General features: G+C 50.0%; 1 protein-coding gene across 1 annotated transcript; it reads right to left on the reverse strand.

Moving 5' to 3' along the window:
- Positions 1 to 5,556: 5,556 nt before the first annotated feature.
- On the reverse strand, positions 5,557 to 30,780 carry LOC138566700 (C-type natriuretic peptide-like). Its single transcript, XM_069644291.1, has 3 exons — positions 30,354 to 30,780; positions 11,082 to 11,413; positions 5,557 to 5,791 (listed from the first exon to the last, which is right to left on the reverse strand). Exons 1-2 carry the CDS (start codon positions 30,450 to 30,452, stop codon positions 11,102 to 11,104), a joined length of 411 nt encoding a protein of 136 aa, XP_069500392.1. The 5' UTR covers positions 30,453 to 30,780; the 3' UTR covers positions 5,557 to 5,791; positions 11,082 to 11,101.
- Positions 30,781 to 70,976: the final 40,196 nt, after the last annotated feature.

Consider the following 70,976-nt stretch of genomic DNA (forward strand, 5'->3'; position numbering starts at 1 on the left):
TACATCTTCCCTCTCATCCCCCATGCTTCTGGTGCCATTAGGATGTTTATCCTGGGTGAAATAGAGTTAGCAGATGCTTTGTGTCTAGTGCACCTAGCTTTGTGCAGGGCCCAAGGCATTCAGTCACAGCATCTATTTTACCTGTTGATGAGGAATGTTCGGCTACAGATCATAAAGAGAAGAAGAATGTTCGGTGTATACAAAGAGTCCAGTTGATTTTAAAAGGGGCTATTATCATCAACAACCAATGGGAGCAAGGGGTGAAGAGTTGCAGTGTCAGGGGCAGGACTGGCCATAGACCATGTACTGTTGGAGCTGTAGGGCCAGGGACCATGAAGAAACCTAGACCCAGAAAGCTACTGTACTTAAAAAGGCTGTTATGCCCTTTCTGTAGACATATTGCAGTCCAAAACTACAAATCCCAGCATTTGGCACACCAGGACTACATTTCCCAGCATGCTCTGCGGACTTGCGAGCCAATGGGAAGCCGCGCTGGGTGTGGCGCGCGAGTGCGCATGCGCAAGCCCCAAGGCACGGGGCTTGTGCTCGAGACATCGAGGAGAGTGGACGTGTGCCCAGCAGCTCCCCAGAATTCACACACGAGGGGCCCAGAGCCTCCGGAGGAACCATCCGGCCCCTCGCTTCAAAGAGATAAGTACCGCTCAGCCCACGGAGTGTCTGGGATTTACGGGGGAAGCGCAGGGGGCATTTCCCAACCCCTCCAGAGCCTCTGCGCCGTCACATAGAAGCTAAGTGGGCGGGCTTCGGGGGAGAATTCTGCTTAGTGAATGTGTGCAGATCAAAGACGACATTGTTTGTGGATCTTTTCACGTGTTTGTGGATCTTTTCACGTGTTTTCATCTCGTGGAACATAAGCCGGAAAGGCGCACGAGGCGGGAGCGCATTACAGTGCAAAAGGCACTCGGTCTGAAGGAAGACCGAATATTGGCAAACACAGATCTTGGGGGGTTGAGAGGCCATGTGCGGCAGCGCACCCAAAAGGAACCTGAAATCCTTGAATGCACGGAATGCTGAATGCGTGTAGAGTGTGTTTGGGAGAGTGAGAGACCGACAGAACCATAAGCACACGCTAATGCTTGTCCTTTGTTTTCCCTTTTAGTGTGCATCTGATCCCCTGACCGCAAGGACGTGGCACAGGACTCGACAGCCTTTGCAGGACAGGACTTAAAGACAGAAGTGTAAGCTAAGTGTGCTAGTGCATGAGACTTTTGTTCATGAAGCTGTAACTGGGCTCAAACTTGTTTATCAATCCATGTTTGTTTTAACTCCATGTTCAGAGGAGTATGTACATGATCTGTTGAAGGGCAATGCAATGTGAAGGGAACACCTTTACATGTAAAGGTGTTAAAAACACTTACAGCAACCAGTTCAAGAAAAGTGTGCAGTCATCGTTTATCCTAAAATCCCCAGTCCCATCCATAACCTCTTCCTACCCCTCAATCCGGTTAACCTAAAACCCCTCTACCTATCCACTCATCGAGACCCTAACCCTCCTTCCCCGCTCTGGTTACAGAGGTCTGTGTAAGCCTTGACTTGCAGACACTGAGACCATTGAGGGGGTGGTTGGTACTGCTTCGCTCCTGCTCCTTGGACCTGGGCATCTTGACATGCAGAGCTGGAGGGATGAAGGGATTTTCAGAAGAAGGGGTGGCACGTGTAAACCAAGAAAGTAGAAATGTGTGGCAGAAATATTTAAAATATCTGACTTGGCTTAAGAAGCAAGAAACACCTGTTAAGATACAAACACCAATTTTTCTATGTATTTTAAGTGCGATGGCCCGGTGCATGTTATCACAAATGGGAACTGCAGCTGCAGGCTTCACATCACTGTCCTGGCTGGAGGTACTACTGTGCTTCTTGATGTTTTTTGGACTTGTGGACCGAATGCTTTCAGACAGTTACTTCCAGCCTGGTGTGGTGTGTGCAGTTTCACCATGTTACATGTGCCTGTCCTTGCTATTCCTGAGGAACGCTGAATCCTCGCCTGACCAATGCTCAAAGCCACATCCATGCCCCTTTGTCCCCTGTGCACCTTGCATTCCCTGTATCATTACACATGGACACCCCAATGACTCTGCCCAATCATGGAAAGGAGGGACTATTGCACGGACTCAACAGCATCTTCAAAAGGTTTGATGGACATCTCAGAACAGTATCATGTGATTAGTCATACAGAAACATTATTCTCTTCCCCCCTGCCCTTTGATGTCCAATCCGCAGCCAAAGCAAAGTTGCTCCAGGTGACCCAGCATGAACTCCTGGTATTTATGAATTCTTCTGGATCAGCTTTCAGGGCTACCAAGGAAGAACTGCGGGCCCTGAGGCTCACAGCTTTGGAGTAGAGGTATATCCTCGACCTCCTAACAGCTATGAAGGGAGGGGTCTGTCAGAAGATAGGGAGCACTTGCTGCATGTTTGTGTCTCCTAATGATTCAGAGATGGGACCCTGACTCAGACTATTGCCACTCTGCAGAAACTTAAGGTGGTCATGTAGAACGAGGTAGGAATCACAAATGGACCTTGGTTGTACTCTCTTTTTTCTTGGGTGCTGTCTTGGATGAGTCTAGCTGTGAACATCCTAATATCAATTTTTGTCTTTTTCCTTATTATCTTTTGTTCTTGTCAAATGCTCTTACAATGCTGTTCTGCCTTGGTACTGAAAGCAGCTGCCATGATAACCATGACCCTGTCCATAGCTAGAACCACTACCATTTCATATCACATCAGTACTCAGACTGAAGCTGTCTTGTGTCCTCCACCAAGTTGGGCTGACTATGTGGAGCAGTAGGTACATTGCAGAAATGGTGTGGGGGCGGGGTGAGTTGTTTTTTTTCAGTGGAGATGTATGCCCATATTGGGACCAATGTGAAAGATGAGTGTAGGGTCTTTCCCAAAGAACATGGTTTTAAAGAATAATTAGCTTATTTGTTAAGGGATCAAGTAAAGGGGGGATGTTGAGGTTGTCAGGAAAGGTCCCAATGAGAAAGAAGGTTTCATGTTTTGCGTACAATATTTGTGACTGGGAGAGCGGCGAAGTTGGGACGATGTTGCAATTTTATATGAATCCAGCGTAGTTAATTTTAATGGGATATGTGTTACTTTAAGTGTTACTTTTTGTTTAAGTTGATACATTTAAGAAGTGCATGCACGCAGCAAGATACATTTCAAAATCACGAAACGTGTGGAAGCTGGGCAACGAAGAAACCACTGTAAAGAGGACACAATAGTTTTTAAACATGCATGCACACTGATATGGGGAATTTACAAATATGGTTGCAATGTGCTCTTTTCATAACTTGGTTAAACTCTGCAGTCAGGGTTTTGCGGGGTGAATTCTGAGTGACTGGGAAAAACTGGTTTTGCATGGTTTGGAGCCTGAAGGAAAGGTATTGATTAGCCAAAACATTAAGCATATGGTTAACCAACATGGTGACCTAGGGTTTATATGAGTTGGCAGTATCGCAGAAGGAAGATGCAATCTTTTAAGCGCATGGGAGGTTGTTATTTATTGTTCACGGGGCTCCAGCCAGTTGCTTTTTGACCAGTAATAAACTTGGGTTGAAGTGACCCTCGAGGCCAGAGTTGGCCGATACTTCATGGGTTTCGATTGTTTTCTCAGGCTCTGACTAGAGGCCATGCATGTTGAATTGGTAGTCATCTGGATGAGAGTGTTCCGAAGACGCCAGCAAGTCATGGTGGGTGAGATGGTTATCGCCAGTTTAAAGGGAACTGTTTATTTTTCCCCTCCTCATATTGTTTGACTCTTGTAAACAATGTGCAATTACGTCCGGGGTTAGGAGGTGTCAGACGAGCTTGGACTTGTAATAAATTATGTTTGTATGTGAATGTGTAACTATGCAATGATGTCATGCCCTACCACGGACAAATCCTAAATGAGGGTGTGTTGTACACATGAGCTGAAGATGGTAGTTAAGATAAATGTGACCAATGAGAAAGGGGATTGGAGAAAGATTGAATTTCTTTTGTAGGGGTCTTGACCAATCACAGGTAAGGGGTGAATTGTAATAAAATATATTGGAATGTTTTGTTTTAACTATTCCAAAAATGTATATAATGTGTTAACTTGTGTGGTTCGGGAAAACTGAGGTTACTTTGACTCTATTAAAGCATCGATCCCCTCCCAGCCGATTATACCAATAAACTTGCTTTATGTACAAACATGCATTTCTTTCTTAAGTGGTGGGCCTGCTTTGGGTTAAAGTGATTAAAGGCCCATCCAAACAGTGGGTGGGTGCATGTGTGAAGAATGCAGTGTGAGAGAATGTAAGAGAAAGTGTATGGGTAAGTGAGTAGCGGGTGAATGGCTATGAATGTGATTGTGTGTGAATATTCTGAGTGGGTACCAATGTGGAGAATTCAGTGTGAATATTCTGTATGCACGTGTGAGGGAATGTAAGAGAAAGTGTATGGGTGAATGTCTAGTGGGCGAATGGGTATGAATGTGATTTTGTGTGCGTGCGAGTTGCTAGGGGGCAGGAGCACTCGACTATTGGTGACATTTCCTTGAGTGACATGGCATGTTTTACTGAAATTATTGGCAAAGCCAACTTGATGTGTGTTATTAGTTGGCTAGACTGACATTTTGGTGCAGCCATTCTAGCCATTATGTTTACTCTGGCTTGACTTTTTTTCCTGAGCATCTATGATAAAGCAGACATGATAAGTGTACTTACATGTCACGACTGGCCTACAGGGAGCCAGTTTGGACATGATTTCTTATAGTGGCATGGTTTTTTTTAATGGCAAAGCCAACAGGAGTATGTTCTTACGTGGGGTTACTAGCATATCTTGGCAGAGCCAGTTTTGACATGTTTTCTTATAGCATCATTACCGGCATTACAGGCAAAGCAAAGATGAGTATGTTCTTATATGGGAATATTGACATATGTTGGTTGGTGCAAATGAATGGGCACAGTGAGTGTGCAAATGTTTTTTATACAGACATATATTGTGTGGAAAGGTATGAAAATGCATTGGGCAATGTTCCTGTGCACTGTTAGCTGAATTGATTTTTTCATGATTGTTTCTACGTTAGGTGAAAGATTTAAGTGTTGATTAAAAGACACACATCTTTCACCTGAGGCAGTGCATGCATGCCCCTGCGGCCGCATGATCATCATGTACGTTGCGCACGCATGCTGCTCCAGACAGGCTAGCGTCTAGAGCTCCCTGTGCTTTGTTGAGGAGCTTGGCGAGGGGGGCCCGCAGCGTGACCCGCAGGGGGCCGCACATTTTGTGTTGTGCCACTGGGTGTAGCATAACTGTGCCATTGTCATATTTCATTTCACACCCTGCTTTGGCTCTGCTCCTGTTTAATAAAGAGAGAACGATTTGGTCTTTTTCGCTCATTGTCTCTGGGAGAATTTAACAAAAAAAAGAATAAAACAGAATCAAACTGTACAGAGACTCCATCATAAATAGCCATTGGGACACAGCCTATTTTCTCATATATAGCAATATACGTTTATATATGTATATATATATTTATATAAATTAAGAAACATTGCCATTAAATACAGAGAATGCTTTATGGACTGAGAAAACGTTCACAGTTTGTGTCATGTGGAGTAGAGAGGATGAGGGGTCTCGGGGCGAGCAGGACAAGCGGCGGAAGCAAATGAACCTGCATTTAACAAACAAAACATGTAATTCTCTTAGGCCCCGCATGGGGGCCAGCGTCAGTGGGGTCTTGATGGAAATCTTCCATCCGTCTGTTTCTCGGGCCAGAAGGCGTCGTCGGTGGGTAGCTCTAAGGACAGAAACAAAGAGAAAGAAGTAAAGTTAGGTTAGGTTACTGAGGTGCACAGATCAGGGGGTGTTTGGCGAGAGACAGGGAGCTCTGAACATGTGAAACTCTCTGCTACCGGTCTCCTGGTGCTTCCATATATTAGGGGGACCAGATGTCCCAGTATTTCACACTCTCCCCTTTCTCCATGACTTCTAGCCTCCAATGAGCTTTTAATAAACACATACTTTGCGAGGAAAAGCCACATAGAAGTAGGAATACAGTTTCATTGGAGTCAGATGTCTATGCTAGTCCTTCTTTTGTGTTTATGTCTGCTGAAACTGTAGTTATACTTCTATGTCGGGAGCGTGCTGGTTTTTATTTAAAAATCTGGTCGCCCTATCCTACACCCAAGTCATTTCAAAGTACTCTCAGTGTTTTGAAGGTGCTGGGCCTAGCTGTCTGGCACTGCTTTGAACCAAGCAGGGGCAGTGTTGCACGAAAGGAGAGCCCTCAAGTTTCCCTTTGTCATGCATGATAAGGGCATCCAGTCCTGTTTTTTTTCTGTACATTCTGGGACTTGTAGTTTCCCTAATTAAAATGGGAAAACAAACTACCATGCCCAGAACTTAAAGAGAAAACACAGGATTGGGTGACCTCATGCATGGCAAGGGCAAGCTTGAGAGCTCTGAGTGTTGAGAATTTTGCTAAATAAATTGAGCTCATAAGAGTAGTCTAGAGAGGGCCTTCTTTTCACTTTTGGATATTAGGTAGTGCTAAAGCAACACCTGTAAGCCAAAATATTGCAGTTGAGTACAGGTAGGAGCGAGATGGTATATAAGGAGGGACCCACATATTGTGGGTATTTGGCTATTTATCAATCCATTGACAGCCAATGGACATGCTTGTCTCTATGACATTTCCCATCTACTTCCTGCTCATCCCACCCAAAGCACACCTTATTTTTAGTGTTTTAGTGTTTAGTGTTAATAAAGTTAGTGTTAATGCCGGTAAGATAGCTCAGCGGATTGAGCGCTCGCTGCTGTGATCTGAGTGTGATCTGCAGGTCGCAGGTTAGAATCCCGGCAAGGCCAACTCAGCCTTTCACCCTTCCGAGGTCGATAAATGAACACCATTTTCGGTTGGGTGATATTGTATGTATGTGCTCTGTAAAGCGCTTTGGATTAAGGCGCTATGCGCTTTGGATTAAGGCGCTATACAGATAAAACATCATTATCATTAATTTAAAGCAGTCTACTGAGACTTAATGGCTTAATTGGAGCTGTAAATACGCTTCTGGTGTGGCAAAAATGTCTAAACTAAGCGGGCCTTCAGCAGTGTGTCCCTGCACTGAAGTTCTGTTTACACAGGAATTGACAAAGCAAAGAAGCACAGGCAATGCAAACAGGCAATGCAAACAGGTTTGCCGTGTGTATAGGTGTGAGGCATTTGCCAAGCACTGCCATCATATGCCCAGGTACATGCACCATTTTGCAGCTTGCACCATTAATGGCCAGCCTTACCACTATGGCAGTGCCTGGCAAATGCCTTTCCCAGGCCTCCTCAAAAGCCAAAACTGTTGGCATTGCCAATGTAATGCCTTCTCCATTGTAACCAAAGACAATGCCTTCTCCATTGCCTCCATCCTTCTATGTGGTGTCCCACAGGGGTCATGCTTATCGCCCCTTCTCTTTAACATATACTCACGTCTTCTCTGTGTTCTTCTGTCGGCCATGGGCATATATTTTGCCAATTATGCCGACGACACACAGATAGTCATCAAACTTACAGGCGAATATCAAAAAGATCTTGAGTGTATTAATCTCATCTTTAGGGAAATTCAGAACTGGATGGCCCTGAATTCTCTGGCCCTCAATAACTCTAAAACTGAGTTGCTCATTGTGGGCACTCAGCAGCTGCTAAAGAAACTGGATGTGAAATACGAGAACTTTTTGATTGGTCATCACGTTATTCACGTATCAAAAAATGTAAAAACTCTTGGGGTATACTTTGACCCTCAGCTGTCTGTTACTCGGCAGACCAACTTCCTCAAGTCTTCTTGCCACTTTTACATCCAACTTCTATGGCAGATCCGTCCTTATCTGTCCAGAGAAAATCTTGCATTGATAGCGGCTGCAATTGTGAACTGCAAGCTGGACTACTGCAACAGTCTTTTGATTGGTACATCTCAGATAAATATTAGAACATTGCAGGTGATCCAGAACAGCGCAGTGCGAGCTGTGCTTGGACTTGGGCGCAATATGCATGTTTCTGAAGCAAGACGCAGCCTGCATTGGCTGCCCGTTCAACAAAGACTGCACCACAAGGGGCTGTCAATCGTGTACAAGTGCTTGCATGGCAAGGCCCCATCATACCTCAAGACCAGGTTAAAAAAGAAACCTGATGGTCGTTTATTACGATCCAGCGCAACATTTCTTTGTTCCAACCTATGTTTACGCTGAAGAGGTTTGGAGGAGCCAGTTTCAATTCCTGGGCATCCACCCAGTGGAACTCCAGGCCAAAACATCTGGCCAATATCAGTTCAGTAATTGTCTTCAAGAAACAACTGAAAACCTTCTTTTTTGATCTAGGCCATGGGTAAGGCCTCCTCACCCTTTTGCAGTTGACACTACTCTTATCGTGTCTGCTTCATACATCCCATGACTCCTGATTTTGGTAGAGTCCGTCTTGTTCCTACCATCCTTGTTGTCCTTTGTTATACTCTATGTTCTTTGTTGTCTGTTTCTTTCTCCACCTGTGTGGGCCCTGAGACCTCAATGGTTAATGCTGCAATACAACAGCATAGATAGATAGATAGATAGATAGATAGATAGATAGATAGATAGATAGATAGATAGATAGATGTGTTATTAGTATGAATTACGGTGGTTGTTCTCCATAAAACATGATCTTGATCCTTACTACATTTCTTGCAGGCTCCAGCCTTGTGCATGCATCTCCCTTCATTTCTGCAAGACTCAAGACAGCCTTCTGCCCATGTCTCCTGCATCCTTTCTGCCTCATCGCTTCCTTTCAAAACGTTTTTACTCAGGGTTTCAGCACAATTACCGACCTGCCAAGATACACAGGGTCTGACTCACAGCTACGTTTCATATTGGCGCAATCCCATGTGTGGCAAATATCACAACGGTAATTACCTCAAGTGGAAAGAAGAAGCCGCATTTTAAAAGGTAAATGCCTCCAGCAGTAAAATAAATGGATAATACGTCTGAATTTTAAGGGCAAAGCACTCCTGTCATTACCCGATTGTGTAAACTTCACACATAAAACATTCTCGCACTACAGCACGCAGTGCAGGTTTTAATATTGTTAAGCCCAGCCCAGAGCTCACCCTCTTTTAGGTCGTCATTTCATCCATTTCGGGAGGATAGCTCAGGGGCAATGCGCTCGCCTTAAACGAGACAGAACACCACAGGGTCGATCCCCTGGATGCGCGCTTAGATACCTCTAGGTATGAAGCGCGTTATATAACCAATAACAATTACATTTCTGTGTAGGATTTATCTCTGTAGTGGGGGATTGCCAGCCATAGGACAATTATTGTTGGGGTAATGCGTTGCAGTAATTTTACCACAGCAAGCCGCCAGAAATAGCAGATTTGAGCATCTTGTGGTATTTTTACCTTCTGTAATGAGTCATATTTTACCGCCAGCCATACTTGGTAGTCAATGCCGGTGGCAGTCATACCACCCTTACGAAATTGAAGTCCCAAATCATTCTGAAGCCAAGATACACGAGCGGTAGTGGGGTGCTTTTTGTATTCTCAGTGCATTGCGGAGGCATTGCAGGGGGAGTTACATTAACTCCTCGTCCCTCTTCCTCGTCCCAGTAATTACTTGTCAGGTGCCAACCTCCCAAACAGGATCCATTCCAGCTTTTCAATATCGCATACATGCCCCACCCCTCTCCACTGAAAGTATAACACCCCCACCCACAATAATGTACCAGTTTAATACCCCCTAGCACATCATGGCCTTTTCCACGACACACCAGGGCGGAAGAGGTGGGTTGCAACGAGACGAGGAAGAGTAGGACTGGGATTAATGAAGTTTACTGGTGAGTAACCGGCTCATTACCAATCAGTCAGGCTCTGATGCAGGATGTAACACGAAACAAGTCAAGATTTTGGAAGGAATTCAATTTTGGAAGAAGAAGCTCTTTTTTACGGGGGGAAATAGTTCATTAAGTTATCATTCTTCCTTGTAAACTCTGGGCTGTGCTCGTCTTTACACTGAAAGTACTTCCTGTTTTTCGATATATAACCAAACCAATCTTCAAACTATACCCCTAGCAATTCATTGTGCTCACATTATTCTATCGCCAGAAGTTTAAGATTAATTCTATAATTCTAAACCTTCGAGCCATCACTTCTTCGTTTCACATTATCCTCAAACATATCATTCTGGCTACCCCAACAAATTGGAGGGATTTAGGTGTTTGGTGGGATAACGAACCCCATAGTATAAAGTATAGGGAGAGCCACCTTATACAATAGAGACTCGGTGGCAAAGATTGTACAAAGAGACCGGTCGAACCCGACAAGTTCAGAAAGGGCGGGACTTGTGAGCAACGCAACACGTTGGGTGGAAACCAAAAGTAGCCATTTGTGACATTAGTGCCACCACCATGAGACAAAAAAGAGCATTTGAATGTTCAAGTCTTTCATAAATCATGGGTGGTGTGGGGGGATCGAAGATATCTGTGCCCGCTGCTTTCAAGCACTTAAAGGCTTCTACTGTACTCTCTGGGTATTGATATTGATATTTTATTTCTATCGTGCCTGTACACAAGAGTTTCAGAGCGCGGATCACTTTGCCCACTCAGGAGGACCTTACGAGTTTGGCAATATTGCTGCTGGCAACAGCACCAGACAGAATTCCTGTTGACGCAAAAGGCCCTCATGATTCAGAGACATGTGGACACTTCCGTTAGTACGCATTTTGGAGTACTCAGGTCACCATTGGGGACATGCAATATTACCACCCACGGTAATACTGCCCGAGTAATATGGCATGGAGACGATCACATGCAGTAATGCTTTCATGTGGAGGAATTTTCCTCAATACAATAGCAGCCAGAAACTCTGAATTTGGCAAAGCGCAAAAACTTGGGGTATTTCCATCTACCTCGTGGTTTATCGCTACGGCCAAACCCGTAATTACCCCCTCAGTCTGTTTACTTTGGCACTATCTGTGTCTTAATCCAATAGATAACTTTGCATCAGTGCTGTATCTTCAAATATGAAAGTCAATTTAGTAGGTTTCAAGAATAGGTTGGAACAATGAGATCTTACCATGTCCACAAGTGGGCAGCCTAGCACCCCAGTCCGCTGAAACTGCCAATCCGGTCCAGCTTGAAGCCGAAGCAGCCTTGAGACGTGGTCTTCTTCGTCCGGCCTCGAAACTTCTTCTGGTTGTTCATGAAGTCACTGAAGAAGCGTAGCCAGGCGCGGTTTGGGGCCTGCTGGGAGGAGTCTTCAGCATCTCGGAGGGGACGTCGGGCGGGAGCAAACCGCAGCTCGGCCGAACTGATGCTGCTACTACTGTCGTCATCGGCCGCTGCGTCAATCCGCTCCTCTGCCGAAATCAGCGCAGTGATCTCCTCGCCGAGAAGGTCTGCTAGAGTCTGTAGAGGGGATATTAAAAATAAGGGTGAATTCACAAAGATGAGTAGGTGGTATGACATCACAAATGTTGCCTTTAAATAAATTGATCAAATAAACCATCTAGTGACATCCATTATTTAAGTGCCAAGACTTAGTTCAATGGGCCTCATTACGACTTTGAAGGTAGCCATGGCGCTATTGGCGCCATGGCTGCCTCCAAAATCGGGTCTGGGTTCCCTGAATGGGGAATTACCGGGCCACTCCAAGTTTGGAGGGCCCAGTAATTCCTCCTTCAGGGAACCCGGGCCCGGACCTTCCCCATTCCCATTTGAGCCCCCAGAGAGCTCAATGGGAATGGGTGCGGGAGCTAACAACGGGCCGATTACGATCGGCCTGTTGTTAGCCCCATGGTCCCCTCGCGGGACCCGCTCTGGACGTCTGGTAAAACCAGACTTCCAGAGCGGGTCCCGCGAGGGGACCTCGTAATATTGCGGAATGGGTTTAACGGAACCGCCACTATTGTGTGTTGTGCACTGTACATAGTAATTATTATTATTATTATTATTATTATTATTATTATTATTATTATTATTATTATTATTATTATTATGAGTACTGGTATTACAGACTGAACCCTGAGGAAGAGGCAGATGAACTGCAGAAACATGCTCGCTATTATATTAAATTTGAATTAGTTGTCCCTCTATTTTCTAAGTAGACAGTACCATCTGGCCCGATCCCTCTGTCACTGAGGACTATACATCGAGAAACACAAGGAAGACACGTTTGTGGCTACTGAGTTGTAAGGAGGTAACCACACTTCCATACTAAGAACAGTTTTTGGCAGCCTAGGGCTTTGTCCATTTTAGAACAATCTGCACCAATATTGACAATATTTTGTTTGGGCCACTTTGAATATTTTAGGAAAGACTGATGGAGATCTGTTTACGAGAGGGGCATTCTAAATGCGCCAAGCCGGCCATCAAACTATATTGAGACAATATCTTCGGGTCCTGGAAGCTAAGACTTTATTCCTTGAGAAAGCAGTCAATTCTGCGAAACATGTGCTTGCCATGGCAAATCACATACACTGATTAATGTTGCGTACATATGTGTGTGTACAAGGCAGAACATAATACAACCAAAATCTGGACTAACAAAAATGAGATGCACAAAATGAGAATTTGGAGTATTGAAAAGCCTATTGTTTGAACACCTACATAAATGACCCAAAACTAGAAGAAAAAACAAAAGGTTATGACATTAAGGATACTAAAAGCTCAAAAGTTCTCAATTTATAACGTACCAGAGCAACCACGACCTACCCCTGGGCCCACCACATGCATGTACCACAATGAACCCCTGTCTGCACACAGCTACACTACTAGAAGGGTGCGGGGGGATTGACATAATGTTTAGCGGTACAGTAACTGATGAACCGAGGACACCCCTACTCAATCGTTTGAAGCATCCTCCCTCAACACCAAAAATCTATCCCTTGGCCTTAGAAATCTCCACAGTCAACATCTTTCTTTACATAGCACAGAACCTAAGCATCACACAGAGTAGGCACGACTAATAAATACCCACCGATACGCAATGTATCAACATCCGAAGGATGAGTATTACCCGTGTGTGCGACCTGCAGTGGATCGCTCTATCAGGGGTCCAAGAAGGATGAGTAATTTTAGTGCCTGTAACCTTTGGTGGATCACTCAATCAGGGGTTCTCATCAGCCATGAAAGCCAAGAAGGATGAGTAATTTCCATGCCTGTGACCTACGGTGGATCGCTCAATCAGGGGTTCTAATCAGCTATGAAAGCAAAGAAGGATGAGTATTTTCCGTGCCTGTGACCTGCGGTGGATCGCTCCATCAGGGGCCCTCATCAGCCATGAAAATCAAGAAGGATGAGTATTTTCCGTGCCTGTGACCTGCGGTGGATCCCTCCATCAGGGGCCCTCATCAGCCATGAAAACCAAGAAGGATGAGTATTTTCCGTGCCTGTGACCTGCGGTGGATCCCTCCAACAGGGTCTCTCATCAGTCATGAAAGCCAAGAAGGATGAGTATTTTCCGTGCCTGTGACTTGCGGTGGATCTCTCCATCAACGGCTCTCATCAGCCATGAAAGCCAAGTTCCTCGCCAGCATTGGAGAACTCATGACTCTGAAAGCAGGTGTGCACCGAGGCTCGTCACGCATGTCCTATGAGAGTCAATGCTAGTGCCATGCATTACTTCCAGTGGCAAAGAGGAGCAAAGTCTCAGCTACACTGCAAGGAGGCAATGCTCCAGTTGGGACGTGCAATGGGACACTGGGCCACTAGTCATGCTCTCGCATTCCTGACGGGGGCAGATAGTGTCTGACGGACTAGTAACCTGGACAAGCCAGAGGGTGAATGAATAAGCATGATCACTTGTATAGACCACTATGCAGTAACTACCACTGCATGATGAGAGGTCCTGTAGACAGCCGATGTCCCGAAGAAGGCCGCTTGGCATGCATAGACACAGCAATAGAGTGAGCCCAGGACTCTCTGGGGGACAGACCGCACCAGAGTTGACCGAGTGTGTCTTCAGAGTCCCTTTGTGGGCAGAGTGGTCTGAAATGTTCATGATAGCCACTGTGAGGCCTTGCCACTAGAGGTCATTTTTGACCCTGAGATATCAAGGACTCCCTGTCTCCGCGATTACCTCTGGGATATTGATATAGATGAGAAAACCTATACTAGACAAACTGTACAAGAAAATGGTGCATTTATTGGTGCACAGCTCGTGCACTTCTCATTGCGCCACTTGCTTAGGATGACCTGCAGTCTGTTCACGTGAGGATTCGCTTGAAGGTCCTCTCTTCTCACCGGAAGAACTTCCACAAGGGCACCGCAGGTTCTCGAGCTCTAATTGAAACTTTTAGGAAGTGTTGGAGCTTGACTGTGTTTCTGTATGCACGTGTGGAGCTTTTCTTTAAGGCAAGTGGCTTGTTCCTCTCAACAGTGCTCACCTTCAGGGCCTCTTTAGGAGTTTGGCAGAAATACCTCCATTAAATGTAGGAAACTCTGTTACCATTTCCACACCCGCTAAATGCCAATTACCTCCTGATTCAGCGTTACTCTCCATTTTTGGGGTCCCGTTGGACTCCTTTGGGAAAGGCGGTATAGCTGCATGCGGTGATACCAACAACCATTCACCCCACATTTACTGCTCAAAATACCACTTGCTGTCCACTCACAAGCTGCTGATTTTGCTGAGTTTGGGTTCCTAAATCCCGGGAGGATAGCTCAGGGGCAACGTACGCACCTTGGAAACAAAACAACGCAAAGCAACACAAGTTCGAACCCCGGATCTGCGCTTAGAAACCTCTGTGTGGTTAAGCACTTTATAAATATGCAACTAAGACGAAAACAATTACACTAATAAAAAAATAAAAAACATTCCTGAAACAGCGCCTCGATGCCCGTGGGCTGTGTGAGGGCTTTAATAATGTTAAATAAATATATTAGGCAGAGCAGTAAAACAAATGGGGGCTCTTTCCATGAGTCATAGCATAATAATAATTTGCATTTATATAGCGCTATGAACCCTAAGGCATCTGAGCGCTGCTTATTATTACCCACAGTGTGTGGTGCTGATTTATCGATCTCAGATGGATGAAAGGCTGGGTTGGGCCCTGCCGGGATTGGATGCAGGCTCTGCAGGGATGTCAAAGTGAGCGCTCTATTCGCTGTTCTATCTGACCGGCTAGAGGTGTAAAAGTCTTGGGTAAGCCTTTTGCGCATTTTCTTTACGGTAGGGCTCATTTTCCTCACTTGTATAGTGGAGCTGAGGGCCGGATTGCAACTTGCGTTTCCACCGCCTCCCTTTGTCTCCGCCCTACAAATGCCCGAGAATTTGCACCGCAATGCAGTTTCAGAAAAAAGCAGGCAAACTCCATAAGGATCCATTGTACATGCAATTAAATGCTGCCTACCATGCATGCATGGCAGGCAGCATGTACAAGTACAATTAAACACTGCCTAGCATGCGTGCATATCACAAATGCAGAAATATCACATAGAACCGACTCTTCGCATTATATTTAGCAAAAGAGATAAATAAGTTAATTATCAGTATTGATATATCGACCAATTTGATGAGTGTGCCATTACCACATCTTACCCGTTTGCCCCAGGTTGCTTATTGTATGGTGGCTGTTGTGCGTTGAGCTACTAACACAAAGCACGAAGAACGAGTTGCAGTGTCCTGTGTGCAATGCGAGGGGCCAGGAAGAATGCTGGGACCAATCATAAGAGCAAACTGAGGTGGCATGGGATTGGGGAGAAGGTACACATGTATAAAGCACAAAAACCCTTGAACGGTGTCCAGGAGCTAAGTGGGCAGAGAGTGCAGAACCATCACACCCGTTTTACACGCAAATAGTTCCATGAATCAGGGCCTGTAACTGCAAGGGTGTGGGAACAAATTGCAGGGCAGTGAGTTCTTCTTTGGAAGAAAAAGTACCTAGATGCATTCAAAGAGAACCTGCCGGAGAATATCATCTGCTATGATGCAGCGCAGTCACAACTGCATCACCTCTGCCAGCGTATAATGCAGCGCAGTCACAACTGCATCACCTCTGCCAGCGTATGATGCAGCGCAGTCACAACTGCATCACCTCTGCTACTGTATAATGCAGCGCAGTCACAACTGCATCACCTCTGCTAGCGTATAATGCAGCGCAGTCACAACTGCATCATACTGCTAGCGTATGATGCAGCGCAGTCACAACTGCATCACCTCTGCTAGCGTATGATGCAGCGCAGTCACATCTGCATCACCTCTGCTACTGTATGATGCAGCGCAGTCACAACTCCATCACCTCTGCTAGCGTATGATGCAGCGCAGTCACAACTGCATCACCTCTGCTAGCGTATGATGCAGCGCAGTCACAACTGCATCACCTCTGTTAGCGTATGGTGCAGCGCAGTCACAACTGCATCACCTCTGCTAGCGTATGATGCAGCGCAGTCACAACTGCATCACCTCTGCTAGCATATGATGCAGCGCAGTCACAGCGCAGTCACAACTGCATCACCTCTGCTAGCGTATAATGCAGCGCAGTCACAACGGCATCACCTCTGCTAGTGTATGAGGCACACAGTCACAACTGCATCACCTCTGCTAGTGTATAATGCAGCGCAGTCACAACTGCATCACCTCTGCTAGTGTATAATGCAGCGCAGTCACAACTGCATCACCTCTGCTAGTGTATGAGGCACTCAGTCACAACTGCATCACCTCTGCTAGCGTATGATGCAGCGCAGTCACAACTGCATCACCTCTGCTAGCGTATAATGCAGCGCAGTCACAACTGCATCACCTCTGCTAGCGTATAATGTAGCGCAGTCACAACTGCATCACCTCTGCTAGCGTATAATGCAGCGCAGTCACAACTCCATCACCTTTGCTAGTGCATCACCTCTGCTAGTGTATAATGTAGCGCAGTCACAACTGCATCACCTCTGCTAGTGTATAATGCAGCGCAGTCACAACGGCATCACCTCTGCTAGTGTATGAGGCACACAGTCACAACTGCATCACCTCTGCTAGTGTATAATGCAGCGCAGTCACAACTGCATCACCTCTGCTAGTGTATAATGCAGCGCAGTCACAACTGCATCACCTCTGCTAGTGTATGAGGCACACAGTCACAACTGCATCACCTCTGCTAGTGTATAATGCAGCGTAGTCACAACTGCATCACCTCTGCTAGTGTATAATGCAGCGCAGTCACAAGTGCATCACCTCTGCTAGTGTATAATGCAGCACAGTCCCAACTGCATCACCTCTGCTAGTGTATAGTGCAGCGCAGTCACAACTGCATCACCTCTGCTACTGTATGATGCAGCGCAGTCACAACTCCATCACCTCTGCTAGCGTATGATGCAGCGCAGTCACAACTGCATCACCTCTGCTAGCGTATGATGCAGCGCAGTCACAACTGCATCACCTCTGTTAGCGTATGGTGCAGCGCAGTCACAACTGCATCACCTCTGCTAGCGTATGATGCAGCGCAGTCACAACTGCATCACCTCTGCTAGCGCAGTCACAACTGCATCACCTCTGCTAGCGTATGATGCAGCGCAGTTACAACTGCATCACCTCTGCTAGCGTATGATGCAGCGCAGTCACAGCGCAGTCACAACTGCATCTCCTCTGCTAGTGTATAATGCAGCGCAGTCACAACTGCATCACCTCTGCTAGTGTATAATGCAGCGCAGTCACAAATGCATCACCTCTGCTAGCGTATAATGCAGCGCAGTCACAACTGCATCACCTCTGCTACTGTATAATGCAGAGCAGTCACAACTGCATCACCTCTGCTACTGTATAATGCAGCGCAGTCACAACTGCATCACCTCTGCTAGCGTATAATGCAGCGCAGTCACAACTGCATCACCTCTGCTAGTGTATGAGGCACACAGTCATAACTGCATCACCTCTGCTAGTGTATAATGCAATGCAGTCACAACTGCATCACCTCTGCTAGTGTATAATGCAGCGCAGTCACAACTGCATCACCTCTGCTAGTGTATGAGGCACACAGTCACAACTGCATCACCTCTGCTAGTGTATAATGCAGCGCAGTCACAACTGCATCACCTCTGCTAGTGTATAATGCAGCACAGTCACAACTGCATCACCTCTGCTAGTGTAGAATGCAGCACAATCACAACTGCATCACCTCTGCTAGTGTATAATGCAGCGCAGTCACAACTGCATCACCTCTGCTAGTGTATAATGCAGCGCAGTCACAACTGCATCACCTCTGCTAGTGTATGAGGCACACAGTCACAACTCCATCACCTTTGCTAGTGCATCACCTCTGCTAGTGTATAATGCAGCGCAGTCACAACTGCATCACCTCTGCTAGTGTATAATGCAGCACAGTCACAACTGCACCACCTCTGCTAGTGTATAATGCAGCGCAGTCACAACTGCATCACCTCTGCTAGTGTATAATGCAGCGCAGTCACAAATGCATCACCTCTGCTAGTGTATAATGCAGCGCAGTCACAACTGCATCACCTCTGCTAGTGTATGAGGCACACAGTCACAACTGCATCACCTCTGCTAGTGTATAATTCAGCGCAGTCACAACTGCATCACCTCTGCTAGTGTATAATGCAGCGCAGTCACAACTGCATCACCTCTGCTAGTGTATAATGCAGTGCAGTCACAACTGCATCACCTCTGCTAGTGTAGAATGCAGCACAATCACAACTGCATCACCTCTGCTAGTGTATGAGGCGCACAGTCACAACTGCATCACCTCTGCTACTGTATAATGCAGCACAGTCACAACTGCATCACCTTTGCTAGCGTATAATGCAGCGCAGTCACAACTGCATCACCTCTGCTAGTGTATGAGGCACACAGTCACAACTGCATCACCTCTGCTAGTGTATGAGGCGCACAGTCACAACTGCATCACCTCTGCTGCTGTATAATGCAGCACAGTCACAACTGCATCACCTCTGCTAGTGTATAATGCAGTGCAGTCACAACTGCATCACCTCTGCTAGTGTAGAATGCAGCACAATCACAACTGCATCACCTCTGCTAGTGTATGAGGCGCACAGTCACAACTGCATCACCTCTGCTACTGTATAATGCAGCACAGTCACAACTGCATCACCTTTGCTAGCGTATAATGCAGCGCAGTCACAACTGCATCACCTCTGCTAGTGTATGAGGCACACAGTCACAACTGCATCACCTCTGCTAGTGTATGAGGCGCACAGTCACAACTGCATCACCTCTGCTACTGTATAATGCAGCACAGTCACAACTGCATCACCTCTGCTAGTGTATAATGCAGTGCAGTCACAACTGCATCACCTCTGCTAGTGTATGAGGCGCACAGTCACAACTGCATCACCTCTGCTGCTGTATAATGCAGCACAGTCACAACTGCATCACCTCTGCTAGTGTATAATGTAGCGCAGTCACAACTGCATCATCTCTGCTAATGTATAATGCAGCGCAGTCACACTGCATCACCTCTGCTAGTGTATGAGGTGCACAGTCACAACTGCATCACCTCTGCTACTGTATAATGCAGCACAGTCACAACTGCATCACCTCTGCTAGTGTATAATGCAGTACAGTCACAACTGCATCACCTCTGCTAGTGTATGAGGCGCACAGTCACAACTGCATCACCTCTGCTGCTGTATAATGCAGCACAGTCACAACTGCATCACCTCTGCTAGTGTATAATGTAGCGCAGTCACAACTGCATCACCTCTGCTAATGTATAATGCAGTGCAGTCACAACTGCATCACCTCTGCTAGTGTATGAGGCGCACAGTCACAACTGCATCACCTCTGCTACTGTATAATGCAGCACAGTCACAACTGCATCACCTCTGCTAGTGTATAATGCAGCGCAGTCACAACTGCATCACCTCTGCTAGTGTATGAGGCGCACAGTCACAACTGCATCACCTCTGCTGCTGTATAATGCAGCACAGTCACAACTGCATCACCTCTGCTAGTGTATAATGTAGTGCAGTCACACTGCATCACCTCTGCTAGTGTATGAGGCACACAGTCATAAATGCATCACCCCTGCTAGTGTATAATGCAGCGCAGTCACAACTGCATCACCTCTGCTAGTGTATAATGCAGCGCAGTCACAACTGCATCACCTCTGCTAGTGTATAATGCAGCGCAGTCACAACTGCATCACCTCTGCTAGTGTATAATGCAGCGCAGTCACAACTGCATCACCTCTGCTAGTGTATAATGCAGCGCAGTCACAACTGCATCACCTCTGCTAGTGTATGAGGCACACAGTCGTGATGCTAGTGTATAATGCAGCGCAGTCACAACTGCATCACCCCTGCTAGTGTATAATGCAGCGCAGTCACAACTGCATCACCTCTGCTAGTGTATAATGCAGCGCACTCACAACTGCATCACCTCTGCTAGTGTATAATGCAGCGCAGTCACAACTGCATCACCTCTGCTAGTGTATAATGCAGCGCAGTCACAACTGCATCACCCCTGCTAGTGTATAATGCAGCGCAGTCACAACTGCATCACCTCTGCTAGTGTATAATGCAGCGCAGTCACAACTGCATCACCTCTGCTAGTGTATAATGCAGCGCAGTCACAACTGCATCACCTCTGCTAGTGTATAATGCAGCGCAGTCACAACTGCATCACCTCTGCTAGTGTATGAGGCACACAGTCACAACTGCATCACCTCTGCTATTGTATAATGCAGCGCAGTCACAACTGCATCACCTCTGCTAGTGTATAATGCAGCGCAGTCACAAGTGCATCACCTCTGCTAGTGTATAATGCAGCACAGTCCCAACTGCATCACCTCTGCTAGTGTATAATGCAGCGCAGTCACAAGTGCATCACCTCTGCTAGTGTATAATGCAGCGCAGTCACAAGTGCATCACCTCTGCTAGTGTATAATGCAGCGCAGTCACAACTGCATCACCTCTGCTAGTGTATGAGGCACACAGTCACAACTGCATCACCTCTGCTAGTGTATAATGCAGCGCAGTCACAACTGCATCACCTCTGCTAGTGTATAATGCAGCACAGTCCCAACTGCATCACCTCTGCTAGTGTATGAGGCACTCAGTCACAATTGCATCACCTCTGCTAGTGTATAATGCAGCGCAGTCACAACTGCATCACCTCTGCTAGTGTATAATGCAGCGCAGTCACAACTGAACCACCTCTGCTAGTGTATAATGCAGCGCAGTCACAACTGCACCACCTCTGCTAGTGTATAATGCAGCGCAGTCCCAACTGCATCACCTCTGCTAGTGTATAATGCAGCGCAGTCACAACTGAACCACCTCTGCTAGTGTATAATGCAGCGCAGTCCCAACTGCATCACCTCTGCTAGTGTATAATGCAGCGCAGTCACAACTGCACCACCTCTGCTAGTGTATAATGCAGCGCAGTCCCAACTGCATCACCTGTGCTAGTGTATAATGCAGCGCAGTCACAACTGAACCACCTCTGCTAGTGTATAATGCAGCGCAGTCCCAACTGCATCACCTCTGCTAGTGTATAATGCAGCGCAGTCACAACTGCACCACCTCTGCTAGTGTATAATGCAGCGCAGTCCCAACTGCATCACCTCTGCTAGTGTATAATGCAGCGCAGTCACAACTGAACCACCTCTGCTAGTGTATAATGCAGCGCAGTCACAACTGCACCACCTCTGCTAGTGTATAATGCAGCGCAGTCCCAACTGCATCACCTCTGCTAGTGTATAATGCAGCGCAGTCACAACTGCACCACCTCTGCTAGTGTATAATGCAGCGCAGTCCCAACTGCATCACCTCTGCTAGTGTATAATGCAGCGCAGTCACAACTGCACCACCTCTGCTAGTGTATAATGCAGCGCAGTCCCAACTGCATCACCTCTGCTACTGTATAATGCAGAGCAGTCACAACTGCATCACCTCTGCTACTGTATAATGCAGCGCAGTCACAACTGCATCACCTCTGCTAGCGTATAATGCAGCGCAGTCACAACTGCATCACCTCTGCTAGTGTATGAGGCACACAGTCACAACTGCATCACCTCTGCTAGTGTATAATGCAGCGCAGTCACAACTGCATCACCTCTGCTAGTGTATAATGCAGCGCAGTCACAACTGCACCACCTCTGCTAGTGTATAATGCAGCACAGTTATGACTATATCACCTCTACTACTGTATAATGCAGAGCAGTCACAACTGCATCACCTCTGCTACTGTATAATGCAGCGCAGTCACAACTGCATCACCTCTGCTAGCATATAATGCAGCGCAGTCACAACTGCATCACCTCTGCTAGTGTATGAGGCACACAGTCACAACTGCATCACCTCTGCTAGTGTATAATGCAGCGCAGTCACAACTGCATCACCTCTGCTAGTGTATAATGCAGCGCAGTCACAACTGCACCACCTCTGCTAGTGTATAATGCAGCACAGTTATGACTATATCACCTCTGCTACTGTATAATGCAGAGCAGTCACAACTTCATCACCTCTGCTACTGTATAATGCAGCGCAGTCACAACTGCATCACCTCTGCTAGCGTATAATGCAGCGCAGTCACAACTGCATCACCTCTGCTAGTGTATGAGGCACACAGTCACAACTGCATCACCTCTGCTAGTGTATAATGCAGCGCAGTCACAACTGCATCACCTCTGCTAGTGTATAATGCAGCGCAGTCACAACTGCACCACCTCTGCTAGTGTATAATGCAGCACAGTTATGACTATATCACCTCTGCTACTGTATAATGCAGAGCAGTCACAACTGCATCACCTCTGCTACTGTATAATGCAGCGCAGTCACAACTGCATCACCTCTGCTAGCGTATAATGCAGCGCAGTCACAACTGCATCACCTCTGCTAGTGTATGAGGCACACAGTCACAACTGCATCACCTCTGCTAGTGTATAATGCAGCGCAGTCACAACTGCATCACCTCTGCTAGTGTATAATGCAGCGCAGTCACAACTGCACCACCTCTGCTAGTGTATAATGCAGCACAGTTATGACTATATCACCTCTGCTACTGTATAATGCAGAGCAGTCACAACTGCATCACCTCTGCTAGTGTATGAGGCACACAGTCACAACTGCATCACCTCTGCTAGTGTATAATGCAGCGCAGTCACAACTGCATCACCTCTGCTAGTGTATAATGCAGCGCAGTCACAACTGCACCACCTCTGCTAGTGTATAATGCAGCACAGTTATGACTATATCACCTCTGCTACTGTATAATGCAGAGCAGTCACAACTGCATCACCTCTGCTAGTGTATGAGGCACACAGTCACAACTGCATCACCTCTGCTAGTGTATAATGCAGCGCAGTCACAACTGCATCACCTCTGCTAGTGTATAATGCAGCGCAGTCACAACTGCACCACCTCTGCTAGTGTATAATGCAGCACAGTCACAACTGCATCACCTCTGCTAGTGTATAATGCAGCACAGTCACAACTGCATCACCTCTGCTAGTGTATAATGCAGCGCAGTCACAACTGCACCACCTCTGCTAGTGTATAATGCAGCACAGTCACAACTGCATCACCTCTGCTAGTGTATAATGCAGCACAGTCCCAACTGCATCACCTCTGCTACTGTATATTGCAGCAGTCACACCTGTCTCGCCCTTTGCCAGGGTATATGGCAGCACACTCAGAACTGCATCACATCTGTACAGTATATTACAGCACGGTAACAAGTTATCACCCCTGCTACTGTATATTGCAGCAGTCACACCTGCCTCGCCCTTTGCTAGGGTATATTGCAGCACACTCAGAACTGCATCACATCTGTATAGTATATTACAGCACGGTGACAAGTTATCACCCCTGCTACTGTATATTGCAGCAGTCACACCTGCCTCGCCCTTTGCTAGGGTATATTGCAGCACACTCAGAACTGCATCACATCTGTATAGTATATTACAGCACAGTGACATGTTATCACCCCTGCTACTGTATATTGCAGCAGTCACACCTGCCTCGCCCTTTGCTAGGGTATATTGCAGCACACTCAGAACTGCATCACATCTGTATAGTATATTACAGCACAGTGACATGTTATCACCCCTGCTACTGTATATTGCAGCAGTCACACCTGCCTCGCCCTTTGCTAGGGTATATTTCAGCACACTCAGAACTGCATCACATCTGCATAGTATATTACAGCACGGTGACAAGTTATCACCCCTGCTACTGTATATTGCAGCAGTCACACCTGCCTCGCCCTTTGCTAGGGTATATTGCAGCACACTCAGAACTGCATCACATCTATAGTATATTACAGCACAGTGACATGTTATCACCCCTACTACTGTATATTGCAGCATTCACACCTGCCTCGCCCTTTGCTAGGGTATATGGCAGCACACTCAGAACTGCATCACATCTGTACAGTATATTACAGCACGGTAACAAGTTATCACCCCTGCTACTGTATATTGCAGCAGTCACACCTGCCTCGCCCTTTGCTAGGGTATATGGCAGCACACTCAGAACTGCATCACATCTGTACAGTAGATTACAGCACAGAGATTTGACTTCATCACTTCTGCTAGTATATATTCAGGGACTGCACCAGGGCCTGTCAATCTTTTCAATTGAAATGGGCCTCAGGGGGCCGTGAGCTGCTGCCGCCATCTTGGCAGTCTTATCACAAAGCAACATCTTTAATTCAGCACATAAAAAGTGTGCTTTGCAGCGTACACATAGTAGGGTGCACATGCTGGCGCGCATGCAGTACGCAGCAGCTCTCTTATCACCTCTTTTCCATCACCTCATCCATCCGGCTCTGACTACACTAGCACCTTGAGGACAAAGTGAGTTTAATAGCTTTTGAGTGAAAATGTAGTATTTTTTCTCCCTCCTGGCTGCCTTTCTTTGTTCTGTGCAGAGGCCAATACACCTGTCCCGTGATAATCTGCAGCTGTCACCCCTCTCTCCATTCCTTTATCTCTCCAGCATAATGTAGACACTCGACAGGTGCCTCAAACTGGCTTACGAGCTGCAGGAAAGGGCCCCCCAAACACATTGAAATGGGGCCCCACTGCCCTCCCCCCCCCCCACACCATCAGCCCGCCCTGTGTACATGGCCACACAGTCGCGATCCCATGACTTCTGCTACTGAATATTACAGCACAGACACCCAACTTGATCACTTCTGCTATTTTACGATAGATCGACAAAGCTGCGTCACCTCTGCTATATGTCAGCCAACAGGCACGACTGCATCACCCCATCCAATGTACACTGCAGCACAGTGACGACTGCAGTACACCTGCCACTGCACTGTGCAGCGCAGCGACACAAACAACTGCATCGCCTCTATTGGTGTATATTGCAGAATCGTCACGACTGCATCCCCTCTGCTGGTAAATATTACAGCACAGAGAGATAACGTCATCACATCCGCCTTCTTCCAGCAAACAGACAAAGCTGCCTCCGCTCTATAGTGCAGCATATAGCCAAGGCTACATCGATGTCCCTATATCACAGCACAGATACAGGGCGGCATCGTCTATGTTATATTACAGCACATAGACACAAGGGCATTAACTGTGCCATACAGTACAGCACAGACAGGCTGCATCACCTTCTGCTACACTACAGCACAAGCAGGCTGTGTCACCTCTGCTACACTACTGCACAGACAGGCTGCATACCTTCTGCTACACTACAGCACAGACAGGTTGTATTGCCTTCTGCTACACTACAGCACAGACAGGCTACATCACCTTCTGCTACGCTGCAGCACAGATAGGCTGCATCACCAGCACAGACAGGCTGCACCACCTTCTGCTACACTACAGCACAGACAGGTCGTATTGCCTTCTGCTACACTACAGCACAGACAGGCTACATCACCTTCTGCTACGCTGCAGCACAGATAGGCTGCATCACCAGCACAGACAGGCTGCACCACCTCCTGCTACACTACAGCACAGACAGGCTGCACCACCCCTGCTACACTACAGCACAGACAGGCTGCATCACCCCTGCTACACTACAGCACAGACAGGCTGCATCACCCCTGCTACACTACAGCACAGACAGGCTGCATCACCCCTGCTACACTACAGCACAGACAGGCTGCATCACCCCTGCTACACTACAGCACAGACAGGCTGCCTCACCCCTGCTACACTACAGCACAGACAGGCTGCATCACCCCTGCTACACTACAGCACAGACAGGCTGCATCACCCCTGATACACTGCAGCACAGACAGGCTGCATCACCCCTGCTACACTACAGCACAGACAGGCTGCATCTCCCCTGCTACATTACAGCACAGAGAGATAACGTCATCACATCCGCCTTCTTCCAGCAAACAGACAAAGCTGCCTCAGCTCTATAGTGCAGCCTATAGCCAAGACTACATCGATGTCCCTATATCACAGCACAGATACACAAGGGCATCAACTGTGCCATACAGTACAGCACAGGGACACGACTACATCGCCTCTAAAATATATGACAGCACAGCGACAAGACTTGTCGCCCCTCACACACTACAACAAGGAGCCAGGGCTGCATCACCTTCTCCTACACTACAGCACAGACAGGCTGCACCACCCCTGCTACACTGCAGCACAGACAGGCTGCATCACCCCTGCTACACTGCAGCACAGACAGGCTGCATCACCCCTGCTACACTACAGCACAGACAGGCTGCACCACCCCTGCTACACTACAGCACAGACAGGCTGCACCACCTTCTGCTACACTACAGCACAGACAGGCCGCACCACCCCTGCTACACTACAGCACAGACAGGCTGCACCACCTTCTGCTACACTACAGCACAGACAGGCTGCATCACCACTGCTACACTACAGCACAGACAGGCTGCATCACCCCTGCTACACTACAGCACAGACAGGCGGCATCACCTTCTGCTACACTACAGCACAGACAGGCTGCATCACCCCTGCTACACTACAGCACAGACAGGCGGCATCACCCCTGCTACACTACAGCACAGACAGGCTGCATCACCTTCTGCTACACTACAGCACAGACAGGCTGCATCCCCCCTGCTACACTACAGCACAGACAGGCTGCACCACCTTCTGCTACACTGCAGCGCAGACAGGCTGCACCACCTTCTGCTACACTACAGCACAGACAGGCTGCACCACCCCTGCTACACTACAGCACAGACAGGCTGCACCACCTTCTGCTACACTACAGCACAGACAGGCGGCATCACCCCTGCTACACTACAGCACAGACAGGCTGCATCACCCCTGCTACACTACAGCACAGACAGGCGGCATCACCTTCTGCTACACTACAGCACAGACAGGCTGCATCACCCCTGCTACACTACAGCACAGACAGGCGGCATCACCAGCACAGACAGGCTGCATCACCCCTGCTACACTACAGCACAGACAGGCTGCATCACCTTCTGCTACACTACAGCACAGACAGGCTGCATCCCCCCTGCTACACTACAGCACAGACAGGCTGCATCACCCCTGCTACACTACAGCACAGACAGGCTGCATCCCCCCTGCTACACTACAGCACAGACAGGCTGCATCCACCCTGCTACACTACAGCACAGACAGGCTGCATCACCTTCTCCTACACTGCAGCACAGACAGGCGGCATCACCAGCACAGACAGGCTGCATCACCCCTGCTACACTACAGCACAGACAGGCGGCATCACCAGCACAGACAGGCTGCATCACCCCTGCTACACTACAGCACAGACAGGCTGCATCACCTTCTGCTACACTACAGCACAGACAGGCTGCATCCCCCCTGCTACACTACAGCACAGACAGGCTGCATCACCCCTGCTACACTACAGCACAGACAGGCTGCATCCCCCCTGCTACACTACAGCACAGACAGGCTGCATCCCCCCTGCTACACTACAGCACAGACAGGCTGCATCACCTTCTCCTACACTGCAGCACAGACAGGCGGCATCACCAGCACAGACAGGCTGCATCACCCCTGCTACACTACAGCACAGACAGGCTGCATCCCCCCTGCTACACTGCAGCACAGACAGGCGGCATCACCTTCTGCTACACTGCAGCACAGACAGGCGGCATCACCTTCTGCTACTCTACAGCACAGACAGGCTGCACCACCTTCTGCTACACTGCAGCACAGACAGGCTACATCACCTTCTCCTACACTGCAGCACAGACAGGCGGCATCACCTTCTGCTACACTGCAGCACAGACAGGCTGCATCACCAGCACAGACAGGCTGCACCACCTTCTGCTACACTACAGCACAGACAGGCTGCATCACCTTCTGCTACACTACAGCACAAGCAGGCTGTGTCACCTTTGCTACACTACAGCACAAGCAGGCTGTGTCACCTCTGCTACACTACTGCACAGACAGGCTGCATACCTTCTGCTACACTACAGCACAGACAGGTTGCATCACCTTCTGCTACTCTACAGCACAGACAGGCTGCACCACCTTCTGCTACACTACAGCACAGACATGTTGTATTGCCTTCTGCTACACTACAGCATAGACAGGCTGCACCACCTTCTGCTACACTACAGCACAGACAGGTTGTATTGCCTTCTGCTACACTACAGCACAAGCAGGCTGTGTCACCTTTGCTACACTACTGCACAGACAGGCTGCATCACCTTCTGCTACACTGCAGCACAGACAGGCTGCATCACCTTCGCCTACACTACAGCACAGACAGGCTGCATCATCATCTGCTACACTACAGCACAAGCAGGCTGTGTCACCTCTGCTACACTACTGCACAGACAGGCTGCATCACCTTCTCCTACACTGCAGCACAGACATGCGGCATCACCTTCTGCTACACTGCAGCACAGATATGCGGCATCACCTTCTGCTACCCTGCAGCACAGACAGGCTGCATCACCTTCTGCTACACTGCAGCACAGACAGGCTGCATCACCTTCTGCTACACTGCAGCACAGACAGGCGGCATCACCTTCTCCTACACTGCAGCACAGACAGGCTGCATCACCTTCTGCTACGCTGCAGCACAGACAGGCTGCACCACCTTCTCCTACACTGCAGCACAGACAGGCGGCATCACCTTCTGCTACGCTGCAGCACAGACAGGCTGCATCACCTTCTGCTACACTGCAGCACAGACAGGCTGTATCACATCTGCATAGTTTTAGCATAAAAAGCATCATATTTGCTGCATTGCAGCAGCAGTGGCATGTATGACTCCCCTCGTCTTCCTACAACACCTCTGCTATGCCACAACACAAACCTGACTAGATCGGGTCTACTATATTGCAACACGAGGACAGGACTCCATCAACTCTGCTCTATTACATCACAGAGACGCGGCTGCATCACCTCTCCTATGTTGCAGCACAGAGCTGGGGCAGCATCACCTCTCATGAGTTGCAGCACAGCGGCACTACTTCATCACCTCTCCTATGTTTCAGCACAACGGCACTGCTTCATCACCTCTCCTACGTTGCAGCACAGTGGCACTGGTGCATCACCTCTCCTGTGTTGCAGCACAGAGACAGGGCCGCGTCCCCTCTCCTGTGTTGCAGCACAGAGACGGGGCTGCGTCACCTCTACTGAGTTGCAGCACAGAGATGGGGCTGCATTACTTCTCCTGTGTTGCAGCAGATAGACGGGGCTGCGTCACCTCTCCTGTGTTGCAGCAGAGAGACGGGGCTGCGTCACCTCTCCTGTGTTGCAGCAGAGAGACGGGGCTGCGTCACCTCTCCTGTGTTGCAGCAGAGAGACGGGGCTGCGTCACCTCTCCTGTGTTGCGGGAGGGAGACTCAGTTGCGTCACCTCTTCTGTGTTGCAGCACAGAGAAAGGGCTGCATCACCTCTCCTGTATTGCAGCACAGAGACATGACTGCATCACTGCTCCTCTGTTGTAGCACATAGACAGGGCAGCAGCAACTCTGCTAAACTGCAGCGCAGAAACACAGCATCATCTCTGCTATATCACAACACAAGGACCCAACTGCTTCTCCTCCCTATTTGCTATGCAATAGAGCAGAAGGGGCGACGCATCCCCCCTACTACATTACAGCACAGAGGGAGGGCTGCATCACCTCTATAAACTGAAAAGATATCTCAGTGAGATTACGCACATGCCTCCTGAGAGGTCTGTGTGCAACCTGCAGGCAACTGATCTGAATAACACTCAACATCATCTTTGTGAGGCCCATAAAATGTGTATCATTGAGTTGGGTATTACAAACACCTGTTATTTACAGTGCTACGACGCTGTATGAATGTTACAGTGAGCTATACAGGCAAGCCATTGTTAATATTCTAATGAATGTGATTTTCTCACAGTTACTGTTATGATTATTATTGCGAGTATTACGATCACTGCGAGTGTGATGCTCACGTTATCATACTTGGTCACAGGTGCACTCACTCACCTGCTGCTGGTGCTTGATCTGGGGCGGTGGGCGTGCGAACGCGCACAGTGCAGCCCCTGCGAGGAAGAGCAGGACCAGATAGGACGAAGGCAGTTTCATGGCTTTCAAAGGTGCTTTCACGGGTGCATCCAAAACGAGGGTCTCTCCTCTTGTCGGTCACAGCGCGGTCTTGCTTTCGGTGGATTCCGATGCGAACAAACTTTCCGTCGGCCACAGTCGGGTCGATCGTTCGTCGGGAGCAGTATGGAGGATTGTCTGTCGTTCAAAATAATGTCTATCTTTTGCTGGAGTGGTTTCCAGTTCGTTATAAATTCAAATGTTTCAGATTTCCGAAGTCTTCGGTTGCCGCGCGTGTCTGTCCTGGAGTTGTCAGGACGGGTCTGTTCTGATTTACCCATTCTTGCGCTCCATTTTATTGAGGGTGATGACTGTGAAGTCACGTCTCCCCAGCAACGGGTCCACCCCCTGAACCAGGGCAAAGAATCTTAATCTGGAGCGAAATGTGACGATGGCCTTGCTCCCCACCTCTGACATCACTCCCAGCGAGGAAGGCTTGAATGCACGGGGGCAGCGGCGGTGCCGGCATTATACGACTACTTATTGTGCAGGTTCAACTTTCGATAGAGACCCCCGAGGTGCTTTTGTCCCACGCAGATTCCAAGAATGCTCTCAATGGCTGCGCGCGGCTGAAGCTCAGTGCCCGAATTTTGGGGAACAGGGCACGACCCCTATTCCCGCCAGAAAGCACCTATTATCAGGAGCTGTACACATTTGCTGGAAATATTTGTCATTTCCAGAGATGAGGGATTGTGTCAATTTCGGTCAAAATCAGCACCATTAATAATATTAACTTAATTGTAGTATTACCTGGGCTGTCATGTTCGAGGCTTAGTTATACTGGAAGTGCTATAAAATGAACACAATTCAATATGTGAAACGCCCCCCCGCCTTGTGATTGCCTGTGTGACTGTCTCCCCCAGTGATTTCCAGTCTGTTGATGTGCTGTTATTATCTCTGTCTCGGTGATACCCTGTATGCAGCCAGCTTTTCTCCTTCCGAGTGTGCCTACTCCAGGATTGTCTGTGTCTGTGATTCCCTCGTTCCAAGTGTTCCTCCTCCAGGATTGTCTGTGCCTGTGATTCCCTGCATGCAGCCAGCTTCCCTCGTTCCGAGTGTGCCTACTCCAGGCTTGTCAGTGTCTGTGATTCCCTGCATGCAGCCAGCTTCTCTCGTTCCGAGTGTGCCTACTCCAGGATTGTCTGTGTCTGTGATTCCCTCGTTCCGAGTGTTCCTCCTCCAGGATTGTCTGTGTCTGTGATTCCCTGCATGCAGCCAGCTTCCCTCGTTCCGATTGTGCCTACTCCAGGATTGTCAGTGTCTGTGATTCCCTGCATGCAGCCAGCTTCTCTCGTCCGAGTGTGCCTACTCCAGGATTGTCTGTATCGGTGATTCCCTGTATGCAGCCAGCTTCTCTCATTCCAAGTGTGCTTACTCCAGGAGTGTCTGTGTCTGTGATTCCCTGTATGCAGACAGCTTCCCTCGTTCCGAGTGTGCCTCCTCCAGGATTGTCAGTGTCTGTGATTCCCTGCATGCAGCCAGCTTCTCTCGTTCCGAGTGTGCCTACTCCAGGATTGTCAGTGTCTGTGATTCCCTGCATGCAGCCAGCTTTTCACATTCTGAGTGTTCCTCCTCCAGGATTGTCTGTGTCGGTGATTCCCTGCATGCAGCCAGCTTTTCACATTCTGAGTGTTCCTCCTCCAGGATTGTCTGTGTCGGTGATTCCCTGTACGCAGCCAGCTTCTCTCATTCCGAGTGTGCCTCCTTCAAGATTGTCTGTGTCTGTGGTTCCCTGTACGCAGCCAGCTTCTCTCATTCCGATTGTGCCTCTTTCAGGATTGTCTGTGTCTGTGATTTCCTGTGCGCAGCCAGCTTCTCTCATTCCGAGTGTGCCTACTCCAGGAGTGTCTGTGTCTGTGATTTCCCTGTATGCAGCCAGCTTCTCTCATTCTGAGTGTGCCTACTCCAGGATTGTCTGTGTCTGTGATTCCCTGTATGCAGCCGCTTCTCTCATTCTGAGTGTGCCTACTCCAGGATTGTCTGTGTCTGTGATTCCCTGTATGCAGCCAGCTTCCCTCATTCTGTGTGCCTACTCCAGATTGTCTGTGTCTGTGATTCCCTGTATGCAGCCAGCTTCTTTCGTTCGGAGTGTGCCTACTCCAGGATTGTCTGTGTCTGTGATTCCCTGTATGCAGCCAGCTTCTCTCATTCTGTGTGCCTACTCCAGATTGTCTGTGTCTGTGATTCCCTGTATGCAGCCAGCTTCTCTCTTTCCGAGTGTGCCTACTCCAGGATTGTCAGTGTCTGTGATTCCCTGCATGCAGCCAGCTTCTCTCGTTCAGAGTGTGCCTACTCCAGGATTGTCAGTGTCTGTGATTCCCTGCATGCAGCCAGCTTCTCCAATTCCGAGTGTGCCTACTCCAGGATTGTCTGTGTCTATGATTCCCTGCATGCAGCCAGCTTCTCTCATTCTCAGTGTGCCATCTACAGGATTGTCTGCGTCTGTGATTCCCTTCATGCAGCCAGCTTGTCTCGTTCCCAGTGTGCCTCTTCCAGGATTGTCTGTGTCTGTGATTCCCTGAATGCAGCCAGCTTCTCTCATTCCGAGTGTGCCTCCTCCAGGATTGTCTGTGTCTGTGATTCCCTGTATTCAGCCAGCTTCTCTCATTTCGAGTGTGCCTACTCCAGGAGTGTATGTGTCTGTGATTCCCTGTATGCAGCCATCTTCTCTCATTCCGAGTGTGCCTACTCCAGGAGTGTCTGTGATTCCCTGTATGCAGCCAGCTTCTCTCGTTCCGAGTGTGCCTCCTCCAGGATTGTCTGTGTCTGTGATTCCCTGTATGCAGCCAGCTTCTCTCGTTCCGAGTGTGCCTACTCCAGGAGTGTCTGTGTCTGTGATTCCCTGTATGCAGCCAGCTTCCCTTGTTCCGGGTGTGCCTCCTCTAGGATTGTCAGTGTCTGTGATTCCCTGCATGCAGACAGTTTCTCTCGTTCCGAGTGTGCCTACTCCAGGATTGTCAGTGTCTGTGATTCCCTGCATGCAGCCAGCTTTTCACATTCTGAGTGTTCCTCCTCCAGGATTGTCAGTACCTGTGATTCCCTGTATGCAGCCAGCTTCTCTCGTTCCAAGTGTGCCTACTCCAGGATTTTCTGTGTCTGTGATTCCCAGTACGCAGCCAGCTTCTCTCATTCCGAGTGTGCCTACTTCAGGATTGTCTGTGTCTGTGATTTCCCTGTATGCTGCCAGCTTCTCTCATTCTGAGTGTGCCTACTCCAGGATTGTCTGTGTCTGTGATTCCCTGTATGCAGCCAGCTTCTCTCATTCTGAGTGTGCCTACTCCAGGATTGTCTGTGATTCCCTGTATGCAGCCAGATTCTCTCATTCTGTGTGCCTACTCCAGATTGTCTGTGTCTGTGATTCCCTGTATGCAGCCAGTTTCTCTTGTTCCGAGCGTGCCCACTCCAGGATTGTCAGTGTCTGTGATTCCCTGCATGCAGCCAGCTTGTGATTCCCTGCATGCAGCCAGCTTCTCTCATTCTGAATGTGCCTACTCCAGGATTGTCTGTGATTCCCTGCATGCAGCCAGCTTCTCTCATTCTGAGTGTGCCTCCTCCTGGATTGTCTGTGTCTGTGATTCCCTTATGCAGCCAGCTTCTCTAATTCCGAGTGTGCCTACTCCAGGATTGTCTGTGTCTGTGATTCCCTGCTTGCAGCCAGCTTCTCTCATTCCGAGTGTGCCTACTCCAGGAGTGTCTGTGTCTGTGATTCCCTGTATGCAGCCAGCCTCTCTCATTCCGAGTGTGCCTACTCCAGATTGTCTGTGTCTGTGATTCCCTGTATTCAGCCAGCTTCTCTCATTCTGAGTGTGCCTACTCCAAGATTGTCTTTGTCTGTGATTCCCTGTATGCAGCCAGCTTGTCTCGTTCCCAGTGTGCCTCCTCCAGGATTGTCTGTGTCTGTGATTCCCAGTATGCAGCCAGCTTCTCTCATTCCGAGTGTGCCTCCTCCAAGATTGTCTGTGTCTGTGATTCCCTGTATGCAGCCAGCTTTTCTCATTCCGAGTGTGCCTACTCCAGGAGTGTCTGTGTCTGTGATTCCCTGTATGCAGCCAGCTTTCCTCGTTCCGAGTGTGCCTCCTCTAGGATTGTCAGTGTCTGTGATTCCCTGCATGCAGCCAGTTTCTCTCATTCCGAGTGAGCCTACTCCAGGATTCTCTGTGTCTGTGATTCCCTGTATGCAGCCAGCTTCTCTCGTTCTGAGTGTGCCTACTTCAGGATTGTCTGTGTCTGTGCTTCCCTGTACGCATCCAGCTTCTCTCATTCCGAGTGTGCCTACTCCAGGATTGTCTGTGTCTGTGATTCCCTGTATGCAGCCAGCTTCTCTCTTTCTGAGTGTGCCTCCTCCAAGATTGTCTGTGTCTGTGATTTCCTGTATGCAGCCAGCTTCTCTCATTCCGAGTGTGCCTACTCCAGGAGTGTCTGTGTCTGTGATTTCCCTGTATGCTGCCAGCTTCTCTCATTCTGAGTGTGCCTACTCCAGGATTGTCTGTGTCTGTGATTCCCTGTATGCAGCCAGCTTCTCTCATTCTGAGTGTGCCTACTCCAGGATTGTCTGTGTCTGTGATTCCCTGTATGCAGCCAGATTCTCTCATTCTGTGTGCCTACTCCAGATTGTCTGTGTCTGTGATTCCCTGTATGCAGCCAGTTTCTCTTGTTCCGAGCGTGCCCACTCCAGGATTATCAGTGTCTGTGATTCCCTGCATGCAGCCAGCTTGTGATTCCCTGCATGCAGCCAGCTTCTCTCATTCTGAATGTGCCTACTCCAGGATTGTCTGTGATTCCCTGCATGCAGCCAGCTTCTCTCATTCTGAGTGTGCCTCCTCCTGGATTGTCTGTGTCTGTGATTCCCTGTATGCAGCCAGCTTCTCTAATTCCGAGTGTGCCTACTCCAGGATTGTCTGTGTCTGTGATTCCCTGCTTGCAGCCAGCTTCTCTCATTCCGAGTGTGCCTACTCCAGGAGTGTCTGTGTCTGTGATTCCCTGTATGCAGCCAGCCTCTCTCATTCCGAGTGTGTCTACTCCAGATTGTCTGTGTCTGTGATTCCCTGTATTCAGCCAGCTTCTCTCATTCTGAGTGTGCCTACTCCAAGATTGTCTTTGTCTGTGATTCCCTGTATGCAGCCAGCTTGTCTCGTTCCCAGTGTGCCTCCTCCAGGAGTGTCTGTGTCTGTGATTCCCTGTATGCAGCCAGCTTTCCTCGTTCCGAGTGTGCCTCCTCTAGGATTGTCAGTGTCTGTGATTCCCTGCATGCAGCCAGTTTCTTTCGTTCCGAGTGAGCCTACTCCAGGATTCTCTGTGTCTGTGATTCCCTGTATGCAGCCAGTTTCTCTCGTTCTGAGTGTGCCAACTCCAGGATTGTCAGTGTCTGTGATTCCCTGCATGCAGCCAGCTTCCCTCGTTCCGAGTGTTCCTCCTCCAGGATTGTCAGTGCCTATGATTCCCTGTATGTAGCCAGCTTCTCTCGTTCCAAGTGTGCCTACTCCAGGATTGTCTGTGTCTGTGATTCCCTGTATGCAGCCAGCTTCTCTCATTCCGAGTGTGCCTCCTTCAGTATTGTCTGTGTCTGTGCTTCCCTGTACGCAGCCAGCTTCTCCCATTCCGAGTGTGCCTACTCCAGGATTGTCTGTGTCTGTGATTCCCTGTATGCAGCCAGCTTCTCTCTTTCTGAGTGTGCCTCCTCCAAGATTGTCTGTGATTCCCTGTATGCAGCCAGCTTCTCTCATTCAGAGTGTGCCTACTCCAGGAGTGTCTGTGTCTGTGATTTCCCTGTATGCAGCCAGCTTCTCGCATTCTGGGTGTGCCTACTCCAGGATTGTCTGTGTCTGTGATTCCCTGTATGCAGCCAGCTTCTCTCATTCTGTGTGCCTACTCTAGATTGTCTGTGTCTGTGATTCCCTATATACAGCCAGCTTCTCTCGTTCCGAGCGTGCCTACTCCAGGATTGTCAGTGTCTATGATTCCCTGCATGCAGACGGCTTCTCTCATTCTGAGTGTGCCTACTCCAGGATTGTCTGTGTCTGTGAATCCCTGCATGCAGCCAGCTTCTCTCATTCTGAGTGTGCCTCCTCCAGGATTGTCTGTGTCTGTGATTCCCTGTATGCAGCCAGCTTCTCTCATTCCGAGTGTGCCTCCTCCAGGATTGTCTATGTCTGTGATTCAGTGTATTCAGCCAGCTTCTCTCATTCCGAGTGTGGCTACTCCAGGAGTGTATGTGTCTTTGATTCCCTGTATGCAGCCAGTTCTCTCATTCCGAGTGTGCCTACTCCAGGATTGTCTGTGTCTGTGATTCCCTGTATGCCGCCAGCTTCTCTCATTCCGAGTGTGCCTACTCCAGATTGTCTGTGTCTGTGATTCCCTGTATTCAGCCAGCTTCTCTCATTCTGAGTGTGCCTACTCCAAGATTGTCTGTGTCTGTGATTCCCTGTATGCAGCCAGCTTGTCTCGTTCCCAGCGTGCCTCCTCCAGGATTGTCTGTGTCTGTCATTCCCTGTATGCAGCCAGCTTCTCTCATTCTGAGTGTGCCTACTCCAGGATTGTCTGTGTCTGTGATTCCCTGTATGCAGCCAGCTTGTCTCGTTCCCAGCGTGCCTCCTCCAGGATTGTCAGTGTCTATGATTCCCTGCATGCAGACAGCTTCTCTCATTCCGAGTGTGCCTACTCCAGGATTGTCTGTGTCTGTGAATCCCTGCATGCAGCCAGCTTCTCTCATTCTGAGTGTGCCTCCTCCAGGATTGTCTGTGTCTGTGATTCCCTGTATGCAGCCAGCTTCTCTCATTCCGAGTGTGCCTCCTCCAGGATTGTCTGTGTCTGTGATTCAGTGTATTCAGCCAGCTTCTCTCATTCCGAGTGTGCCTACTCCAGGAGTGTATGTGTCTTTGATTCCCTATATGCAGCCAGTTCTCTCATTCCGAGTGTGCCTACTCCAGGATTGTCTGTGTCTGTGATTCCCTGTATGCCGCCAGCTTCTCTCATTCCGAGTGTGCCTACTCCAGATTGTCTGTGTCTGTGATTCCCTGTATTCAGCCAGCTTCTCTCATTCCGAGTGTGCCTACTCCAGGAGTGTCTGTGTCTGTGATTTCCCTGTATGCTGCCAGCTTCTCTCATTCTGAGTGTGCCTACTCCAGGATTGTCTGTGTCTGTCATTCCCTGTATGCAGCCAGCTTCTCTCATTCTGAGTGTGCCTACTCCAGGATTGTCTGTGTCTGTGATTCCCTGTATGCAGCCAGATTCTCTCATTCTGAGTGTGCCTCCTCCAGGATTGTCTGTGTCTGTGATTCCCTGTATGCAGCCAGCTTCTCTCATTCCTAGTGTGCCTCCTCCAGGATTGTCTGTGTCTGTGATTCAGTGTATTCAGCCAGCTTCTCTCATTCCGAGTGTGCCTACTCCAGGAGTGTATGTGTCTTTGATTCCCTGTATGCCGCCAGCTTCTCTCATTCCGAGTGTGCCTACTCCAGATTGTCTGTGTCTGTGATTCCCTGTATTCAGCCAGCTTCTCTCGTTCTGAGTGTGCCAACTCCAGGATTGTCTGTGTCTGTGATTCCCTGCATGCAGCCAGCTTCCCTCGTTCCGATTGTGCCTACTCCAGGATTGTCAGTGTCTGTGATTCCCTGCATGCAGCCAGCTTTTCACATTCTGAGTGTTCCTCCTCCAGGATTGTCAGTGCCTGTGATTCCCTGTATGTAGCCAGCTTCTCTCGTTCCAAGTGTGCCTACTCCAGGATTGTCTGTGTCTGTGATTCCCTGTACGCAGCCAGCTTCTCTCATTCCGAGTGTGCCTCCTTCAGTATTGTCTGTGTCTGTGCTTCCCTGTACGCAGCCAGCTTCTCCCATTCCGAGTGTGCCTACTCCAGGATTGTCTGTGTGTGTGATTCCCTGTATGCAGCCAGCTTCTCTCTTTCTGAGTGTGCCTCCTCCAAGATTATCTGTGATTCCCTGTATGCAGCCAGCTTCTCTCATTCAGAGTGTGCCTACTCCAGGAGTGTCTGTGATTTCCCTGTATGCAGCCAGCTTCTCGCATTCTGGGTGTGCCTACTCCAGGATTGTCTGTGTCTGTGATTCCCTGTATGCAGCCAGCTTCTCTCATTCTGTGTGCCTACTCTAGATTGTCTGTGTCTGTGATTCCCTATATACAGCCAGCTTCTCTCGTTCCGAGCGTGCCTACTCCAGGATTGTCAGTGTCTATGATTCCCTGCATGCAGCCAGCTTCTCTCATTCTGAGTGTGCCTACTCCAGGATTGTCTGTGTCTGTGAATCCCTGCATGCAGCCAGCTTCTCACATTCTGAGTGTGCCTCCTCCAGGATTGTCTGTGTCTGTGATTCCCTGTATGCAGCCAGCTTCTCTCATTCCGAGTGTGCCTCCTCCAGGATTGTCTGTGTCTGTGATTCAGTGTATTCAGCCAGCTTCTCTCATTCCGAGTGTGCCTACTCCAGGAGTGTATGTGTCTTTGATTCCCTGTATGCAGCCAGCTTCTCTCATTCCGAGTGTGCCTACTCCAGGATCTGTGATTCCCTGTATGCCGCCAGCTTCTCTCATTCCGAGTGTGCCTACTCCAGATTGTCTGTGTCTGTGATTCCCTGTATTCAGCCAGCTTCTCTCATTCTGAGTGTGCCTACTCCAAGATTGTCTGTGTCTGTGATTCCCTGTATGCAGCCAGCTTGTCTCGTTCCCAGTGTGCCTCCTCCAGGATTGTCTGTGTCTGTGATTCCCTGTATGCAGCCAGCTTCTCTCATTCCGAGTGTGCCTACTCCAGGAGTGTCTGTGTCTGTGATTCCCTGTATGCAGCCAGCTTTCCTCGTTCCGAGTGTGCCTCCTCTAGGATTGTCAGTGTCTGTGATTCCCTGCATGCAGCCAGTTTGCCCCGTTCCGAGTGTGCCTACTCCAGGATTCTCTGTGTCTGTGATTCCCTGTATGCAGCCAGCTTCTCTCGTTCTGAGTGTGCCAACTCCAGGATTGTCAGTGTCTGTGATTCCCTGCATGCAGCCAGCTTCCCTCGTTCCGAGTGTGCCTACTCCAGGATTGTCTGTGTCTGTGATTCCCTGTATGCCGCCAGCTTCTCTCATTCCGAGTGTGCCTACTCCAGATTGTCTGTGTCTGTGATTCCCTGTATTCAGCCAGCTTCTCTCATTCCGAGTGTGCCTACTCCAGGAGTGTCTGTGTCTGTGATTTCCCTGTATGCTGCCAGCTTCTCTCATTCTGAGTGTGCCTACTCCAGGATTGTCTGTGTCTGTCATTCCCTGTATGCAGCCAGCTTCTCTCATTCTGAGTGTGCCTACTCCAGGATTGTCTGTGTCTGTGATTCCCTGTATGCAGCCAGATTCTCTCATTCTGAGTGTGCCTCCTCCAGGATTGTCTGTGTCTGTGATTCCCTGTATGCAGCCAGCTTCTCTCATTCCTAGTGTGCCTCCTCCAGGATTGTCTGTGTCTGTGATTCAGTGTATTCAGCCAGCTTCTCTCATTCCGAGTGTGCCTACTCCAGGAGTGTATGTGTCTTTGATTCCCTGTATGCCGCCAGCTTCTCTCATTCCGAGTGTGCCTACTCCAGATTGTCTGTGTCTGTGATTCCCTGTATTCAGCCAGCTTCTCTCGTTCTGAGTGTGCCAACTCCAGGATTGTCTGTGTCTGTGATTCCCTGCATGCAGCCAGCTTCCCTCGTTCCGATTGTGCCTACTCCAGGATTGTCAGTGTCTGTGATTCCCTGCATGCAGCCAGCTTTTCACATTCTGAGTGTTCCTCCTCCAGGATTGTCAGTGCCTGTGATTCCCTGTATGTAGCCAGCTTCTCTCGTTCCAAGTGTGCCTACTCCAGGATTGTCTGTGTCTGTGATTCCCTGTACGCAGCCAGCTTCTCTCATTCCGAGTGTGCCTCCTTCAGTATTGTCTGTGTCTGTGCTTCCCTGTACGCAGCCAGCTTCTCCCATTCCGAGTGTGCCTACTCCAGGATTGTCTGTGTGTGTGATTCCCTGTATGCAGCCAGCTTCTCTCTTTCTGAGTGTGCCTCCTCCAAGATTGTCTGTGATTCCCTGTATGCAGCCAGCTTCTCTCATTCAGAGTGTGCCTACTCCAGGAGTGTCTGTGTCTGTGATTTCCCTGTATGCAGCCAGCTTCTCGCATTCTGGGTGTGCCTACTCCAGGATTGTCTGTGTCTGTGATTCCCTGTATGCAGCCAGCTTCTCTCATTCTGTGTGCCTACTCTAGATTGTCTGTGTCTGTGATTCCCTATATACAGCCAGCTTCTCTCGTTCCGAGCGTGCCTACTCCAGGATTGTCAGTGTCTATGATTCCCTGCATGCAGCCAGCTTCTCTCATTCTGAGTGTGCCTACTCCAGGATTGTCTGTGTCTGTGAATCCCTGCATGCAGCCAGCTTCTCTCATTCTGAGTGTGCCTCCTCCAGGATTGTCTGTGTCTGTGATTCCCTGTATGCAGCCAGCTTCTCTCATTCCGAGTGTGCCTCCTCCAGGATTGTCTGTGTCTGTGATTCAGTGTATTCAGCCAGCTTCTCTCATTCCGAGTGTGCCTACTCCAGGAGTGTATGTGTCTTTGATTCCCTGTATGCAGCCAGCTTCTCTCATTCCGAGTGTGCCTACTCCAGGATCTGTGATTCCCTGTATGCCGCCAGCTTCTCTCATTCCGAGTGTGCCTACTCCAGATTGTCTGTGTCTGTGATTCCCTGTATTCAGCCAGCTTCTCTCATTCTGAGTGTGCTTACTCCAAGATTGTCTGTGTCTGTGATTCCCTGTATGCAGCCAGCTTGTCTCGTTCCCAGTGTGCCTCCTCCAGGATTGTCTGTGTCTGTGATTCCCTGTATGCAGCCAGCTTCTCTCATTCCGAGTGTGCCTACTCCAGGAGTGTCTGTGTCTGTGATTCCCTGTATGCAGCCAGCTTTCCTCGTTCCGAGTGTGCCTCCTCTAGGATTGTCAGTGTCTGTGATTCCCTGCATGCAGCCAGTTTGCCCCGTTCCGAGTGTGCCTACTCCAGGATTCTCTGTGTCTGTGATTCCCTGTATGCAGCCAGCTTCTCTCGTTCTGAGTGTGCCAACTCCAGGATTGTCAGTGTCTGTGATTCCCTGCATGCAGCCAGCTTCCCTCGTTCCGAGTGTGCCTACTCCAGGATTGTCAGTGTCTGTGATTCCCTGCATGCAGCCAGCTTTTCACATTCTGAGTGTTCCTCCTCCAGGATTGTCAGTGCCTGTGATTCCCTGTATGTAGCCAGCTTCTCTCGTTCCAAGTGTGCCTACTCCAGGATTGTCTGTGTCTGTGATTCCCTGTACGCAGCCAGCTTCTCTCATTCCGAGTGTGCCTCCTTCAGTATTGTCTGTGTCTGTGCCTCCCTGTACGCAGCCAGCTTCTCCCATTCCGAGTGTGCCTACTCCAGGATTGTCTGTGTCTGTGATTCCCTGTATGCAGCCAGCTTCTCTCTTTCTGAGTGTGCCTCCTCCAAGATTGTCTGTGATTCCCTGTATGCAGCCAGCTTCTCTCATTCAGAGTGTGCCTACTCCAGGAGTGTCTGTGTCTGTGATTTCCCTGTATGCAGCCAGCTTCTCGCATTCTGGGTGTGCCTACTCCAGGATTGTCTGTGTCTGTGATTCCCTGTATGCAGCCAGCTTCTCTCATTCTGAGTGTGCCTACTCCAAGATTGTCTGTGTCTGTGATTCCCTGTATGCAGCCAGCTTGTCTCGTTCCCAGTGTGCCTCCTCTAGGATTCTCTGTGTCTGTGATTCCCTGTATGCAGCCAGCTTCTCTCGTTCTGAGTGTGCCAACTCCAGGATTGTCAGTGTCTGTGATTCCCTGCATGCAGCCAGCTTCCCTCGTTCCGAGTGTGCCTACTCCAGGATTGTCAGTGTCTGTGATTCCCTGCATGCAGCCAGCTTTTCACATTCTGAGTGTTCCTCCTCCAGGATTGTCAGTGCCTGTGATTCCCTGTATGTAGCCAGCTTCTCTCGTTCCAAGTGTGCCTACTCCAGGATTGTCTGTGTCTGTGATTCCCTGTACGCAGCCAGCTTCTCTCATTCCGAGTGTGCCTCCTTCAGTATTGTCTGTGTCTGTGCTTCCCTGTACGCAGCCAGCTTCTCCCATTCCGAGTGTGCCTACTCCAGGATTGTCTGTGTCTGTGATTCCCTGTATGCAGCCAGCTTCTCTCTTTCTGAGTGTGCCTCCTCCAAGATTGTCTGTGATTCCCTGTATGCAGCCAGCTTCTCTCATTCAGAGTGTGCCTACTCCAGGAGTGTCTGTGTCTGTGATTTCCCTGTATGCAGCCAGCTTCTCGCATTCTGGGTGTGCCTACTCCAGGATTGTCTGTGTCTGTGATTCCCTGTATGCAGCCAGCTTCTCTCATTCTGTGTGCCTACTCTAGATTGTCTGTGTCTGTGATTCCCTATATACAGCCAGCTTCTCTCGTTCCGAGCGTGCCTACTCCAGGATTGTCAGTGTCTATGATTCCCTGCATGCAGCCAGCTTCTCTCATTCTGAGTGTGCCTACTCCAGGATTGTCTGTGTCTGTGAATCCCTGCATGCAGCCAGCTTCTCTCATTCTGAGTGTGCCTCCTCCAGGATTGTCTGTGTCTGTGATTCCCTGTATGCAGCCAGCTTCTCTCATTCCGAGTGTGCCTCCTCCAGGATTGTCTGTGTCTGTGATTCAGTGTATTCAGCAAGCTTCTCTCATTCCGAGTGTGCCTACTCCAGGAGTGTATGTGTCTTTGATTCCCTGTATCCAGCCAGCTTCTCTCATTCCGAGTGTGCCTACTCCAGGATTGTCTGTGTCTGTGATTCCCTGTATGCCGCCAGCTTCTCTCATTCCGAGTGTGCCTACTCCAGATTGTCTGTGATTCCCTGTATGCAGCCAGATTCTCTCATTCCGAGTGTGCCTCCTCCAGGTTTGTCTGTGTCTGTGATTCCCTGTATGCAGCCAGCTTCTCTCATTCCGAGTGTGCCTACACCAGGAGTGTCTGTGTCTGTGATTCCCTGTATGCAGCCTGTATGCAGCCAGCTTCTCTCGTTCCGAGTGTGCCTCCTCCAGGATTGTCTGTGTCTGTGATTCCCTGTATGCAGCCAGCTTCTCTCGTTCTGAGTGTGCCTACTCCAGGAGTGTCTGTGTCTGTGATTCCCTGTATGCAGCCAGCTTCCCTTGTTCCGAGTGTGCCTCCTCTAGGATTGTCAGTGTCTGTGATTCCCTGCATGCAGCCAGTTTCTCTCGTTCCGAGTGTGCCTACTCCAGGATTGTCTGTATCTTTGATTCCCTGTATGCAGCCAGCTTCTCTCGTTCTGAGTGTGCCTACTGCAGGATTGTCAGTGTCTGTGATTCCCTGCATGCAGCCAGCTTCCCTCGTTCCGAGTGTGCCTACTCCAGGATTGTCAGTGTCTGTGATTCCCTGCATGCAGCCAGCTTTTCACATTCTGAGTGTTCCTCCTCCAGGATTGTCTGTGTCTGTGATTCCATGTATGCAGCCAGCTTGTCTCGTTCCCAGTGTGCCTCCTCCCGGATTGTCTGTGTCTGTGATTCCCTGTATGCAGCCAGCTTCTCTCATTCCGAGTGTGCCTCCTCCAGGATTGTCTGTGTCTGTGATTCCCTGTATTCAGCCAGCTTCTCTCATTCCGAGTGTGCCTACTCCAGGAGTGTCTGTGTCTGTGATTCCCTGTATGCAGCCAGCTTCTCTCATTCCGAGTGTGCCTACTCCAGGAGTGTCTCTGTCTGTGATTCCCTGTATGCAGCCAGCTTTTCACATTCTGAGTGTTCCTCCTCCAGGATTGTCAGTGCCTGTGATTCCCTGTATGTAGCCAGCTTCTCTCGTTCCAAGTGTGCCTACTCCAGGATTGTCTGTGTCTGTGATTCCCTGTACGCAGCCAGCTTCTCTCATTCCGAGTGTGCCTCCTTCAGTATTGTCTGTGTCTGTGCCTCCCTGTACGCAGCCAGCTTCTCCCATTCCGAGTGTGCCTACTCCAGGATTGTCTGTGTCTGTGATTCCCTGTATGCAGCCAGCTTCTCTCTTTCTGAGTGTGCCTCCTCCAAGATTGTCTGTGATTCCCTGTATGCAGCCAGCTTCTCTCATTCAGAGTGTGCCTACTCCAGGAGTGTCTGTGTCTGTGATTTCCCTGTATGCAGCCAGCTTCTCGCATTCTGGGTGTGCCTACTCCAGGATTGTCTGTGTCTGTGATTCCCTGTATGCAGCCAGCTTCTCTCATTCCGAGTGTGCCTACTCCAAGATTGTCTGTGTCTGTGATTCCCTGTATGCAGCCAGCTTGTCTCGTTCCCAGTGTGCCTCCTCTAGGATTCTCTGTGTCTGTGATTCCCTGTATGCAGCCAGCTTCTCTCGTTCTGAGTGTGCCAACTCCAGGATTGTCAGTGTCTGTGATTCCCTGCATGCAGCCAGCTTCCCTCGTTCCGAGTGTGCCTACTCCAGGATTGTCAGTGTCTGTGATTCCCTGCATGCAGCTAGCTTTTCACATTCTGAGTGTTCCTCCTCCAGGATTGTCTGTGTCTGTGATTCCATGTATGCAGCCAGCTTGTCTCGTTCCCAGTGTGCCTCCTCCCGGATTGTCTGTGTCTGTGATTCCCTGTATGCAGCCAGCTTCTCTCATTCCGAGTGTGCCTCCTCCAGGATTGTCTGTGTCTGTGATTCCCTGTATTCAGCCAGCTTCTCTCATTCCGAGTGTGCCTACTCCAGGAGTGTCTGTGTCTGTGATTCCCTGTATGCAGCCAGCTTCTCTCATTCCGAGTGTGCCTACTCCAGGAGTGTCTCTGTCTGTGATTCCCTGTATGCAGCCAGCTTTTCACATTCTGAGTGTTCCTCCTCCAGGATTGTCAGTGCCTGTGATTCCCTGTATGTAGCCAGCTTCTCTCGTTCCAAGTGTGCCTACTCCAGGATTGTCTGTGTCTGTGATTCCCTGTACGCAGCCAGCTTCTCTCATTCCGAGTGTGCCTCCTTCAGTATTGTCTGTGTCTGTGCCTCCCTGTATGCAGCCAGCTTCTCCCATTCCGAGTGTGCCTACTCCAGGATTGTCTGTGTCTGTGATTCCCTGTATGCAGCCAGCTTCTCTCTTTCTGAGTGTGCCTCCTCCAAGATTGTCTGTGATTCCCTGTATGCAGCCAGCTTCTCTCATTCAGAGTGTGCCTACTCCAGGAGTGTCTGTGTCTGTGATTTCCCTGTATGCAGCCAGCTTCTCGCATTCTGGGTGTGCCTACTCCAGGATTGTCTGTGTCTGTGATTCCCTGTATGCAGCCAGCTTCTCTCATTCCGAGTGTGCCTACTCCAAGATTGTCTGTGTCTGTGATTCCCTGTATGCAGCCAGCTTGTCTCGTTCCCAGTGTGCCTCCTCTAGGATTCTCTGTGTCTGTGATTCCCTGTATGCAGCCAGCTTCTCTCGTTCTGAGTGTGCCAACTCCAGGATTGTCAGTGTCTGTGATTCCCTGCATGCAGCCAGCTTCCCTCGTTCCGAGTGTGCCTACTCCAGGATTGTCAGTGTCTGTGATTCCCTGCATGCAGCCAGCTTTTCACATTCTGAGTGTTCCTCCTCCAGGATTGTCAGTGCCTGTGATTCCCTGTATGTAGCCAGCTTCTCTCGTTCCAAGTGTGCCTACTCCAGGATTGTCTGTGTCTGTGATTCCCTGTACGCAGCCAGCTTCTCTCATTCCGAGTGTGCCTCCTTCAGTATTGTCTGTGTCTGTGCTTCCCTGTACGCAGCCAGCTTCTCCCATTCCGAGTGTGCCTACTCCAGGATTGTCTGTGTCTGTGATTCCCTGTATGCAGCCAGCTTCTCTCTTTCTGAGTGTGCCTCCTCCAAGATTGTCTGTGATTCCCTGTATGCAGCCAGCTTCTCTCATTCAGAGTGTGCCTACTCCAGGAGTGTCTGTGTCTGTGATTTCCCTGTATGCAGCCAGCATCTCGCATTCTGGGTGTGCCTACTCCAGGATTGTCTGTGTCTGTGATTCCCTGTATGCAGCCAGCTTCTCTCATTCTGTGTGCCTACTCTAGATTGTCTGTGTCTGTGATTCCCTATATACAGCCAGCTTCTCTCGTTCCGAGCGTGCCTACTCCAGGATTGTCAGTGTCTATGATTCCCTGCATGCAGCCAGCTTCTCTCATTCTGAGTGTGCCTACTCCAGGATTGTCTGTGTCTGTGAATCCCTGCATGCAGCCAGCTTCTCTCATTCTGAGTGTGCCTCCTCCAGGATTGTCTGTGTCTGTGATTCCCTGTATGCAGCCAGCTTCTCTCATTCCGAGTGTGCCTCCTCCAGGATTGTCTGTGTCTGTGATTCAGTGTATTCAGCAAGCTTCTCTCATTCCGAGTGTGCCTACTCCAGGAGTGTATGTGTCTTTGATTCCCTGTATGCAGCCAGCTTCTCTCATTCCGAGTGTGCCTACTCCAGGATTGTCTGTGTCTGTGATTCCCTGTATGCCGCCAGCTTCTCTCATTCCGAGTGTGCCTACTCCAGATTGTCTGTGATTCCCTGTATGCAGCCAGCTTCTCTCATTCCGAGTGTGCCTCCTCCAGGTTTGTCTGTGTCTGTGATTCCCTGTATGCAGCCAGCTTCTCTCATTCCGAGTGTGCCTACACCAGGAGTGTCTGTGTCTGTGATTCCCTGTATGCAGCCAGCTTCTCTCGTTCCGAGTGTGCCTCCTCCAGGATTGTCTGTGTCTGTGATTCCCTGTATGCAGCCAGCTTCTCTCGTTCTGAGTGTGCCTACTCCAGGAGTGTCTGTGTCTGTGATTCCCTGCATGCAGCCAGTTTCTCTCGTTCCGAGTGTGCCTACTCCAGGATTGTCTGTATCTGTGATTCCCTGTATGCAGCCAGCTTCTCTCGTTCTGAGTGTGCCTACTGCAGGATTGTCAGTGTCTGTGATTCCCTGCATGCAGCCAGCTTCCCTCGTTCCGAGTGTGCCTACTCCAGGATTGTCAGTGTCTGTGATTCCCTGCATGCAGCCAGCTTTTCAGATTCTGAGTGTTCCTCCTCCAGGATTGTCTGTGTCTGTGATTCCATGTATGCAGCCAGCTTGTCTCGTTCCCAGTGTGCCTCCTCCCGGATTGTCTGTGTCTGTGATTCCCTGTATGCAGCCAGCTTCTCTCATTCCGAGTGTGCCTCCTCCAGGATTGTCTGTGTCTGTGATTCCCTGTATTCAGCCAGCTTCTCTCATTCCGAGTGTGCCTACTCCAGGAGTGTCTGTGTCTGTGATTCCCTGTATGCAGCCAGCTTCTCTCATTCCGAGTGTGCCTCCTCCAGGATTGTCTGTGTCTGTGATTCCCTGTATGCAGCCAGCTTTCCTCGTTCCGAGTGTGCCTCCTCTAGGATTGTCAGTGTCTGTCATTCCCTGCATGCAGCCAGTTTCTCTCGTTCCGAGTGTGCCTACTCCAGGATTCTCTGTGTCTGTGATTCCCTGTATGCAGCCAACTTCTCTCGTTCTGAGTGTGCCAACACCAGGATTGTCAGTGTCTGTGATTCCCTGCATGCAGCCAGCTTCCCTCGTTCCGAGTTTGCCTACTCCAGGATTGTCAGTGTCTGTGATTCCCTGCATGCAGCCAGCTTTTCACATTCTGAGTGTACCTCCTCCAGGATTGTCAGTGCCTGTGATTCCCTGTATGTAGCCAGCTTCTCTCGTTCCAAGTGTGCCTACTCCAGGATTGTCTGTGTCTGTGATTCCCTGTACGCAGCCAGCTTCTCTCATTCCGAGTGTGCCTCCTTCAGTATTGTCTGTGTCTGTGCTTCCCTGTACACAGCCAGCTTCTCTCATTCTGAGTGTGCCTACTCCAGTATTGTCTGTGTCTGTGATTCTCTGTATGCAGCCAGCTTCTCTCTCTCTGAGTGTGCCTCCTTCAAGATTGTCTGTGATTCCCTGTATGCAGCAGCTTCTCTCATTCAGAGTGTGCCTACTCCAGGAGTGTCTGTGTCTGTGATTCCCTGTATGCAACCAGCTTCTCTCATTCTGTGTGCCTACTCTACATTGTCTGTGTCTGTGATTCCCTATATACAGCCAGCTTCTCTCGTTCCGAGCGTGCCTACTCCAGGATTGTCAGTGTCTATGATTTCCCTGTATGCAGCCAGCTTCTCTCATTCTGGGTGTGCCTACTCCAGGATTGTCTGTGTCTGTGATTCCCTGTATGCAACCAGCTTCTCTCATTCTGTGTGCCTACTCTACATTGTCTGTGTCTGTGATTCCCTATATACAGCCAGCTTCTCTCGTTCCGAGCGTGCCTACTCCAGGATTGTCAGTGTCTATGATTCCCTGCATGCAGCCAGCTTCTCTCATTCTGAGTGTGCCTCCTCCAGGATTGTCTGTGTCTGTGATTCCCTGTATGCAGCCAGCTTCTCTCATTCCGAGCGTGCCTCCTCCAGGATTGTCTGTGTCTGTGATTCCCTGTATTCAGCCAGCTTCTCTCATTCCGAGTGTGGCTACTCCAGGAGTGTCTGTGTCTGTGATTCCCTGTATGCAGCCAGCTTCCCTCGTTCTGAGTGTGCCTCCTCTAGGATTGTCAGTGTCTGTGATTCCCTGCATGCAGCCAGTTTCTCTCGTTCCGAGTGTGCCTACTCCAGGATTCTCTGTGTCTGTGATTCCCTGTATGCAGCAAGCTTCTCTCGTTCTGAGTGTGCCTACTCCAGGATTGTCAGTGTCTGTGATTCCCTGCATGCAGGCAGCTTCCCTCGTTCCGAGTGTGCCTACTCCAGGATTGTCAGTGTCTGTGATTCCCTGCATGCAGCCAGCTTTTCACATTCTGAGTGTTCCTCCTCTAGGATTGTCAGTGCCTGTGATTCCCTGTATGCAGCCAGCTTCTCTCGTTCCAAGTGTGCCTACTCCAGGATTGTCTGTGTCTGTGATTCCCTGTATGCATCCAGCTTCTCTCATTCCGAGTGTGCCTACTCCAGGAGTGTCTGTGTCTGTGATTCCCTGCATGCAGCCAGCTTCTCTCATTCCGAGTGTGCCTACTCCAGGAGTGTATGTGTCTGTGATTCCTTATATGCAGCCAGCCTCTCTCATTCCGAGTATGCCTACTCAAGATTGTCTGTGTCTGTGATTCCCTGTATGCAGCCAGCCTCTCTTGTTCTGAGTGTGCCTACTCCAAGATTGTCTGTGTCTGTGATTCCCTTTATGCAGCCAGCTTGTCTCATTCCCAGTGTGCCTCCTCCAGGATTGTCTGTGTATGTGATTCCCTGAATGCAGCCAGCTTCTCTCATTCCGAGGGTGCCTCCTCCAGGATTGTCTGTGTCTGTGATTCCCTGTATTCAGCCAGCTTCTCTCATTCCGAGTGTGCCTACTCCAGGAGTGTCTGTGTCTGTGATTCCCTGTATGCAGCCATCTTCTCTCGTTCCAAGTGTACCTACTCCAGGATTGTCTGTGTCTGTGATTTCCTGTATGCAGCCAGCTTCTCTCATTCCGAGTGTGCCTACTCCAGGAGTGTCTGTGTCTGTGATTTCCCTGTATGCTGCCAGCTTCTCTCATTCTGAGTGTGCCTACTCCAGGATTGTCTGTGTCTGTGATTCCCTGTATGCAGCCAGATTCTCTCATTCTGAGTGTGCCTACTCCATGATTGTCTGTGTCTGTGATTCCCTGTATGCAGCCAGATTCTCTCATTCTGTGTGCCTACTCTAGATTGTCTGTGTCTGTGATTCCCTGTATACAGCCAGCTTCTCTTGTTCCGAGTGTGCCCACTCCAGGATTGTCAGCGTCTGTGATTCCCTGCCTGCAGCCAGCTTGTGATTCCCTGCATGCAGCCAGCTTCTCTCATTCTGAATGTGCCTACTCCAGGATTGTCTGTGATTCCCTGCATGCAGCCAGCTTCTCTCATTCTGAGTGTGCCTCCTCCTGGATTGTCTGTGTCTGTGATTCCCTGTATGCAGCCAGCTTCTCTAATTCCGAGTGTGCCTACTACAGGATTGTCTGTGTCTGTGATTCCCTGCATGCAGCCAGCTTCTCTCATTCCGAGTGTGCCTACTCCAGGAGTGTCTGTGTCTGTGATTCCCTGTATGCAGCCAGCCTCTCTCATTCCGAGTGTGCCTACTCCAGATTGTCTGTGTCTGTGATTCCCTGTATTCAGCCAGCTTCTCTCATTCTGAGTGTGCCTACTCCAAGATTGTCTGTGTCTGTGATTCCCTGTATGCAGCCAGCTTGTCTCGTTCCCAGTGTGCCTCCTCCAGGATTGTCTGTGTCTGTGATTCCCTGTATGCATCCAGCTTCTCTCATTCCGAGTGTGCCTACTCCAGGAGTGTCTGTGTCTGTGATTCCCTGTATGCAGCCAGCTTTCCTCGTTCCGAGTGTGCCTCCTCTAGGATGGTCAGTGTCTGTGATTCCCTGCATGCAGCCAGTTTCTCTCGTTCCAAGTGTGCCTACTCCAGGATTCTCTGTGTCTGTGATTCCCTGTATGCAGCCAGCTTCTCTCGTTCTGAGTGTGCCAACTCCAGGATTGTCAGTTTCTGTGATTCCCTGCATGCAGCCAGCTTCCCTCGTTCCGAGTGTGCCTACTCCAGGATTGTCAGTGTCTGTGATTCCCTGCATGCAGCCAGCTTTTCACATTCTGAGTGTTCCTCCTCCAGGATTGTCAGTGCCTGTGATTCCCTGTATGTAGCCAGCTTCTCTCGTTCCAAGTGTGCCTACTCCAGGATTGTCTGTGTCTGTGATTCCCTGCATGCAGCCAGCTTTTCACATTCTGAGTGTTCCTCCTCCAGGATTGTCAGTGCCTGTGATTCCCTGTATGCAGCCAGCTTCTCTCGTTCCAAGTGTGCCTACTCCAAGATTGTCTGTGTCTGTGATTCCCTGTATGCAGCCAGCTTGTCTCGTTCCCAGTGTGCCTCCTCCAGGATTGTCTGTGTCTGTGATTCCCTGTATACAGCCAGCTTCTCTCATTCCGAGTGTGCCTCCTCCAGGATTGTCTGTGTCTGTGATTCCCTGTATTCAGCCAGCTTCTCTCATTCCGAGTGTGCCTACTCCAGGATTGTCTGTGTCTGTGATTCCCTGTATGCAGCCAGCTTCTCTCATTCCGAGTGTGCCTACTCCAGGAGTGTCTGTGTCTGTGATTCCCTGTATGCAGCCAGCTTTCCTCGTTCCGAGTGTGCCTCCTCTAGGATTGTCAGTGTCTGTGATTCCCTGCATGCAGCCAGTTTCTCTCGTTCCGAGTGTGCCTACTCCAGGATTCTCTGTGTCTGTGATTCCCTGTATGCAGCCAGCTTCTCTCGTTCTGAGTGTGCCAACTCCAGGATTGTCAGTGTCTGTGATTCCCTGCATGCAGCCAGCTTCCCTCGTTCCGAGTCTGCCTACTCCAGGATTGTCAGTGTCTGTGATTCCCTGCATGCAGCCAGCTTTTCACATTCTGAGTGTTCCTCCTCCAGGATTGTCAGTGCCTGTGATTCCCTGTATGTAGCCAGCTTCTCTCGTTCCAAGTGTGCCTACTCCAGGATTGTCTGTGTCTGTGATTCCCTGTACGCAGCCAGCTTCTCTCATTCCGAGTGTGCCTCCTTCAGTATTGTTGTGTCTGTGCTTCCCTGTACGCAGCCAGCTTCTCTCATTCCGAGTGTGCCTACTCCAGGATTGTCTGTGTCTGTGATTCCCTGTATGCAGCCAGCTTCTCTCTTTCTGAGTGTGCCTCCTCCAAGATTGTCTGTGATTCCCTGTATGCAGCCAGCTTCTCTCATTCAGAGTGTGCCTACTCCAGGAGTGTCTGTGTCTGTGATTTCCCTGTATGCAGCCAGCTTCTCTCATTCTGGGTGTGCCTACTCCAGGATTGTCTGTGTCTGTGATTCCCTGTATGCAACCAGCTTCTCTCATTCTGTGTGCCTACTCTAGATTGCCTGTCTCTGTGATTCCCTATATACAGCCAGCTTCTCTCGTTCTGAGTGTGCCAACTCCAGGATTGTCAGTGTCTGTGATTCCCTGCATGCAGCCAGCTTCCCTCGTTCCGAGTTTGCCTACTCCAGGATTGTCAGTGTCTGTGATTCCCTGCATGCAGCCAGCTTTTCACATTCTGAGTGTACCTCCTCCAGGATTGTCAGTGCCTGTGATTCCCTGTATGTAGCCAGCTTCTCTCGTTCCAAGTGTGCCTACTCCAGGATTGTCTGTGTCTGTGATTCCCTGTACGCAGCCAGCTTCTCTCATTCCGAGTGTGCCTCCTTCAGTATTGTCTGTGTCTGTGCTTCCCTGTACACAGCCAGCTTCTCTCATTCTGAGTGTGCCTACTCCAGTATTGTCTGTGTCTGTGATTCTCTGTATGCAGCCAGCTTCTCTCTCTCTGAGTGTGCCTCCTTCAAGATTGTCTGTGATTCCCTGTATGCAGCAGCTTCTCTCATTCAGAGTGTGCCCACTCCAGGAGTGTCTGTGTCTGTGATTCCCTGTATGCAACCAGCTTCTCTCATTCTGTGTGCCTACTCTACATTGTCTGTGTCTGTGATTCCCTATATACAGCCAGCTTCTCTCGTTCCGAGCGTGCCTACTCCAGGATTGTCAGTGTCTATGATTTCCCTGTATGCAGCCAGCTTCTCTCATTCTGGGTGTGCCTACTCCAGGATTGTCTGTGTCTGTGATTCCCTGTATGCAACCAGCTTCTCTCATTCTGTGTGCCTACTCTACATTGTCTGTGTCTGTGATTCCCTATATACAGCCAGCTTCTCTCGTTCCGAGCGTGCCTACTCCAGGATTGTCAGTGTCTATGATTCCCTGCATGCAGCCAGCTTCTCTCATTCTGAGTGTGCCTCCTCCAGGATTGTCTGTGTCTGTGATTCCCTGTACGCAGCCAGCTTCTCTCATTCCGAGTGTGCCTCCTTCAGTATTGTCTGTGTCTGTGCTTCCCTGTACACAGCCAGCTTCTCTCATTCTGAGTGTGCCTACTCCAGTATTGTCTGTGTCTGTGATTCTCTGTATGCAGCCAGCTTCTCTCTCTCTGAGTGTGCCTCCTTCAAGATTGTCTGTGATTCCCTGTATGCAGCAGCTTCTCTCATTCAGAGTGTGCCTACTCCAGGAGTGTCTGTGTCTGTGATTCCCTGTATGCAACCAGCTTCTCTCATTCTGTGTGCCTACTCTACATTGTCTGTGTCTGTGATTCCCTATATACAGCCAGCTTCTCTCGTTCCGAGCGTGCCTACTCCAGGATTGTCAGTGTCTATGATTTCCCTGTATGCAGCCAGCTTCTCTCATTCTGGGTGTGCCTACTCCAGGATTGTCTGTGTCTGTGATTCCCTGTATGCAACCAGCTTCTCTCATTCTGTGTGCCTACTCTACATTGTCTGTGTCTGTGATTCCCTATATACAGCCAGCTTCTCTCGTTCCGAGCGTGCCTACTCCAGGATTGTCAGTGTCTATGATTCCCTGCATGCAGCCAGCTTCTCTCATTCTGAGTGTGCCTCCTCCAGGATTGTCTGTGTCTGTGATTCCCTGTATGCAGCCAGCTTCTCTCATTCCGAGCGTGCCTCCTCCAGGATTGTCTGTGTCTGTGATTCCCTGTATTCAGCCAGCTTCTCTCATTCCGAGTGTGGCTACTCCAGGAGTGTCTGTGTCTGTGATTCCCTGTATGCAGCCAGCTTCCCTCGTTCTGAGTGTGCCTCCTCTAGGATTGTCAGTGTCTGTGATTCCCTGCATGCAGCCAGTTTCTCTCGTTCCGAGTGTGCCTACTCCAGGATTCTCTGTGTCTGTGATTCCCTGTATGCAGCAAGCTTCTCTCGTTCTGAGTGTGCCTACTCCAGGATTGTCAGTGTCTGTGATTCCCTGCATGCAGGCAGCTTCCCTCGTTCCGAGTGTGCCTACTCCAGGATTGTCAGTGTCTGTGATTCCCTGCATGCAGCCAGCTTTTCACATTCTGAGTGTTCCTCCTCTAGGATTGTCAGTGCCTGTGATTCCCTGTATGCAGCCAGCTTCTCTCGTTCCAAGTGTGCCTACTCCAGGATTGTCTGTGTCTGTGATTCCCTGTATGCATCCAGCTTCTCTCATTCCGAGTGTGCCTACTCCAGGAGTGTCTGTGTCTGTGATTCCCTGCATGCAGCCAGCTTCTCTCATTCCGAGTGTGCCTACTCCAGGAGTGTATGTGTCTGTGATTCCTTATATGCAGCCAGCCTCTCTCATTCCGAGTATGCCTACTCAAGATTGTCTGTGTCTGTGATTCCCTGTATGCAGCCAGCCTCTCTTGTTCTGAGTGTGCCTACTCCAAGATTGTCTGTGTCTGTGATTCCCTTTATGCAGCCAGCTTGTCTCATTCCCAGTGTGCCTCCTCCAGGATTGTCTGTGTATGTGATTCCCTGAATGCAGCCAGCTTCTCTCATTCCGAGGGTGCCTCCTCCAGGATTGTCTGTGTCTGTGATTCCCTGTATTCAGCCAGCTTCTCTCATTCCGAGTGTGCCTACTCCAGGAGTGTCTGTGTCTGTGATTCCCTGTATGCAGCCATCTTCTCTCGTTCCAAGTGTACCTACTCCAGGATTGTCTGTGTCTGTGATTTCCTGTATGCAGCCAGCTTCTCTCATTCCGAGTGTGCCTACTCCAGGAGTGTCTGTGTCTGTGATTTCCCTGTATGCTGCCAGCTTCTCTCATTCTGAGTGTGCCTACTCCAGGATTGTCTGTGTCTGTGATTCCCTGTATGCAGCCAGATTCTCTCATTCTGAGTGTGCCTACTCCATGATTGTCTGTGTCTGTGATTCCCTGTATGCAGCCAGATTCTCTCATTCTGTGTGCCTACTCTAGATTGTCTGTGTCTGTGATTCCCTGTATACAGCCAGCTTCTCTTGTTCCGAGTGTGCCCACTCCAGGATTGTCAGCGTCTGTGATTCCCTGCCTGCAGCCAGCTTGTGATTCCCTGCATGCAGCCAGCTTCTCTCATTCTGAATGTGCCTACTCCAGGATTGTCTGTGATTCCCTGCATGCAGCCAGCTTCTCTCATTCTGAGTGTGCCTCCTCCTGGATTGTCTGTGTCTGTGATTCCCTGTATGCAGCCAGCTTCTCTAATTCCGAGTGTGCCTACTACAGGATTGTCTGTGTCTGTGATTCCCTGCATGCAGCCAGCTTCTCTCATTCCGAGTGTGCCTACTCCAGGAGTGTCTGTGTCTGTGATTCCCTGTATGCAGCCAGCCTCTCTCATTCCGAGTGTGCCTACTCCAGATTGTCTGTGTCTGTGATTCCCTGTATTCAGCCAGCTTCTCTCATTCTGAGTGTGCCTACTCCAAGATTGTCTGTGTCTGTGATTCCCTGTATGCAGCCAGCTTGTCTCGTTCCCAGTGTGCCTCCTCCAGGATTGTCTGTGTCTGTGATTCCCTGTATGCATCCAGCTTCTCTCATTCCGAGTGTGCCTACTCCAGGAGTGTCTGTGTCTGTGATTCCCTGTATGCAGCCAGCTTTCCTCGTTCCGAGTGTGCCTCCTCTAGGATGGTCAGTGTCTGTGATTCCCTGCATGCAGCCAGTTTCTCTCGTTCCAAGTGTGCCTACTCCAGGATTCTCTGTGTCTGTGATTCCCTGTATGCAGCCAGCTTCTCTCGTTCTGAGTGTGCCAACTCCAGGATTGTCAGTTTCTGTGATTCCCTGCATGCAGCCAGCTTCCCTCGTTCCGAGTGTGCCTACTCCAGGATTGTCAGTGTCTGTGATTCCCTGCATGCAGCCAGCTTTTCACATTCTGAGTGTTCCTCCTCCAGGATTGTCAGTGCCTGTGATTCCCTGTATGTAGCCAGCTTCTCTCGTTCCAAGTGTGCCTACTCCAGGATTGTCTGTGTCTGTGATTCCCTGTACGCAGCCAGCTTCTCTCATTCCGAGTGTGCCTCCTTCAGTATTGTCTGTGTCTGTGCTTCCCTGTACGCAGCCAGCTTCTCTCATTCCGAGTGTGCCTACTCCAGGATTGTCTGTGTCTGTGATTCCCTGTATGCAGCCAGCTTCTCTCTTTCTGAGTGTGCCTCCTCCAAGATTGTCTGTGATTCCCTGTATGCAGCCAGCTTCTCTCATTCAGAGTCTGCCTACTCCAGGAGTGTCTGTGTCTGTGATTTCCCTGTATGCAGCCAGCTTCTCTCATTCTGTGTGCCTACTCTAGATTGTCTGTGTCTGTGATTCCCTATATACAGCCAGCTTCTCTCGTTCCGAGCGTGCCTACTCCAGGATTGTCAGTGTCTATGATTCCCTGCATGCAGCCAGCTTCTCTCATTCTGAGTGTGCCTACTCCAGGATTGTCTGTGTCTGTGATTCCCTGCATGCAGCCAGCTTCTCTCATTCTGAGTGTGCCTCCTCCAGGATTGTCTGTGTCTGTGATTCCCTGTATGCAGCCAGCTTCTCTCATTCCGAATGTGCCTCCTCCAGGATTGTCTGTGTCTGTGATTCAGTGTATTCAGCCAGCTTCTCTCATTCCGAGTGTGCCTACTCCAGGAGTGTATGTGTCTTTGATTCCCTGTATGCAGCCAGCTTCTCTCATTCCGAGTGTGCCTACTCCAGATTGTCTGTGTCTGTGCTTCCCTGTATGCCGCCAGCTTCTCTCATTCCGAGTGTGTCCAGATTGTCTGTGATTCCCTGTATGCAGCCAGCTTCTCTCATTCCGAGTGTGCCTCCTCCAGATTTGTCTGTGTCTGTGATTCCCTGTATGCAGCCAGCTTCTCTCGTTCCGAGTGTGCCTACTCCAGGAGTGTCTGTGTCTGTGATTCCCTGTATGCAGCCAGCTTCTCTCGTTCCGAGTGTGCCTCCTCCAGGATTGTCTGTGTCTGTGATTCCCTGTATGCAGCCAGCTTCTCTCGTTCCGAGTGTGCCTACTCCAGGAGTGTCTGTGTCTGTGATTCCCTGTATGCAGCCAGCTTCCCTTGTTCCGAGTGTGCCTCCTCTAGGATTGTCAGTGTCTGTGATTCCCTCATGCAGCCAGTTTCTCTCGTTCCGAGTGTGCCTACTCCAGGATTGTCTGTGTCTGTGATTCCCTGTATGCAGCCAGCTTCTCTCGTTCTGAGTGTGCCTACTGCAGGATTGTCAGTGTCTGTGATTCCCTGCATGCAGCCAGCTTCCCTCGTTCCGAGTGTGCCTACTCCAGGATTGTCAGTGTCTGTGATTCCCTGCATGCAGCCAGCTTTTCACATTCTGAGTGTTCCTCCTCCAGGATTGTCAGTGCCTGTGATTCCCTGTATGCAGCCAGCTTCTCTCGTTCCAAGTGTGCCTACTCCAAGATTGTCTGTGTCTGTGATTCCCTGTATGCAGCCAGCTTGTCTCGTTCCCAGTGTGCCTCCTCCAGGATTGTCTGTGTCTGTGATTCCCTGTATACAGCCAGCTTCTCTCATTCCGAGTGTGCCTCCTCCAGGATTGTCTGTGTCTGTGATTCCCTGTATTCAGCCAGCTTCTCTCATTCCGAGTGTGCCTACTCCAGGATTGTCTGTGTCTGTGATTCCCTGTATGCAGCCAGCTTCTCTCATTCCGAGTGTGCCTACTCCAGGAGTGTCTGTGTCTGTGATTCCCTGTATGCAGCCAGCTTTCCTCGTTCCGAGTGTGCCTCCTCTAGGATTGTCAGTGTCTGTGATTCCCTGCATGCAGCCAGTTTCTCTCGTTCCGAGTGTGCCTACTCCAGGATTCTCTGTGTCTGTGATTCCCTGTATGCAGCCAGCTTCTCTCGTTCTGAGTGTGCCAACTCCAGGATTGTCAGTGTCTGTGATTCCCTGCATGCAGCCAGCTTCCCTCGTTCCGAGTCTGCCTACTCCAGGATTGTCAGTGTCTGTGATTCCCTGCATGCAGCCAGCTTTTCACATTCTGAGTGTTCCTCCTCCAGGATTGTCAGTGCCTGTGATTCCCTGTATGTAGCCAGCTTCTCTCGTTCCAAGTGTGCCTACTCCAGGATTGTCTGTGTCTGTGATTCCCTGTACGCAGCCAGCTTCTCTCATTCCGAGTGTGCCTCCTTCAGTATTGTTGTGTCTGTGCTTCCCTGTACGCAGCCAGCTTCTCTCATTCCGAGTGTGCCTACTCCAGGATTGTCTGTGTCTGTGATTCCCTGTATGCAGCCAGCTTCTCTCTTTCTGAGTGTGCCTCCTCCAAGATTGTCTGTGATTCCCTGTATGCAGCCAGCTTCTCTCATTCAGAGTGTGCCTACTCCAGGAGTGTCTGTGTCTGTGATTTCCCTGTATGCAGCCAGCTTCTCTCATTCTGGGTGTGCCTACTCCAGGATTGTCTGTGTCTGTGATTCCCTGTATGCAACCAGCTTCTCTCATTCTGTGTGCCTACTCTAGATTGCCTGTCTCTGTGATTCCCTATATACAGCCAGCTTCTCTCGTTCTGAGTGTGCCAACTCCAGGATTGTCAGTGTCTGTGATTCCCTGCATGCAGCCAGCTTCCCTCGTTCCGAGTTTGCCTACTCCAGGATTGTCAGTGTCTGTGATTCCCTGCATGCAGCCAGCTTTTCACATTCTGAGTGTACCTCCTCCAGGATTGTCAGTGCCTGTGATTCCCTGTATGTAGCCAGCTTCTCTCGTTCCAAGTGTGCCTACTCCAGGATTGTCTGTGTCTGTGATTCCCTGTACGCAGCCAGCTTCTCTCATTCCGAGTGTGCCTCCTTCAGTATTGTCTGTGTCTGTGCTTCCCTGTACACAGCCAGCTTCTCTCATTCTGAGTGTGCCTACTCCAGTATTGTCTGTGTCTGTGATTCTCTGTATGCAGCCAGCTTCTCTCTCTCTGAGTGTGCCTCCTTCAAGATTGTCTGTGATTCCCTGTATGCAGCAGCTTCTCTCATTCAGAGTGTGCCCACTCCAGGAGTGTCTGTGTCTGTGATTCCCTGTATGCAACCAGCTTCTCTCATTCTGTGTGCCTACTCTACATTGTCTGTGTCTGTGATTCCCTATATACAGCCAGCTTCTCTCGTTCCGAGCGTGCCTACTCCAGGATTGTCAGTGTCTATGATTTCCCTGTATGCAGCCAGCTTCTCTCATTCTGGGTGTGCCTACTCCAGGATTGTCTGTGTCTGTGATTCCCTGTATGCAACCAGCTTCTCTCATTCTGTGTGCCTACTCTACATTGTCTGTGTCTGTGATTCCCTATATACAGCCAGCTTCTCTCGTTCCGAGCGTGCCTACTCCAGGATTGTCAGTGTCTATGATTCCCTGCATGCAGCCAGCTTCTCTCATTCTGAGTGTGCCTCCTCCAGGATTGTCTGTGTCTGTGATTCCCTGTATGCAGCCAGCTTCTCTCATTCCGAGCGTGCCTCCTCCAGGATTGTCTGTGTCTGTGATTCCCTGTATTCAGCCAGCTTCTCTCATTCCGAGTGTGGCTACTCCAGGAGTGTCTGTGTCTGTGATTCCCTGTATGCAGCCAGCTTCCCTCGTTCTGAGTGTGCCTCCTCTAGGATTGTCAGTGTCTGTGATTCCCTGCATGCAGCCAGTTTCTCTCGTTCCGAGTGTGCCTACTCCAGGATTCTCTGTGTCTGTGATTCCCTGTATGCAGCAAGCTTCTCTCGTTCTGAGTGTGCCTACTCCAGGATTGTCAGTGTCTGTGATTCCCTGCATGCAGGCAGCTTCCCTCGTTCCGAGTGTGCCTACTCCAGGATTGTCAGTGTCTGTGATTCCCTGCATGCAGCCAGCTTTTCACATTCTGAGTGTTCCTCCTCTAGGATTGTCAGTGCCTGTGATTCCCTGTATGCAGCCAGCTTCTCTCGTTCCAAGTGTGCCTACTCCAGGATTGTCTGTGTCTGTGATTCCCTGTATGCATCCAGCTTCTCTCATTCCGAGTGTGCCTACTCCAGGAGTGTCTGTGTCTGTGATTCCCTGCATGCAGCCAGCTTCTCTCATTCCGAGTGTGCCTACTCCAGGAGTGTATGTGTCTGTGATTCCTTATATGCAGCCAGCCTCTCTCATTCCGAGTATGCCTACTCAAGATTGTCTGTGTCTGTGATTCCCTGTATGCAGCCAGCCTCTCTTGTTCTGAGTGTGCCTACTCCAAGATTGTCTGTGTCTGTGATTCCCTTTATGCAGCCAGCTTGTCTCATTCCCAGTGTGCCTCCTCCAGGATTGTCTGTGTATGTGATTCCCTGAATGCAGCCAGCTTCTCTCATTCCGAGGGTGCCTCCTCCAGGATTGTCTGTGTCTGTGATTCCCTGTATTCAGCCAGCTTCTCTCATTCCGAGTGTGCCTACTCCAGGAGTGTCTGTGTCTGTGATTCCCTGTATGCAGCCATCTTCTCTCGTTCCAAGTGTACCTACTCCAGGATTGTCTGTGTCTGTGATTTCCTGTATGCAGCCAGCTTCTCTCATTCCGAGTGTGCCTACTCCAGGAGTGTCTGTGTCTGTGATTTCCCTGTATGCTGCCAGCTTCTCTCATTCTGAGTGTGCCTACTCCAGGATTGTCTGTGTCTGTGATTCCCTGTATGCAGCCAGATTCTCTCATTCTGAGTGTGCCTACTCCATGATTGTCTGTGTCTGTGATTCCCTGTATGCAGCCAGATTCTCTCATTCTGTGTGCCTACTCTAGATTGTCTGTGTCTGTGATTCCCTGTATACAGCCAGCTTCTCTTGTTCCGAGTGTGCCCACTCCAGGATTGTCAGCGTCTGTGATTCCCTGCCTGCAGCCAGCTTGTGATTCCCTGCATGCAGCCAGCTTCTCTCATTCTGAATGTGCCTACTCCAGGATTGTCTGTGATTCCCTGCATGCAGCCAGCTTCTCTCATTCTGAGTGTGCCTCCTCCTGGATTGTCTGTGTCTGTGATTCCCTGTATGCAGCCAGCTTCTCTAATTCCGAGTGTGCCTACTACAGGATTGTCTGTGTCTGTGATTCCCTGCATGCAGCCAGCTTCTCTCATTCCGAGTGTGCCTACTCCAGGAGTGTCTGTGTCTGTGATTCCCTGTATGCAGCCAGCCTCTCTCATTCCGAGTGTGCCTACTCCAGATTGTCTGTGTCTGTGATTCCCTGTATTCAGCCAGCTTCTCTCATTCTGAGTGTGCCTACTCCAAGATTGTCTGTGTCTGTGATTCCCTGTATGCAGCCAGCTTGTCTCGTTCCCAGTGTGCCTCCTCCAGGATTGTCTGTGTCTGTGATTCCCTGTATGCATCCAGCTTCTCTCATTCCGAGTGTGCCTACTCCAGGAGTGTCTGTGTCTGTGATTCCCTGTATGCAGCCAGCTTTCCTCGTTCCGAGTGTGCCTCCTCTAGGATGGTCAGTGTCTGTGATTCCCTGCATGCAGCCAGTTTCTCTCGTTCCAAGTGTGCCTACTCCAGGATTCTCTGTGTCTGTGATTCCCTGTATGCAGCCAGCTTCTCTCGTTCTGAGTGTGCCAACTCCAGGATTGTCAGTTTCTGTGATTCCCTGCATGCAGCCAGCTTCCCTCGTTCCGAGTGTGCCTACTCCAGGATTGTCAGTGTCTGTGATTCCCTGCATGCAGCCAGCTTTTCACATTCTGAGTGTTCCTCCTCCAGGATTGTCAGTGCCTGTGATTCCCTGTATGTAGCCAGCTTCTCTCGTTCCAAGTGTGCCTACTCCAGGATTGTCTGTGTCTGTGATTCCCTGTACGCAGCCAGCTTCTCTCATTCCGAGTGTGCCTCCTTCAGTATTGTCTGTGTCTGTGCTTCCCTGTACGCAGCCAGCTTCTCTCATTCCGAGTGTGCCTACTCCAGGATTGTCTGTGTCTGTGATTCCCTGTATGCAGCCAGCTTCTCTCTTTCTGAGTGTGCCTCCTCCAAGATTGTCTGTGATTCCCTGTATGCAGCCAGCTTCTCTCATTCAGAGTCTGCCTACTCCAGGAGTGTCTGTGTCTGTGATTTCCCTGTATGCAGCCAGCTTCTCTCATTCTGTGTGCCTACTCTAGATTGTCTGTGTCTGTGATTCCCTATATACAGCCAGCTTCTCTCGTTCCGAGCGTGCCTACTCCAGGATTGTCAGTGTCTATGATTCCCTGCATGCAGCCAGCTTCTCTCATTCTGAGTGTGCCTACTCCAGGATTGTCTGTGTCTGTGATTCCCTGCATGCAGCCAGCTTCTCTCATTCTGAGTGTGCCTCCTCCAGGATTGTCTGTGTCTGTGATTCCCTGTATGCAGCCAGCTTCTCTCATTCCGAATGTGCCTCCTCCAGGATTGTCTGTGTCTGTGATTCAGTGTATTCAGCCAGCTTCTCTCATTCCGAGTGTGCCTACTCCAGGAGTGTATGTGTCTTTGATTCCCTGTATGCAGCCAGCTTCTCTCATTCCGAGTGTGCCTACTCCAGATTGTCTGTGTCTGTGCTTCCCTGTATGCCGCCAGCTTCTCTCATTCCGAGTGTGTCCAGATTGTCTGTGATTCCCTGTATGCAGCCAGCTTCTCTCATTCCGAGTGTGCCTCCTCCAGATTTGTCTGTGTCTGTGATTCCCTGTATGCAGCCAGCTTCTCTCGTTCCGAGTGTGCCTACTCCAGGAGTGTCTGTGTCTGTGATTCCCTGTATGCAGCCAGCTTCTCTCGTTCCGAGTGTGCCTCCTCCAGGATTGTCTGTGTCTGTGATTCCCTGTATGCAGCCAGCTTCTCTCGTTCCGAGTGTGCCTACTCCAGGAGTGTCTGTGTCTGTGATTCCCTGTATGCAGCCAGCTTCCCTTGTTCCGAGTGTGCCTCCTCTAGGATTGTCAGTGTCTGTGATTCCCTCATGCAGCCAGTTTCTCTCGTTCCGAGTGTGCCTACTCCAGGATTGTCTGTGTCTGTGATTCCCTGTATGCAGCCAGCTTCTCTCGTTCTGAGTGTGCCTACTGCAGGATTGTCAGTGTCTGTGATTCCCTGCATGCAGCCAGCTTCCCTCGTTCCGAGTGTGCCTACTCCAGGATTGTCAGTGTCTGTGATTCCCTGCATGCAGCCAGCTTTTCACATTCTGAGTGTTCCTCCTCCAGGATTGTCAGTGCCTGTGATTCCCTGTATGCAGCCAGCTTCTCTCGTTCCAAGTGTGCCTACTCCAAGATTGTCTGTGTCTGTGATTCCCTGTATGCAGCCAGCTTGTCTCGTTCCCAGTGTGCCTCCTCCAGGATTGTCTGTGTCTGTGATTCCCTGTATACAGCCAGCTTCTCTCATTCCGAGTGTGCCTCCTCCAGGATTGTCTGTGTCTGTGATTCCCTGTATTCAGCCAGCTTCTCTCATTCCGAGTGTGCCTACTCCAGGATTGTCTGTGTCTGTGATTCCCTGTATGCAGCCAGCTTCTCTCATTCCGAGTGTGCCTACTCCAGGAGTGTCTGTGTCTGTGATTCCCTGTATGCAGCCAGCTTTCCTCGTTCCGAGTGTGCCTCCTCTAGGATTGTCAGTGTCTGTGATTCCCTGCATGCAGCCAGTTTCTCTCGTTCCGAGTGTGCCTACTCCAGGATTTTCTGTGTCTGTGATTCCCTGTATGCAGCCAGCTTCTCTCGTTCTGAGTGTGCCAACTCCAGGATTGTCAGTGTCTGTGATTCCCTGCATGCAGCCAGCTTCCCTCGTTCCGAGTCTGCCTACTCCAGGATTGTCAGTGTCGGTGATTCCCTGCATGCAGCCAGCTTTTCACATTCTGAGTGTTCCTCCTCCAGGATTGTCAGTGCCTGTGATTCCCTGTATGTAGCCAGCTTCTCTCGTTCCAAGTGTGCCTACTCCAGGATTGTCTGTGTCTGTGATTCCCTGTACGCAGCCAGCTTCTCTCATTCCGAGTGTGCCTCCTTCAGTATTGTTGTGTCTGTGCTTCCCTGTACGCAGCCAGCTTCTCTCATTCCGAGTGTGCCTACTCCAGGATTGTCTGTGTCTGTGATTCCCTGTATGCAGCCAGCTTCTCTCTTTCTGAGTGTGCCTCCTCCAAGATTGTCTGTGATTCCCTGTATGCAGCCAGCTTCTCTCATTCAGAGTGTGCCTACTCCAGGAGTGTCTGTGTCTGTGATTTCCCTGTATGCAGCCAGCTTCTCTCATTCTGGGTGTGCCTACTCCAGGATTGTCTGTGTCTGTGATTCCCTGTATGCAACCAGCTTCTCTCATTCTGTGTGCCTACTCTAGATTGCCTGTCTCTGTGATTCCCTATATACAGCCAGCTTCTCTCGTTCTGAGTGTGCCAACTCCAGGATTGTCAGTTTCTGTGATTCCCTGCATGCAGCCAGCTTCCCTCGTTCCGAGTGTGCCTACTCCAGGATTGTCAGTGTCTGTGATTCCCTGCATGCAGCCAGCTTTTCACATTCTGAGTGTTCCTCCTCCAGGATTGTCAGTGCCTGTGATTCCCTGTATGTAGCCAGCTTCTCTCGTTCCAAGTGTGCCTACTCCAGGATTGTCTGTGTCTGTGATTCCCTGTACGCAGCCAGCTTCTCTCATTCCGAGTGTGCCTCCTTCAGTATTGTCTGTGTCTGTGCTTCCCTGTACGCAGCCAGCTTCTCTCATTCCGAGTGTGCCTACTCCAAGATTGTCTGTGATTCCCTGTATGCAGCCAGCTTCTCTCATTCAGAGTCTGCCTACTCCAGGAGTGTCTGTGTCTGTGATTTCCCTGTATGCAGCCAGCTTCTCTCATTCTGTGTGCCTACTCTAGATTGTCTGTGTCTGTGATTCCCTATATACAGCCAGCTTCTCTCGTTCCGAGCGTGCCTACTCCAGGATTGTCAGTGTCTATGATTCCCTGCATGCAGCCAGCTTCTCTCATTCTGAGTGTGCCTACTCCAGGATTGTCTGTGTCTGTGATTCCCTGCATGCAGCCAGCTTCTCTCATTCTGAGTGTGCCTCCTCCAGGATTGTCTGTGTCTGTGATTCCCTGTATGCAGCCAGCTTCTCTCATTCCGAATGTGCCTTCTCCAGGATTGTCTGTGTCTGTGATTCAGTGTATTCAGCCAGCTTCTCTCATTCCGAGTGTGCCTACTCCAGGAGTGTATGTGTCTTTGATTCCCTGTATGCAGCCAGCTTCTCTCATTCCGAGTGTGCCTACTCCAGATTGTCTGTGTCTGTGCTTCCCTGTATGCCGCCAGCTTCTCTCATTCCGAGTGTGTCCAGATTGTCTGTGATTCCCTGTATGCAGCCAGCTTCTCTCATTCCGAGTGTGCCTCCTCCAGATTTGTCTGTGTCTGTGATTCCCTGTATGCAGCCAGCTTCTCTCGTTCCGAGTGTGCCTACTCCAGGAGTGTCTGTGTCTGTGATTCCCTGTATGCAGCCAGCTTCTCTCGTTCCGAGTGTGCCTCCTCCAGGATTGTCTGTGTCTGTGATTCCCTGTATGCAGCCAGCTTCTCTCGTTCCGAGTGTGCCTACTCCAGGAGTGTCTGTGTCTGTGATTCCCTGTATGCAGCCAGCTTCCCTTGTTCCGAGTGTGCCTCCTCTAGGATTGTCAGTGTCTGTGATTCCCTCATGCAGCCAGTTTCTCTCCTTCCGAGTGTGCCTACTCCAGGATTGTCTGTGTCTGTGCTTCCCTGTACGCAACCAGCTTCTCTCATTCCGAGTGTGCCTACTCCAAGATTGTCTGTGATTCCCTGTATGCAGCCAGCTTCTCTCATTCAGAGTCTGCCTACTCCAGGAGTGTCTGTGTCTGTGATTTCCCTGTATGCAGCCAGCTTCTCTCATTCTGTGTGCCTACTCTAGATTGTCTGTGTCTGTGATTCCCTATATACAGCCAGCTTCTCTCGTTCCGAGCGTGCCTACTCCAGGATTGTCAGTGTCTATGATTCCCTGCATGCAGCCAGCTTCTCTCATTCTGAGTGTGCCTACTCCAGGATTGTCTGTGTCTGTGATTCCCTGCATGCAGCCAGCTTCTCTCATTCTGAGTGTGCCTCCTCCAGGATTGTCTGTGTCTGTGATTCCCTGTATGCAGCCAGCTTCTCTCATTCCGAATGTGCCTTCTCCAGGATTGTCTGTGTCTGTGATTCAGTGTATTCAGCCAGCTTCTCTCATTCCGAGTGTGCCTACTCCAGGAGTGTATGTGTCTTTGATTCCCTGTATGCAGCCAGCTTCTCTCATTCCGAGTGTGCCTACTCCAGATTGTCTGTGTCTGTGCTTCCCTGTATGCCGCCAGCTTCTCTCATTCCGAGTGTGTCCAGATTGTCTGTGATTCCCTGTATGCAGCCAGCTTCTCTCATTCCGAGTGTGCCTCCTCCAGATTTGTCTGTGTCTGTGATTCCCTGTATGCAGCCAGCTTCTCTCGTTCCGAGTGTGCCTACTCCAGGAGTGTCTGTGTCTGTGATTCCCTGTATGCAGCCAGCTTCTCTCGTTCCGAGTGTGCCTCCTCCAGGATTGTCTGTGTCTGTGATTCCCTGTATGCAGCCAGCTTCTCTCGTTCCGAGTGTGCCTACTCCAGGAGTGTCTGTGTCTGTGATTCCCTGTATGCAGCCAGCTTTCCTCGTTCCGAGTGTGCCTCCTCTAGGATTGTCAGTGTCTGTGATTCCCTGCATGCAGCCAGTTTCTCTCGTTCCGAGTGTGCCTACTCCAGGATTTTCTGTGTCTGTGATTCCCTGTATGCAGCCAGCTTCTCTCGTTCTGAGTGTGCCAACTCCAGGATTGTCAGTGTCTGTGATTCCCTGCATGCAGCCAGCTTCCCTCGTTCCGAGTCTGCCTACTCCAGGATTGTCAGTGTCTGTGATTCCCTGCATGCAGCCAGCTTTTCACATTCTGAGTGTTCCTCCTCCAGGATTGTCAGTGCCTGTGATTCCCTGTATGTAGCCAGCTTCTCTCGTTCCAAGTGTGCCTACTCCAGGATTGTCTGTGTCTGTGATTCCCTGTACGCAGCCAGCTTCTCTCATTCCGAGTGTGCCTCCTTCAGTATTGTTGTGTCTGTGCTTCCCTGTACGCAGCCAGCTTCTCTCATTCCGAGTGTGCCTACTCCAGGATTGTCTGTGTCTGTGATTCCCTGTATGCAGCCAGCTTCTCTCTTTCTGAGTGTGCCTCCTCCAAGATTGTCTGTGATTCCCTGTATGCAGCCAGCTTCTCTCATTCAGAGTGTGCCTACTCCAGGAGTGTCTGTGTCTGTGATTTCCCTGTATGCAGCCAGCTTCTCTCATTCTGGGTGTGCCTACTCCAGGATTGTCTGTGTCTGTGATTCCCTGTATGCAACCAGCTTCTCTCATTCTGTGTGCCTACTCTAGATTGCCTGTCTCTGTGATTCCCTATATACAGCCAGCTTCTCTCGTTCTGAGTGTGCCAACTCCAGGATTGTCAGTTTCTGTGATTCCCTGCATGCAGCCAGCTTCCCTCGTTCCGAGTGTGCCTACTCCAGGATTGTCAGTGTCTGTGATTCCCTGCATGCAGCCAGCTTTTCACATTCTGAGTGTTCCTCCTCCAGGATTGTCAGTGCCTGTGATTCCCTGTATGTAGCCAGCTTCTCTCGTTCCAAGTGTGCCTACTCCAGGATTGTCTGTGTCTGTGATTCCCTGTACGCAGCCAGCTTCTCTCATTCCGAGTGTGCCTCCTTCAGTATTGTCTGTGTCTGTGCTTCCCTGTACGCAGCCAGCTTCTCGCATTCCGAGTGTGCCTACTCCAAGATTGTCTGTGATTCCCTGTATGCAGCCAGCTTCTCTCATTCAGAGTCTGCCTACTCCAGGAGTGTCTGTGTCTGTGATTTCCCTGTATGCAGCCAGCTTCTCTCATTCTGTGTGCCTACTCTAGATTGTCTGTGTCTGTGATTCCCTATATACAGCCAGCTTCTCTCGTTCCGAGCGTGCCTACTCCAGGATTGTCAGTGTCTATGATTCCCTGCATGCAGCCAGCTTCTCTCATTCTGAGTGTGCCTACTCCAGGATTGTCTGTGTCTGTGATTCCCTGCATGCAGCCAGCTTCTCTCATTCTGAGTGTGCCTCCTCCAGGATTGTCTGTGTCTGTGATTCCCTGTATGCAGCCAGCTTCTCTCATTCCGAATGTGCCTTCTCCAGGATTGTCTGTGTCTGTGATTCAGTGTATTCAGCCAGCTTCTCTCATTCCGAGTGTGCCTACTCCAGGAGTGTATGTGTCTTTGATTCCCTGTATGCAGCCAGCTTCTCTCATTCCGAGTGTGCCTACTCCAGATTGTCTGTGTCTGTGCTTCCCTGTATGCCGCCAGCTTCTCTCATTCCGAGTGTGTCCAGATTGTCTGTGATTCCCTGTATGCAGCCAGCTTCTCTCATTCCGAGTGTGCCTCCTCCAGATTTGTCTGTGTCTGTGATTCCCTGTATGCAGCCAGCTTCTCTCGTTCCGAGTGTGCCTACTCCAGGAGTGTCTGTGTCTGTGATTCCCTGTATGCAGCCAGCTTCTCTCGTTCCGAGTGTGCCTCCTCCAGGATTGTCTGTGTCTGTGATTCCCTGTATGCAGCCAGCTTCTCTCGTTCCGAGTGTGCCTACTCCAGGAGTGTCTGTGTCTGTGATTCCCTGTATGCAGCCAGCTTCCCTTGTTCCGAGTGTGCCTCCTCTAGGATTGTCAGTGTCTGTGATTCCCTCATGCAGCCAGTTTCTCTCCTTCCGAGTGTGCCTACTCCAGGATTGTCTGTGTCTGTGCTTCCCTGTACGCAGCCAGCTTCTCTCATTCCGAGTGTGCCTACTCCAAGATTGTCTGTGATTCCCTGTATGCAGCCAGCTTCTCTCATTCAGAGTCTGCCTACTCCAGGAGTGTCTGTGTCTGTGATTTCCCTGTATGCAGCCAGCTTCTCTCATTCTGTGTGCCTACTCTAGATTGTCTGTGTCTGTGATTCCCTATATACAGCCAGCTTCTCTCGTTCCGAGCGTGCCTACTCCAGGATTGTCAGTGTCTATGATTCCCTGCATGCAGCCAGCTTCTCTCATTCTGAGTGTGCCTACTCCAGGATTGTCTGTGTCTGTGATTCCCTGCATGCAGCCAGCTTCTCTCATTCTGAGTGTGCCTCCTCCAGGATTGTCTGTGTCTGTGATTCCCTGTATGCAGCCAGCTTCTCTCATTCCGAATGTGCCTTCTCCAGGATTGTCTGTGTCTGTGATTCAGTGTATTCAGCCAGCTTCTCTCATTCCGAGTGTGCCTACTCCAGGAGTGTATGTGTCTTTGATTCCCTGTATGCAGCCAGCTTCTCTCATTCCGAGTGTGCCTACTCCAGATTGTCTGTGTCTGTGCTTCCCTGTATGCCGCCAGCTTCTCTCATTCCGAGTGTGTCCAGATTGTCTGTGATTCCCTGTATGCAGCCAGCTTCTCTCATTCCGAGTGTGCCTCCTCCAGATTTGTCTGTGTCTGTGATTCCCTGTATGCAGCCAGCTTCTCTCGTTCCGAGTGTGCCTACTCCAGGAGTGTCTGTGTCTGTGATTCCCTGTATGCAGCCAGCTTCTCTCGTTCCGAGTGTGCCTCCTCCAGGATTGTCTGTGTCTGTGATTCCCTGTATGCAGCCAGCTTCTCTCGTTCCGAGTGTGCCTACTCCAGGAGTGTCTGTGTCTGTGATTCCCTGTATGCAGCCAGCTTCCCTTGTTCCGAGTGTGCCTCCTCTAGGATTGTCAGTGTCTGTGATTCCCTCATGCAGCCAGTTTCTCTCCTTCCGAGTGTGCCTACTCCAGGATTGTCTGTGTCTGTGATTCCCTGTATGCAGCCAGCTTCTCTCGTTCTGAGTGTGCCTACTGCAGGATTGTCAGTGTCTGTGATTCCCTGCATGCAGACAGCTTCCCTCGTTCCGAGTGTGCCTACTCCAGGATTGTCAGTGTCTGTGATTACCTGTATGCAGCCAGCTTGTCTCGTTCCCAGTGTGCCTCCTCCAGGATTGTCTGTGTCTGTGATTCCCTGTATACAGCCAGCTTCTCTCATTCCGAGTGTGCCTCCTCCAGGATTGTCTGTGTCTGTGATTCCCTGTATTCAGCCAGCTTCTCTCATTCCGAGTGTGCCTACTCCAGGAGTGTCTGTGTCTGTGATTCCCTGTATGCAGCCAGCTTCTCTCATTCTGAGTGTGCCTACTCCAGGAGTGTCTGTGTCTGTGATTCCCTGTATGCAGCCAGCTTTCCTCGTTCCGAGTGTGCCTCCTCTAGGATTGTCAGTGTCTGTGATTCCCTGCATACAGCCAGTTTCTCTCGTTCCGAGTGTGCCTACTCCAGGATTCTCTGTATCTGTGATTCCCTGTATGCAGCCAGCTTCTCTCGTTCTGAGTGTGCCAACTCCAGGATTGTCAGTGTCTGTGATTCCCTGCATGCAGCCAGCTTCCCTTGTTCCGAGTCTGCCTACTCCAGGATTGTCAGTGTCTGTGATTCCCTGCATGCAGCCAGCTTTTCACATTCTGAGTGTTCCTCCTCCAGGATTGTCAGTGCCTGTGATTCCCTGTATGTAGCCAGCTTCTCTCGTTCCAAGTGTGCCTACTCCAGGATTGTCTGTGTCTGTGATTCCCTGTACGCAGCCAGCTTCTCTCATTCCGAGTGTGCCTCCTTCAGTATTGTTGTGTCTGTGCTTCCCTGTACGCAGCCAGCTTCTCTCATTCCGAGTGTGCCTACTCCAGGATTGTCTGTGTCTGTGATTCCCTGTATGCAGCCAGCTTCTCTCTTTCTGAGTGTGCCTCCTCCAAGATTGTCTGTGATTCCCTGTATGCAGCCAGCTTCTCTCATTCAGAGTGTGCCTACTCCAGGAGTGTCTGTGTCTGTGATTTCCCTGTATGCAGCCAGCTTCTCTCATTCTGGGTGTGCCTACTCCAGGATTGTCTGTGTCTGTGATTCCCTGTATGCAACCAGCTTCTCTCATTCTGTGTGCCTACTCTAGATTGCCTGTCTCTGTGATTCCCTATATACAGCCAGCTTCTCTCG

Source organism: Ambystoma mexicanum, chromosome 1p (assembly GCF_040938575.1).
Source record: "Ambystoma mexicanum isolate Mex_15411 chromosome 1p, UKY_AmexF1_1, whole genome shotgun sequence".
In the NCBI taxonomy this organism is placed as follows: domain Eukaryota; kingdom Metazoa; phylum Chordata; class Amphibia; order Caudata; family Ambystomatidae; genus Ambystoma; species Ambystoma mexicanum.

Excerpts from the sequence above, each read along its gene's own strand:
- LOC138566700 (XM_069644291.1), bottom strand. The coding sequence starts at position 30,452 with ATGAAACTGCCTTCGTCCTATCTGGTCCTGCTCTTCCTCGCAGGGGCT. Across the intron at positions 11,414-30,353 it reads AGATCAAGCACCAGCAGCAG|ACTCTAGCAGACCTTCTCGG; the intron begins GTGAGTGAGTGC and ends TCCCCTCTACAG.